The following is a 72089-nucleotide window of genomic DNA, read 5'->3' as shown; positions in this document are numbered from 1 at the left end:
CGGACGCCGTGGGAGGAAGCCCGCGGAGGAGGAAGCCGATAAATCCGCGGACCTTGGGAGGGCGGGGGGCGCAATTACGCGGCTTCGTCAGCGGCGAGGAGAGTCATTTATGAACGTTAAACAACGCGTGTAGATTTAGTTTAATTTATAGCTGCTGCTGCTGCTGCTATAATAATAACAATTACACCCGATTTTGTTTTGAAGCTTTCGTGACTGCAGGAATCCATACTCTTTGGTTATTTCGGTAAAAGTCACGTAGGTAGAAAATAACATAACAGTGTAAAATAAAATTTGTATTTTAAAAAAATATGTTACGTAGGTATAAAATTAAAAAAAATATTATACTTAATACCTACATAATTACACCCGAATTTAACTTTTGAGTCTTGTCGTTGCACGCTAGTCTCGGCGCGGGCAAAGGCGTTCGCGGTTCGACACGCGCGTTATGATTTGCCCCCATTACGCGTCGTTGTAAATAAGACATGTGTCTTATTTGTGTGTGTCTCTGCGTAATGTTTAGCGCCCTCTCTATGTTTCACTTCGGTAAATGTTGTTGTTGTTGTTGTTTACGGCCAAAAGCTACACGGTCGCCCATCACCCCCGGCTCGCCACGGAGTTCGACTGCCGCTCAATTCTCCGCCCTGATTCATCTGAGAAATAAAATCAGCGCATTGTTCAACTTTACAGCAGTGGCTGCCTTGCGCCTCGCAGCTGTTTTATGATCAATCGCTACGGCGCACCGGGGAGGGAGGGGAAGGGTGGGGAGGGAAGCGTGGGGGGAGGGGGGAGGGGAGGGGTGGGGGGTGTGGACGGCTCACTCCTCACGATCGATCATCATCGACACGCCGCTGCCACCGCGGCCGTTCTCAGTTTTGCTTTTCCGCCATCGATAAAAGCGACTGCCGCTTCAGCAGGAATACATAAATCTGTATATATTGCCAGACGTAGTAACAACAACAACAACGACGACGACGATAATAAGAGGGCTGACATTGGTGCTGGCGGGCGAGTAGCTTTAGTTTTAATGAGCACGTGGGTCACCACGACCGCAGCTGTTCCGCCGCACGTCCCTCATCCCCACGCGCCTCGAGAGGGCACCGGGAGAACTTGCGACAATTCTGCAGCTCCCTCTCTATATTCTCTCTCTCTCCTCTCCCTCTTCTCTCTCTCTCGCTGCGTCACAGATGTACACACTTCGGCCCTCGTGGTTTTGTTTGAAATACCACATTTTGTATGGAATGTGTTTCACCCCCCCCCACGCCTTGCTTTTAAATTGGTCGCGATCGATGTCGGGTGATCGTGTCGCAGAAGCCGCCTCATTACACCCGCGTCGTGACGCAGGACGCGACGCGGCGTGGCGCTTCTGCCACGGCGCGAGATTGCCCATTGACTGGTCGCAGCGGGAGGGCCTCGAGCTCACCCCGGCCTGCTCACCCTCACCAACTCACCCCCACCAGCTCACCCTCACCAGCTCACCCTCACCAGCTCACCCTCACCAGCTCACCCCCACCAGCTCACCCTCACCAGCTCACCCTCACCAGCTCACCCTCACCAGCTCACCCTTACCAGCTCACCAGCTCACCCTCACCTGCTCACACTCACCAGCTCACCAGCTCACCCTCACCAGCTCACCCTCACCAGCTCACCCTCACCAGCTCACCCTCACCAGCTCACCCTCACCAACTCACCCCCACCAGCTCACCCTCACCAGCTCACCCTCACCAGCTCACCCTCACCAGCTCACCCCCACCAGCTCACCCTCACCAGCTCACCCTCACCAGCTCACCCTCACCAGCTCACCCTTACCAGCTCACCAGCTCACCCTCACCTGCTCACACTCACCAGCTCACCAGCTCACCCTCACCAGCTCACCCTCACCAGCTCACCCTCACCAGCTCACCCTCACCAACTCACCCCCACCAGCTCACCCTCACCAGCTCACCCTCACCAGCTCACCCTCACCAGCTCACCCTTACCAGCTCACCAGCTCACCCTCACCTGCTCACACTCACCAGCTCACCAGCTCACCCTCACCAGCTCACCCTCACCAGCTCACCAGCTCACCCTCACCTGCTCACCCTCACCAGCTCACCAGCTCACCCTCACCAGCTCACCTTCACCAGCTCACCCTCGCCAGCTCACCCTCGCCAGCTCACCCTCACCAGCTCACCCTCACCAGCTCACCAGCTCACCCTCACCAGCTCACCCTCACCAGCTCACCCTCACCAGCTCACCCTCACCAGCTCACAGCTCACCCTCACCAACTCACCCCCACCAGCTCACCCTCACCAGCTCACCCTCACCAGCTCACCCCCACCAGCTCACCCTCACCAACTCACCCTCACCAGCTCACCCTCACCAGCTCACCCTCACCAACTCTCCCTCACCAGCTCACCCTCACCAGCTCACCCACCGTGATGACCGCGTGCCACGCCCGTGAAGTTCGCAGTCTTCCGCTGCTCGCTCGACCTGCGGTGCCAAAGGGCGCCGGTTCCATTCAATTGTCCCGGGTTCCATTCAATTGTCCCGGCGGAGCGGCAGCTTCAGCAAGGGAGAAAGCTCCCCACCCCGCGGTGGGAACCCCCGTCTCTTCCAACACGTCTGACCCACGTGGAAGAGTAGGCCAACAATGCCCGCGAGAGGCGGCGCTCGAGAGCTCCCCTCGAGTGGACGCCCTTCCGACAGCAGCGACGTGAGCGAGCGATTGCAGGGCCGCGCCTTGCCAAGGAGGTCACTCTTGCGAATGAGACGCATCATGGCCTGTTGAGTTCTCACCTGGTTCAATAACACGCGTTATTCGTTTAACACGTCGGCTTTCGCGACCAATATCATCCATAAAGGAGGTTTTTGGGTTAGATCGCGTAAATATATACTACTAAAACACGTATATACTACGTATGTTGAATTTCTTTCGCGCTGAATGTAGCCATCGGTGCTAACTAAACACAAACAGGAGTTCTAAAGAAATTAGTTTTCAAATTAAAACTTTGGTCTCACCATTTGCCTTTTCAGGACAGGCTGCTTACCCAGCCAAAATAGATGAAAATTGTATTTTCACGTTTTAGTTTTTGGGAGTTTTTTTTTGTAAAGGCCAAGGGATATTGATTGTTTTCAAAGTAGATAATGTATTTAGCACAAAGCCACACACGCCAAATTGGAAGCTCACAAAGGTCACGCGGCTGTGCTCCCACAGCCCCGTCTCGCGCGTGCCCGCTGGACAGAACTGATGATAGCATCAGCGCCGCCGCTGCTGCTGCTTCTGCTGCTGCTTCTGCTGCTGCTTCTGCTGCTGCTTCTGCTGCTGCTGCTTCTGCTGCTTCTGCTGCTGCTGCTTTTGCTGCTGCTGCTGCTGCTTCTGCTGCTGCTGCTTTTGCTGCTGCTGCTGCTTCTGCTGCTGCTGCTTCTGCTGCTGCTGCTGCTTGCAGTCAGAACGACAAGTCGGCTGGTGATGCTGTTGATGATGATGATTCTATTAATGCAGTTCTGCTAGCACTACATTAGAGTTCATTTGATAGAATGCCCTCTGACCTCTGTACTGTGGATTTTTTCGCGTTAATATCACGGTTGCTGAGAACAAAACCAAAACGTCAAGCGGCCAACAACAAACAGCACTATTATCTAAATTGTAATAGATAAGGGCTGATAGGTTTGTTTGAATTTATGAAGGTTATTTTTATAAACAAACAAAAAACTACGAACTTTTTATTTTATTTTACCAGGTAAGGCCCACTGAGCTAAATAGCTCTATATCAGAAGCGACCTGGCCACTAACGACAGCTCAATGAAGTGGCTACGATCTATAGTAGCCAAATACTCTGAACGCATGTTTCTAAATGTGGAGGAAAAATCGGAGGACCTTGAGAAAAATCGACGCAACCACGCGGAGAGAGAGAGAGAGGGAGACACCACAAACTCCAAATATACAGGAGGCGTCAGGGTCGGGATCGAACCCACGACCTCCTGTATACCAGGCGATGTAGTTAACATCTCATAGGTACCGTGGCGCTCTATAAGAGCCTTGGGTCAAGGAGACGATTGAGAGGGAATTCCAACTTCTAGCCGTGCAGGGGAAGCACTAGAAAGCAAGATGTTGTAATTGTGTCAACAACCCCGAAGCGTCATGCCTACACAGCGCCGTAAATCTGCGGCGTGGAAACACAAGGCACCAGGGAATACATCACAACACACATCCCACTAATGCAACGTAGCTCAACACTTGGCATACATAAATAAAAGTAGAGAATCATAGTCCAACATCAACCAATGCTAAACTCTATTCAACCGCGATAGGCAGTGTGGATAAATGTAATGTTATTTAAGACTTGTAATTGAAAACATAAAATTCGAAAGCAATTAAGTAATGCAATTACGTGGCGAGCATTATTCCGGCCCGAGATTATGCATGCGGGAATCCAGCTAATTCGCTTCTATTCCCCGCGGGTGGTTCGACTATGATTTAATTGTCGACTCAGATTGTAGACACACTCAGATGGTTTAATCTGAGTGAGTCGCCAGTGCCTTCGTTCGTGGCGAGGTTGCACATTTGAGATTTTCTCGCGAGTCTGTTCAAATACAAAAATGAGTTTGCGAAACCGAATGAGTTGACGAAGCGTCCTCTCTCTGTGTGTTTGGGTTTCATGACACTATTCATGTTTAACACCTTCAGTGTAACACCTTCAGTTTAATACCTTCAGTTTAATACCTTCAGTTTAACACCTTCAGTGTAACACCTTCAGTTTAATACCTTCAGTTTAATACCTTCAGTTTAACACCTTCAGTTTAATACCTTCAGTTTAATACCTTCAGTTTAATACCTTCAGTTTAACACCTTCAGTGTAACACCTTCAGTTTAATACCTTCAGTTTAATACCTTCAGTTTAACACCTTCAGTGTAACACATTCAGTTTAACACCTTCAGTGTAACACCTTCAGTTTAATACCTTCAGTTTAATACCTTCAGTTTAACACCTTCAGTGTAACACCTTCAGTTTAATGCCTTCAGTTTAATACCTTCAGCTTAACACCTTCAGTTTAATACCTTCAGTTTAATACCTTCAGTTTAATACCTTCAGTTTAACACCTTCAGTGTAACACCTTCAGTTTAATACCTTCAGTTTAATACCTTCAGTTTAACACCTTCAGTGTAACACATTCAGTTTAACACCTTCAGTGTAACACCTTCAGTTTAATACCTTCAGATTAATACCTTCAGTTTAACACCTTCAGTGTAACACCTTCAGTTTAATACCTTCAGTTTAACACCTTCAGTGTAACACCTTCAGTTTAACACCTTCAGTTTAATACCTCCAGTTTAACATCTTCAGTTTAATACCTTCAGTGTAACACCTTCAGTTTAACACCTTCAGTTTAACACCTTCAGTTTAATACCTCCAGTTTAACACCTTCAGTTTAACACCTTCAGTTTGTGCGATAAGGTGTTGAGGGTTCTGTTTACCGGACTCATTGATGCGGCCTTCAACCACCAGAGACGTGATGCAGATCACGCCGCGTCTCTCGCCTCCTTCTGCCCTCGTTCTGCTCCACTTTGGAATTCCCTCCCATCATCATCATGATCGCCATCGTCTCATTTCCCAAACATCTTAGAATAATAACAATAATAACCTCGCTCAACATCAAGGAAGTGTCGTTACACTCGTGCCTCTTGGGGCCTGCACTCCTGAACGGGGCGATTGTTCAAACGTGTTGAAGCACGTGGGCAGTTTGCGTGATCGAGCGTGGCTTTTGTCACGTGCCCCCTGTCCCTGCGGTGTGTTTACAAGATCACAATATATCGACGGGACCTTCTTAGTATGTGTGCATGTTGAAATTATTTCGCACCGTACGTAGCGTCCGACGGGGTAATTTTTATTGGCCGCGTAATTCGTTTAATTCGAGGACGCCACGCGTTCTTCGCTTTATTTGCGGCGGGACGCCATTGATTATTATTCATTATTGCGTAAATCTTTACGCCCCTGTTTTGTCTGCCGCCCACGTGGGAAGCGAACCGCGTTCACGACGAGCGCCTCCGACGTGCGAGGGTGCTCGTCGCCGATCGCCACCGGCGCTCAGAATGAACCCCGAGGCTCGAGATGGCGCGCATCTTCATCAAACCCAATACGTCCTCTCCTCGTGGGGCCGCGTTGCGTGAACTGGCGGGGGCGACCTGTGAGAGGCTGCTTTTAACAAAAACAGCCACACGCACAGGAGGCGGCTGATTCGGAACGGCGGTGCCACATCGAGGCGTCGTCTCGATGTGGCAAAAGGAAAACCCGGGCGCGCCCGTGATTTACGCTCGCGAGATAATAACAGACTAAGGCAGTAACACACAAAGGGAGTAACACACAAAGGGAGTAACACACAAAGGGAGTAACACACTAAGGCAGTAACACGCTAAGACAGTAACACACTAAGGCAGTAACACACTAAGGCAGTAACACACCAAGGCAGTAACGCACTAAGGCAGTAACACACTAAGGCAGTAACACACTAAGGCAGTAACACACTAAGGCAGTAACACATTAAGGGAGTAACACACTAAGGCAGTAACACACTAAGGGAGTAACACACTAAGGCAGTAACACACTAAGGCAGTAACGCACTAAGGGAGTAACACACTAAGGCAGTAACACACAAAGGCAGTAACACACTAAGGCAGTAACACACTAAGGGAGTAACACACTAAGGCAGTAACACACCAAGGGAGTAACACACTAAGGCAGTAACACACCAAGGCAGTAACGCACTAAGGCAGTAACACACCAAGGGAGTAACACACTAAGGCAGTAACACACCAAGGCAGTAACGCACTAAGGCAGTAACACACTAAGGCAGTAACACACTAAGGCAGTAACGCACTAAGGCAGTAACACACTAAGGCAGTAACACACTAAGGCAGTAACGCACTAAGGCAGTAACACACTAAGGGAGTAACACACTAAGGCAGTAACACACCAAGGCAGTAACACACTAAGGCAGTAACACACTAAGGCAGTAACACACTAAGGCAGTAACGCACTAAGGCCGTAACACACTAAGGCAGTAACACACTAAGGGAGTAACACACTAAGGCAGTAACACACTAAGGCAGTAACACACTAAGGCAGTAACACACTAAGGGTGTAACACACTAAGGCAGTAACGCACTAAGGCAGTAACACACTAAGGCAGTAACACACTAAGGCAGTAACACACTAAGGCAGTAACACACTAAGGCAGTAACACACTAAGGCAGTAACGCACTAAGGCAGTAACACACTAAGGCAGTAACACACTAAGGCAGTAACACACTAAGGCAGTAACACACTAAGGCAGTAACACACTAAGGCAGTAACGCACTAAGGCAGTAACACACTAAGGGAGTAACACACTAAGGCAGTAACACACTAAGGGAGTAACACACTAAGGGAGTAACACACTAAGGCAGTAACGCACTAAGGCAGTAACACACTAAGGCAGTAACACACTAAGGCAGTAACACACTAAGGCAGTAACACACTAAGGCAGTAACGCACTAAGGCAGTAACGCACTAAGGCAGTAACGCACTAAGGCAGTAACACACTAAGGCAGTAACACACTAAGGAAGTAACACACTAAGGCAGTAACACACTAAGGCAGTAACACATTAAGGCAGTAACGCACTAAGGCAGTAACACACTAAGGCAGTAACACACTAAGGCAGTAACACACTAAGGCAGTAACGCACTAAGCAGTAACGCACTAAGGCAGTAACACACTAAGGAAGTAACACACTAAGGCAGTAACACACTAAGGCAGTAACACACTAAGGCAGTAACGCACTAAGGCAGTAACACACTAAGGCAGTAACACACTAAGGCAGTAACACACTAAGGCAGTAACGCACTAAGGCAGTAACGCACTAAGGCAGTAACGCACTAAGGCAGTAACACACTAAGGGAGTAACACACTAAGGCAGTAACACAGTAAGGGAGTAACACACTAAGGCAGTAACACACAAAGGCAGTAACGCACTAAGGCAGTAACACACTAAGGCAGTAACACACTAAGGCAGTAACACACTAAGGGAGTAACTTCTAATCACGAGAGATGTTTCTCATCGCCCTGACCCCGAGTCTAAGTTGCATCCCGGCATGGACGAGTCAAAGGCGCGGCCCTGCAACCGCTGTGCTCACGCCACCGCCGGTGGAAGGGCCTCCTGCGAGGGTGGGTTCCAGAGAGCCCGGCTCGGTGAGTCTTTACTGCTTAGGCCTACTCCTCAACGCAGGCGAGCAAATCTGAGAAGTGGTGGCGAGCACCCACGCTTTACCCCACCACGCGCCACCTGCCGACAGACACCCCGTGGCGTGGATTATTTATTCACCCAATTAGGTTTTCTCTCCACCTGCCGCGCCGAGAGATAGAATCGAATCGACCCCGGCGACCTTTGACTCGCAAAGCAGCCCGCGGCAAGAACGATGCCCCCTTGAGCTATGGAACAACGGCGAATTGTTCCGTAGATCTGCTCCCAAATTTCTCTGGCCCATATTGTTGCTGTTGTTGTTGTTGCTGTTGTTGTCACTGCCGTTGAACAATCCTCAGCATCTGCGACGAGCGCGTCTGGTCGTCCATGAGCGGTGCCCCACACTTCCCAACCAATTTGGGATCAAAAAGTGTTCATGTCGGTGCCCCCCCCCCCCTCCCCCCCCCCCCCCCAAGTGTTTTCTGGAAGACTTTGCAGTTTCTTCCTGGATTTTTCTGTTTGCGCATAGTCACATAGTCACTTTAAGATGTTTTCTTGTTCATGTTTTTGTTTTGTGTTTGTTGCGGTTGCACCCGATTCAAGAGTCGAATGGCTCACAGGGCTCTACCAGTCTCGTCTCTGTGCATCCCCATTCTGCCGTCGGTGCTCCTCATTGAGATCGACTCTATTATTACAATCACGAACGGTTAAGTGTGGATGTATTTCACAACATAACTGCTATTCTTCAGTGTGTCGGTGTGTTTTTTAAAATCTGTAATTGTCGAATGCTTTGATGCTGTCTGCCGCTAGAGTAGTCCTTGAACAGGATCTTCTTAGCTCCACGAGCTGAACGTTCTCGGGAAGAAACACTCCTGGTTCCGATGCCAATGTGAAGTAGACAACGGCGTGGTGGGTAAGGCACTTGCCACGAGCTGGGTTCCGCTACGTGCAGTGCGAAAGAAGTTCATCATAAGTTAAAAAAACATACAAAGATCCCCCAGTAAAGCCTGCAACGTCAGAACGACACACAAGGAGGTGGGTGGCCAGCGCCACGCTCGACCGCCTTTGTCTCCCCAGTGGCGATGTTAACACACCGCACCAGGTAGTCATTTGAGGCTGAGCCAACCTAGGGAAAACCCAGGACCCGTTCAGATAATCGTCACTGATTTTGGCCGTGAGCGAGAATCGAACTCGGGTTGCCCAGGTTCGTAGCGCAGCGCGCTGACCGCTGCACCACCGCTCCTCACACTCTCACACAGACACGAGGCCGTGAGCTCGTGCCTGGCACCCTCCTGCCACGGAGTGGAGCCGGCCTGAGAGGTGACGACGCAGCGATGTGCTGCCACAATTCCCTCGCCTCGGTCCTCGGAGACAGCTGCTGCCAGGCCTTGCCACACTGGCTCACTGGCCAAGCTTTTACCATTCCAATCGTAAATTGGTTATTTAAAAAACACACACAAATATAAAGCCATTCATATGCAAATGTGGGGCGCATTTGAATGCAAATGCCATGCTCAGAGCACGCATACATCTGTTGATTGGCAGACAGCCGGAGCCGGCCTTCACAGACTCAACGCGGAGGTGATGCTTGAGGATTTGCAGGAGATACGGAGCAACACTTTATTTAAAATTGCTTGTTCAAACACACACTTGAAAATAAATACGAATGCTAAAGGAAACAAAGTGCGATTACACGTTACGGTGGTAATCTTTCGTAAGGGACACTTTGTAACCATTACGGTCCCTCGGTCGCTATTCCCAAAACCACTTAGTGTCTCCTAGTCCAATTCTCCTCCAGACTTTCGAATGCAAGCAGCGCATACACCACATTAAAGTGCGAGGGTGGGAGGGATCGTCTGCGACGCTTGTTTTCCCTGCAATATTAACGCAGGGAAAAAGAAAACAAAACGAAAAAATAATCACGTAACCGCCACCAGCTACCGGGGAGAGGTCTCGCGTGACGCGTGGCCTGTCGTCATCACTAGAGCTGATTCCAGAGCCGAATGGCTCACAAGGCGATACCAAATAAATGAAACTGAGAAAAAAATTCACGAACACGGGAAGGCGAAAACAAAATAACTCGCGGGGCAGCACGGCTCTGGTGGTACTCGAGCAAGCGACTGTAGCAGCAGCAGTAGCAGCAGCAGCAACCAGAGCCGTCTCTAGAAGAGGGGGCGACCGCCCGGGGCCCCGTGCTTTGCGGGGGGGGGGCGCGCTTCGACGTCACGGTGGTGTCAGATGTAATGTTTCCGGTTTAGTTTGGGATTTGCCCCACCCGCCCCCTATGGACGGCTCTGTCGACAACAACAGCAACAACCACCGCAATAAAAATGTACAAGTAAAATAGAAATTAAATTAAATAAACGTGGGGATAATTGGATTTTGCGAAAGAGTCAAGTGTCGTGGACAGATTTGCCGCGCCGCTAACGACCGGTGTGACCTCATGATGCGTGCCGGGTTATTAACGCGGCGGAGGCGGTCGTGGTCGTGGTGGTGGCTGTCGTGGTGGTAGTGGCGGAGACGGTGGTGGTCGTGGTGGCGGTGGTGGTCGTGGTGGGGGCGGTCGTGGTGGTGGTCGTGGTGATGGTGGCGGTGGTGGCGGTTCCGCACTCGGTAGCCCGGGCCGCGTGCGGTGCCCATCGAGGGCCGCCTCTCTCAGCCTCTCTCAGCGTCTGTCACCAGCGGCGGCGCGAGCAGCCGCGGAACATTTTTCACGCCTCTTAATTCCAATTCTAGCCAGCTGACAAATAAGTTAATTAATGAATGACCACATAACAAATAACCCAAACGTTAGGACAATAAATGAGAAAGATGGGCGGCCGGCCAGCCGGGCGGGAGGGAGGGAGGGGGTAGCAACGTCGACAGGAATTCTTTGCTGGTTTTCCGCACTTACATTTTAAAGCCATATTTCATAGGCGGTTGTGTAATGGCTAAAATGGGTTTCTGGACCCGTGCTGAGAATGTGTTAGTTTCTAACCTCTGCGGAGGCCCTCGTTTCTGGCGAAACTGGCCAGGGGGACGTGGCCACTACACCCGGCCACTTCAGTTTAATCGACTCCATCCGCAGGCGAGGCGCCTCGACAAAGGGAGGTCGGCCCACGCCTTCTAAAAACGTTGCCTCACATCCGCCACGGTAGGCCCACGTCTTCTAAGAACGTTGCCCAGCTCAAATTTTCTGGACAATTTGGGACAGGAGCCCGAATTCATCCGGACAATTTTCACTTCTCAGACTCACCTGAATTTTTGCATTACAATGCGGGCCGAGCTCAAATCTAGAATTCTGGGAAAGACCAGCACGACTGGCGTAGCAAATTATAAACTCAGGCCGTCCGTCAGCACGAATTGTCAGAGGAATCGCGCCGACTCGAGGGCTACCGGGCCGTGCGTCCCATGGACACGAGGATTCGGAGGCGCCAAAGCCGCCAGCGTGCAGGGGCACCGCAGGGTCCGGTAAAAAATCAAAGGGGCCTTGAACGTACAAAACGGTCCTGGCCATGGCCACGCCGCCGGCTCAATAACACAAGCGCAGCTTGTCTGTAAACAAAGCGGTCAGCTGCGAGCGGGAGCCTTCACCGCGCGCCACGGAAACCCGGTAAAGCGTCGCTACGTGGCCGGCGCCGAGTGGAAACACGACGAGCGGCGGAGACGCGTGCGGCCGTGAGAATATCGCGCTCCCGTGCTGCGAGAATTAATCAGGGGAACAAACTCAAGAGAGCAGCGAGGGCGGCGGAAGCGACCAACCCCTACTCGCAAAAAAAAACCACCAAACGCTCCCACAGAACAAGGCTGTCAAGAGCACAGCCGTGTCGCCGAGACCACGTCGCACAGAGCGGCGGCAGACGGCGACGGGCGGAAGGGAGCCCTCGCCCCGGGCCTAGGGACCTCCACCGCTCCGCCACGCGACGGAACAGCGTTGGGTCCTGGGCCCCAATGCAGGACCCCCCCCCCCCCCCCCGGCGCCTTCTCGCCGCGGTTCGATCCCCGGTCACGAGCAGGATGAGGCGCGCTGGGCGAGGCGTCATCAATCCACGCGCAGGGCAGCAGGCCAGCAGCGTCCGGCCCGCGCGAGATTCATTAGCGTCCCCCGCGCATTGGCAAAGTGGCTCTTGCTTGGCTAAGCATTTGCGCGCAGGATGGATGGGCGGGGAGCTTGGCACAAAATACTGAATAATGAAACGGGAACAAAGCGAAGGGGGGAAAGGGGAGACGAAGAGAAACCGCCCAGAGAAGATAAACAAACGCGGCGGCGGCGGCAGCAACGACAGCGGAATGTTAGTGCCGGTTTGGGCCATCTTCGGCGCGTAACGAAAATACTTTACGATCGATTTTTGTTGTTGTTTGTAATCGACACTCGCAAAACGAATGCGCAATCTGTGCCGCCTCCTCCGCCACCACCGCCACGTGGTTTGCGGTGTTGGCGGCCGAGGACCGGCGAGCCGCGTGCCGAGTCGCTTGGATCATCTCGGCCCCTTCCGAGGGAGCATTCCTCTCAATAGGCACCCTGACACGACATTAAATCACGGCCACTGCTGAGCCGGGCCTTTCCAACTTCGCTAATAGTCGACATTTCTCAGGTTTGGGGAGATTAAATTAGCTATGCGAATAGATTTACACAAGATGCATTCTCCAGCAGAAGCTGTACAGCGTCTTTCAGAAGATGAAAGACGTCACGGAGGCTTCCTATGTTGATGTTTGCGTTTAATATATGTTGTTGTTGTTGTTTATTTAAAAAAATGTCCCCAGTATTACCTCTATTGCGCTATTGGCGTCACGCGGTCACGGGACGATGCATCCATCCTTGTCCTCGGTGTTGGAGAGCGGCCCACGGAAGCAGACATCACAGAGCAGCCTCCAAGAGGCTTTCTGCACGTGACCTCTGGCCCACACACAGCAGAGGGCAGCTCTCCCTCGCCCGCTCTGCCACATGAGAGTGAATGCCATCCTAATTCAGTGCAGCGCCAATCTTGAGGCGACGGGGCGCGGGCGGAGCGGTTGTGCATTCATTGGTGGCTGGGGCTGTCCAGAGCAGTGAGCGTGGGCAGCGCACGTCGTGGCAAGATTGCGGTGATGGGCGATGGTCGAGACTGGTGCTGGAATGGCAGCCAATGGAGGGTCAGGCCCGAGAGGCGCTACCCGACTGGAAGTGCGGAACACGCGGATCGAGTTGTGTGCAGGATGCGAGGTGGACTGCGGTGTGTCCCGAGATGCCGTGGGACGGCAGTGATGTGGGGAGGCCTTCGTCCAGCAGCGGAGAGATCATGGCTCATGTTGAAAATGGTGATGGAAAAAAAATATATAATTCTGTAAAACGTGAACGTCTAACTCACTACGGTGCAGTGTATGTGTGCCTCTGTGTGAAGAATGTGAGTGTCCGTGTGAAGCTGTGGTTCTCTACGCGAGTCTTTGGGCCGCTGTGCCCGCTCACGGGTCGCCGTGTGCGTTGCAGTGAACCCCATCGCTCACGCGGCACATCGCGCACCTACAGGCGGCACACACGGATCCCATCCCGTGGCTCCAGACGCCACCGAAACTCTTCCCAAGCTCCACACAGACACCGACAGAGAGAGAGAGAGAGCTACAAACCCAGTGCCATGCGAGCGGAGAAGATCATTTATGAGCTCGCACGCCTGCACGGGACCGCCCTGCTTGCTCCGTCACGACCGTGGTGATTGTTTGTAAGTGTGTGGTGAACTTCCTTCGCACCGTACGTAGCCAACCACGCTGATTAGAGGCTGAGTCCAGCAGGGAGGCGAGAGAGAGGACATCGCGATAACACAGCGGAAATGACGCGAATTCAAGGACACATTGTTTACAGAATTATGGGATTCTGGGATTCCTCTTGAAACAATAATTTTGCCTCCTCGGCTCGGTCTGCAGCGTCGTATCGGACTCATCGGAGAGCACGCGTCAGTGTCACACCACGTGGTGTGTGTCACACCACGTGGTGCGTGTCAGTGCCACACCACGTGATGCGTGTCAGTGTCACATCACGTGGTGCGTGTCAGTGACACACCACGTGATGCGTATCAGTGTCACATCACGTGGTGTGTGTCAGTGTCACACCACGTGGTGTGTGTCAGTGCCACACCACGTGGTGCGCTGGTGGTGCATCTACCGGTCATCTCAGTCACTCGACCGATGACACCTGCTGGGTCTGTCCCGAGACCTGCACCTAGCCTGGCACAGTAGGGGGCACAGCTGGTGGTGCATCTACCGGTCATCTCAGTCACTCGACCCATGACACCTGCTGGGTCTGTCCCGAGACCTGCACCTAGCCTGGCACAGTAGGGGTCACAGCTGGTGGTGCATCTACCGGTCATCTCAGTCAACCCATGACACCTGCTGGGTCTGTCCGTGACCTGGCCTGGCACAGGCGCCGTGGTGACATCACCGTCACTTAGTGGCGAATGGCGGGGATTGGTGTTGGTGGTGGGGAAGGGGGGGGGGTGCAACGGGGGGGGGGGGCGCCAACGGGGGAGGGGGGCGCCACGTGGGGGGTTGTCGCGGGGCGCCACGGGGGGGGGGGCTCGGATCGCCACGCGCGTGAGCGATGGTTCCAGGGTGGAATGGGGCAAGTGAATAGGCGCTGGGTTTATCAAGCTCACACACTCTTAATAGACCACACACGCACACACCACCACCACCCCACCCATCCCACACACAGCCCCCATCACCAAACATGGGCAGAGGGGATTAACTGATTAATTTGGAGTCCAAATATTTATCTGAATTAGAAATGCTGGTCACAGCTCCGTGGCGAAAGACATTATTATTATATGGATCTTTTTTGGCTGCAGAGTTGATTCTTTTTTTTACTCAAGGATATTGTGTTCATTGAATGCAGATGAATTCTATAACAACTATCTACAGTCCTGTGTAAATCTACTGCTGGATCACGGCTTCCCCCACGCCGTGTCGGTGAAGGGGCTTGATTGGCCATACCTCACCACGCTGGTTTTGGTCGAGTGGGTGAAACCAGTCGGGAGGGGAGGTGGGGGGGGGTGCGGGGGGAGGGGGGCGAGACTGGTTTAGATATCACTCAGCACGGATGTTAGCCGTGACCGGGAGTACAACTTGGCAATGCCAAGTTCGTGGTGCTGGCCGAGTTACCCTTGAAAAAATAGCCGCGTATCTGCTGAGTGGGTTAGTTACTCGGATAATAAACTTCTGATTCTGATAGCGCAGCTCGCTCATCGCTGCGCCACCGCCACCGCCCCCCCCCCCCCCCGCTCTGCCCCACCACCGTAGAGTACAACCCCCCCCCCTCCCCCACGTATTGCTGATAAATGACTTGCGTCTTGTTTGGACACCCTGTCCCCTCCACTCACCCTCCTACGAGTCGCGAGATTGCACCGAGGCCACGGTTCGTGCGCACCGCCGCCGCAGGCCGACCGGCGTGGCCGCGGTCTGGGAGGGGAGCCACCTGGCACCGTCGTGGGGGGGGGGGCACCAGCTGCTCGGGGACTCCAGGGAGGCACCGTCGCTGGGCCCTCTCGCACCCACAGCCCCCCCCCCCCCCCTCCATATGCCCCCACGCTCGGGACTGAGGATGGCTTCGCGGATGGAGCGATGCTCCCGCTGTTGCTGCTTCTGCTGTTGCTGCTGCTGCTGCCGCTGCTGCTGCTGCTGCCGCTGCTGCTGCTGCCACTGCTGCTGCTGCTGCCGTTGCTGCTGCTGCTGCCGCTGCTGCTGCTGCTGCCGCTGCTGCTGCTGCCACTGCTGCTGCTGCTGCTGCCGTTGCTGCTGCTGCTGCTGCCGCTGCTGCTGCTGCCACTGTTGCTGCCACGCTCAGCGCCAACTGTGTCGGGCTTGGCTTGAACCGCATCACAACTTCGCTTGTGCGGATGGACAACGGTGAATCATGGGGCAAAGCGTGGACCGCGTGGCATGCAACACTGCACACGCCAAACATTTAAGAGTCTCGGTATGAGCCTGTGGGTCTCTACCTGAGCCTGTGGCTCTGATCAATGGGACGCCACTTTCATGAGCTATCATTCGTGGCTTTTGAAAGATAAGTGAATACCTCAGTGGGCTTTGCCTGGTAGGATGATGATGGTTTAGTTTAATTTGTTTGTGTTTGGGTGATGTGTTACCTTGCTTGTGTTTTGCACTGCAATCGTGTTTTTGTGTTGTTTGTTGGTGTCGTGTTCTTACCCGCTCCTACTGGACATCTGTGAAAAAAGAGCTTCATAGCTCAACGGATTCCTCCAGTATAAATACATATTCTGATTCTGTGGGCATTTACGTGAGTCTATGGGCCTCTATGTGAATCTACGGGGCTTCTGTCTGAGCCTGCGGGTCTCTGTGTGAGTCTGTGGGCAACTATGTGAGCCTATGGGTCTGTAGGTAAGTTAAACAAAACTTTTTACTCTGCGATGGTGACGCTCCCTCTGCAGCCACCAGGAGCCAATGCTCATCATGCCAGACTTGACACTCGGTAAAACCCAACCCAGATTCTGGCCTTACAGATGCTTTTCTCAAGCAAGTGCTCAATTCTGCGTTGCCATCAACGACTTTATCAGTAATAAAGCCACTTATATCTGCCTGTCTGGGATTTACATATGAACAGAGCTTAGCAATAATTTATAAGCGGTGTTTAATTGGCATTCTATTAATAGCTCGACGTTATTAATGCATGATACGCCGAGACATTCACTCGACGTAAATAAAACATGAAGACTGTGCAAGAACTCCAATAAGTGTGATGTGAATGTTTGATGCGTCGCTCCGCATTGGGTCGCTCTTTAGAAATTCGCTTCGCACGACGCGTTCCGTCGCAACGAGGTGAATTAACACAATGCGAGGGCTGTGGATGCGTTCACGAGTCCAGGAGACTAATCGACTCGCGACGAGGCGGCACGACTCGCTTTGAGCGCGGCGCTGCTGCTGTCCGCTGCACTTATTAGGATTTTTTTTCTTAATCAAAATTGGTAAAATTATAGATTTCGCTTCTCCTTGGGTGAATGCCATCCATACTGCGTGGGAGATGGATTTGTGCGAGGTAGATGTCTTTATTAATCACCCCCCGCCAAGTGGAAGAGCCGAGCGGCTCGCTCGGGGGGTGCGTCCCTCGTGGCGTGCGGAGCGAAAGCCGCGCTCACGAACTCCTCCTCGCCTGCGGCGCGTCGACGAAGGGCCTCGTGCCACGTCCACCACGTAGAGGGATTGTATGTATGCATGTTGTATGCATGTTGTATGCATGCTGTATGCATGCTGTATGCATGTTGTATGCATGTTGTATGCATGTTGTATGTATGTTGTATGCATGTTGTATGCATGTTGTATGCATGTTGTATGCATGTTGTATGCATGTTGTATGTTGTATGTATGGGAGCGGTGGTGTAGCGGTGAGTGCTGCGCTACGAACCCGGCCACCAGAGTTCGATTCCCGCTTACGGCTGACACCAGTTAATGCGACTATTTGAACGGATTCATCTGGCCTCCTCTAGGTCGACTCAGCCTCCAATGAGTGGTGCGGTGTGTAAACATCGCCACTGGGGAGACAAAGGCGGTCGGGCGTGGTGCTGGCCACTCACCCCCCTCTTGTACCGTTCCGGCCTTCATAGGTGCTCGCTAACAGCACTTGCCCCAACAGTCTGTCCAGGCTATACGGGGGATCTTTGTTTGTATGTATGTTGAACTTCTTTCGCACCGTACGTAGCCAACCAAGGTGCGTGGGAAGGACAAAAAACTTAACACCAAGAACAAAAAAAGCAGCTCTGAAGAAATTCGTTTCCAATACCGGGTCGATTTGCGGAGTGGAGTGGACGGAGCAAGCCCCCCCCCCTCCTGTTCCATCTCCATACTTCACCGCGCTGGTCAACGTCGCCGTTTGCTGGCGAGAGGGCTTCCCTGGGGCCCGTTGTGGCTTCTCACCGCCCGCCCGCTCGGCGTCACGCTGCGGTCGGGACAGCCCTCCCTGTTCACTCCTCGCAAACGCGATCGGCGGAATTCAGAGAGGGCCCCGCTATCCAACCGCGGCGACACCACCCGAAACGGTTCTTTGTTAGGTGACAGATCGTCAGCTAAAATGAGCACGTGTGTGTGTTTCCCCCGACACGTGTTTTTAATATCACTTAGACACGGAACCCAACGGGCCAAATCAACACGGCGTATTAATTGAACGCTGCGGTTAATGTGTATAAATGGCTTGCGTCTCCTCTTTAAAAAACTATTCAACAAAGTACCGCTGCCAGGCATCAATGTTGTGTTGCAGTATTGAATGAAACGCATTGACCCAACCACAGGGGCTTTTGCGGGACCGATGCCGAGGGTTGTCGTCGGAGAACGCGGGACGTTAGAAGGAGGAGGGTGACGAGGAGGAGGAGGAGGATTGGGAAGGGTCGCGCAGGGCACCACGTCCACGCACGAATCGATGAAGTCACCGTACAACAAAGTCCGGCGATTATTCCTTCCGAACGTCATCTATACGCTGTCTTGCAATCTTCTTCTTCTACTTGGCGTGGGTGACGATGTGTGTCTGTATATTGAACTTCCTTCGCACCGTACGCAGCCAACCGCGCTGATGGGAGGCGCGGGATGACGCAGAACAACAGCCGCGACTCGACGTCGAGGTGGATGAGTCGGCTGATTGCGTCAGGAGTGGCGGAGTGGGGGAGTCGTCGCTGCTGTGATGATGATGCTGATGATGATGCTGATGATGATGATAATGCTGATGATGATAATGCTGATGATGCTGATGATGATAATGCTGCTGATGATAATGCTGCTGACGATGCTGATGATGCTGATGATGCTGCTGATGATGATGCCTCCTCCTTCGTGTTTGTGAATCGGATTTTGAGTCGTGACACGTTCCGTGGTTCTGTTCTGGAACATCCGTGAAAAAAGAGCTTCATAGCTCATCGGATTCATCCAGGATACGTAAAGGTTCCACGTGGTTTAACTTGTAAAGCATCGGTGAGGTGTCTGTGGTGTCTGTGGCGCAGAGGTCAGAGGATTGCGTCGCCCCCATGTGAGGTATTTGGCTCTATGCGGCCACCCTCAATAAAACTCTTTCTCAATTGTGACAAGCTAACGTTGACAGGCTGGTCACCAACGACTGCACACACACACACAGGTTCAATTACTCTCTTTTTTATTACACGCTTTCAATTAACTCACTCTGTCTGTTGTTGGTGTCGTTATATCCTCAAATCTTGCAACTCAATTTTAACCCACTTCCCAATGTGGTATCGACTGCAAACTTGGTATACTTATGTCATACTGATGACAATACTATATTCTATCATAAAAAATTAAACAATTCTTTTTATATGTTATGTTTCGGCTTGGGTCTAATTATCCACGCTCAACTGACGTTGGCTGTAAATCACCACGGTCCCTTACGTTATGGCAAGCTTCGGGCCACTTCCTGGAGTCGTGGAGTTCTTCATTACGAGTAGGGTACATTTCATTAAAGCGTGTTTAAAATCAAATAAAAATGTAATATTTTTCCCACTCAATTTACCGTAGAAATCCAGGTCTGATATAAGATTTCACGTAGACTGCGATACGGCGAAGTTTTCCTCTCCGGCGAGGCACATGGGAGAGCGAAGTGTGGATACGAGCTCACAAGAAAGGACCTCAGAAGTAGTTCTGTGACGTCTCATTCTGCGGGCCGTTCTCAGCCACGTGGCGATGCACTGGAGTGGGAGTGTTCCGAATGGGTGGAATTTCCTCGCGTGATATCACACCAAGAGGTCACGTGGAGTACAGCTGAGCAATAGAGTAGACAATGCTTTTCATGCAACACTGGTGATCGTCAATCAGACAGACGCGACTCTCGTCGGAGTGGGGGAGGAGGAGGGGGGGAGGGGGAGGAGGAGGATGGAGAGAAGGAGGATGGGGAGGGGGGAAGCAGGAGGGGGAGGAGGAGGGGGAGGATGGAGAGAAGGAGGATGGGGAGGGGGGAGGAGGAGGGGGGAGGAGGAGGGGGAGGAGATGGAGGGGGGAGGAGGAGGGGGGAGGGGGAGGAGGAGGAGGGGGGAGGAGGAGGGGGGGAGGGGGAGGAAGAGGGGGAGGAGGAGGAGGAGGATGGAAAGGGGGGAAGGAGGAGGAGGATGGGGAGGGGGAGGAGGATGGGGAGGGGGGAGGAGCGCCCTCGCGCTCTGACTGCGTCCATGCCGCGCTGGATGAATCGCGCAGGGAGAGGAGCACTCTGCGGGGTCGTGACCGCCACGACCTCGAGCACCGTGCCGACATCCCCCGAGGTAGCCGCCCCCCGGGGCTGCGCATCAGCGGCCCTCGACGAAAACGCGTCGCGCGGAATGCCGCAGGTGTCGACGGAAGGGGCGATGCGAGTTGTGAATATTTAATCCGTGATGGGGTTTTTTTTTTTGGGGGGGGGTGGTGGGGGGGAGCTGGTCTTATTACTTTAATTCCGCGCCGCGTTCAGCGAAACGCAGAGAGCGCGCCGGCAATGAATTCGAAGCGGGGCTCGTCGCGGTTATCGTCGTAATAATGATGATGATGATTCTAATTATTTGCTGAGAACGCCGAGGCCACGCGCGTCTGGCCGCTGACCCCAGCTCGCCAGCGCAGCAGCAGCGGCAGCCTCGAGGCCCCCCCCCCACGCCGCGCCGCCTCGGGCACGCGGAGAAGCGGCAGTCGCATTAGAGGAAAGACTTTCTGAAAAATAAACAATTAAATCGAACGCCGGCAATTACCTCCTTTCCCTGCCCATTTAATCCCCCCTCGCCTCGCCCCGCACCAGGCGAGGCTCTCGGGCAGAGAGCCCCACCACCACCACCACGGCGTCACCCAGCGCGCCTCCAGCGAGCGGGGCCAGAGCCGCGCGCCGCAGGGGCGAGAGACGGCGGCGGCCTCGTGCAGCTGGTGGTGGATGTCGCCTCGAGCTGCTGCTCCGCCTCGCCCCGCCTGCTGCCAGAGGAAGAGCTCCCCCCTCGCTCTCCCCCATCGCTCACCCCCCCTCACCGCCCCTCTCGCTCTCCCCATCGCTCACCCCCCCTCACCCCCTCCTCGCTCTCCCGTCACCCCCCCCCCTCGCTCTCCCCATCGCTTGCCCCCCCCCCTCACCCCCCCTCACCCCCCTCTCGCCCCCCCCTCACCCCCCCTCGCTCTCCCCATCGCTCACCCCCCCCTCACCCCCTCCTCGCTCTCCCGTCACCCCCCCCCCCTCGCTCTCCCCATCGCTTGCCCCCCCCCTCACCCCCCCCCTCACCCCCCTCTCGCCCCCCCCTCACCCCCCCTCGCTCTCCCCATCGCTCACCCCCCCCTCACCCCCTCCTCGCTCTCCCCGTCACCCCCCCCCCCTCGCTCTCCCCCATCGCTTGCCCCCCCCCTCACCCCCCCTCACCCCCCCTCGCTTGCCCCCCCTCGCTCTCCCCATCGCTCGCCCCCCCTCACCCCCTCCTCGCTCTCCCGTCACCCCCCCCCCCCCTCGCTCTCCCCATCGCTTGCCCCCCCCCCCCTCACCCCCCCCTCACCCCCCTCTCGGTTCCCCCTCACCCCCCCTCGCTCTCCCGTCAGGAGGGGACATTCCCCGCCCCCCCCGCGCGTCCCGAGCGGGAGCGCCGCGGCCCGCGCGAGCTCTGCCCCTGTGAGCAGCAGCCCCCAACATCACGTGACGGGATCGCTGCATCGGCGAGAGGGGCGACTCTGCAACGATTGACAGTCGATGAATGTTTCAAGCGAGAAAAAATAACAACAACAGCGGCAGTAGCGGCAGCCGTATCACAATGCCAATTGGATGGTGAGCAAAAGACACGCCAAGAGATGATTCGTGTTTCGTTTATTTTGGGAGAGATTGTCGCTGTTGGTGCAATGTCACACAATCTCTCACCCTCCACGAGCCCACAGAGACAGTCAATTCAAGTTGGCAAGTCGTGGGGCCAATTGATTTTGTTTTTTATCAGCAAAACCGGAGGAATTTTGAAAAGAAAACAACATTTTTAAGAAGACATTGGTGGCGCCTCGCGGCACGGCGTGTTAATATGTTTCGCTGGAGATTATAACCAGCATCACGAGGTGTATAACTAAGCTCAGCTTGACTTAAACACATCATATCGACACGACCATCAAACTCAAAGTGCACCCATTGTGAGCCGCGATGTTGTTGGTACAAGCTCGACGTCTAAACGGACACCCCGCGAAATGCGCGTTTCCGCTGTGCGTCGTGAATTCCCATTACTACGATCCTCACCACCCACATTGTCCATCTCTCAACGTCACTCCGGAGCCCAGCACATCGGGTGAGCTCACATCGGGTGAGCCGCAGAGCGATTCCCACGGCCAAATTCGGCGGCAGTGAGATGATTAGAGAAGATGCATTGACTTCCTGCACCGTGCGAGTGACCTCCTGGATCACGTCCTGATGGTGTTTGACGCAGTTGCACACGAATCACCGCGTTTCGAACTGCTCAATTTGGCTGTGATAATTCCCCTTTGCGTAGTCAAACACTTGTACACGTGACCGTTACATTATTTGGCCGTGTCGGGTGGTGGAGGGTCTTAACGACACACATTTATCATGGCGTGCGTGGCCGAACACGCATCTTCAATGCGAATCACTCCGTGGCGGCGTCTTCAACGTGACTGTGTTGTTTCTCACGACCCCGAATATAAAACGCAATGTCTCTCTCCATGAAAAGCCCGGGGCAATAACTAATGCGAGAGACGGCAACCCGAGGGGTGTACAGCCAATGTCGCGTCGTTGCGTGCGATGTCACGGGTTAAAGACGCCATTGGCAGCGTTCCGCTCAAACAAAAACACCGAGAAACGTCGCGCTGAGTGGCGCCTCGGCCGTGGTGGGTGTCGTCTCGCTTCGTTTGTTTGCTGCCCCGCAGGCGTCTCTCGCCGTGAGCCCGCTGAGCCCCCGGGGCACGCGACCCCGATGAGAAGAAGCCACGCCGACGGGGGAAGAACGCCGCGCTGCATCGATTCCCAATCCGAGTGGGGGGCGTGGGGGGGGGGGGGGTGACGTCACCGAAGAAGAAGTTGACCGCTGCCAAAGACCGAAATTCGCGACAATTAACCACGCGTGATCCCGCAGACACGTCGTCCCCTTGCGCGCCGTGATTCATCGCGCGAGTCAGCTCCACGGGCAGACATCGATTGCTCCTCAGTAAGCTCGCGAGCACAACGCAGCCCCCCCCCATCCTCCCGCCGGATCGACCGCGGCGGCATGACAAAGGAGCTGTCATCGGCGCGTCAATCACAAAGGGTTTTATGCAATTTTTTTAACCATTAATCCACCCAGCGTCGTTTCGCGGCCACCACCGAGCAGGTGATACGGCGTTGGGGGGGGGGGTCGTCACGACGCTTTGACTCGTTATCTGCGGCCCGCTGATTTAAACTCCGCGGAACAAACGAGACGGCGCTCGCTCGAGCGGCGGCAGTGGCGTCGCTTTCGACGGAGCGACAATCTCCTCCGGCCCCGAGTTCGCGTTCACGTCGCCCACGTCCCCGAACGAGTTAAGTTGGTTTTCGCCGCCTTTCCTTTCCACCCGCTCCGAATCTTTTACGTTTGACGGCATCGATGCCATTATTGATGACCTCGCTTGTAGAGAATAAGCAGCCCGTAACGGGTTTCCTGTTGATGACCCGCGATCGCCTGCCAGGGGCTTCCCACGAGCGAGGCCGCGCGGCTAACGATGACAGCTCCCAAGGAGGCCTTGCCCCCCCCGCCCCCCCCCCCCCCTCTCTCTCTCTCCGAGGGTCTCCGGCAATCGTCGCTGCGGCTGAATGGATCGAGCCGTGACACCGCCCCAACCTCCCGGCGACGTGGCGAGCGTGGGTTCTTGTTTGGGTGTGTTCACCTGCGCACCGCTGCCAACGCGATGTCACAGCATAAATAAATAAACTAACGCGTGTGTCCTGGTAAACTAAAACTAAACGATGTTTAATTTGTACCAGGTATGGCCCGACCGAGCTGTATAGCGCGTGTTCAGAAGCAACCTGGCCACAATTGATAGCTCAGCGAAGTGGCTTGTCATTTCGAAATGTATCGCAGTCAGATACTCTAAACGCGTGATGTTGATTCTCAATGTGGAGAGAGAAACTGGAGGACTCGGTGAACATCAATGCGAACACGGGGAGAGAGAGAGACACACAGACAAACTCCAAATATACAGCAGCAGGCGTCAGGGTCGGGATCGAACCGACGACCTCCTGCACACCAGGCGAGGTAGTTAACATCTCCTAGCCACCGTAGGCGCCCCTGGTGCCCTGGTGATCATCAGAGCAGGAGCCTCTCTCAGCCGTCGCACGGCTTTCATCTCCACCCCCAGCGCCTCCTTCATCACTCGCGCTCACCGACAACAACCACGACAACCGCGACAACAACAACAAAAGCACTCACACTTTTGCCGACTTTGTTGTTGCCGCTGTTGTTTCTTTTTTCATTTTCACCGCGTCCAAAATGTATTCGATCAAAAATAAAATAATAATCCACGAGTCACATGCAGAGCCGCAGATCAACGAGAATCTCGCGTGTGATGTCGAGACGACGGACTGCGGGAGCGCACGCCGCAATGCTCCACAGCAGCAACAACAACAACAACAACCTCCACGGGGCCAAATCATCCGCTGGTGCTGAACCAAACTCCAGCCTAGCGCCGGTCTCTACGGTCAATGGAGTTATCAATGACTCTGTCGATTATCGGTTCGATGAATCGGCTCATTCGGATAAGACAAAAATAGTTGGGGTCGGGGCGGGGGAGGGTGGAAGTTTCACCCGTTCTCCCAGGCGTGTCGCTGGACGGGAGGTGGGGCAACGGGTCACGGTGACGTCATCGGGATCATCATCCGCGTTGGGCATGGCGTGGCAGGGGGTTTCCCGCCTTCGAGAGGCAGGATGTGTGAAGCGGCAGTCATATTTAACGGGGCCCAAAAATAGCGGACGGCAACATGGAGAATCCGATTTGCAATTTTTTTTTTAGATTAATCGGCGTAATCGTCCCAGCTCCACTCCGGCCCCACGCTCGCACAAAAACTCACGCGTTCATGCGCGCGCGTGTCCGTGTGCGCGTGCACGTGCGTGTGCACGCGTCGTTGACGTGCACGCGTGGATGTTCCGCGCGCACGAACGAACGAACGACGGAGCTCCAAACGACGAGCGCGCGCCTACTTCAGAGGCAGAAGAAACAGAAAATGGAATCGCCTAAGGGGGGGGAGGTCATTTCATCCGAGCTGCATCGGAATACAAAACAGGGGCACAATGCGCGAGAATCCACGGCTCGAATGACCTAAACCTTTGGAGCGATGTTCCCATGCAATGCGCCTGCACTTTTATCTTTTTTTTTTTATCTGAGCCCCCTTGAAAATACATTCATAGCGGCGCTGTGCTCTTTGGCTTTGGCTTCACACCTGCGATGTGCCCGTTGCGCGCATGCATACGCAAAGAGGGCGAACAGACAGCCACACACGCGGGCGACTGCAGGCACCGCGGTGGCTAGGAGATGTTAACTACCTCGCCAGGTATACAGGAGGTCGTGGGTTCGATCCCCACCCTTAACCCCTGCTGTATATTTGGAGATGTTAACTACCTCGCCAGGTATACAGGAGGTCGTGGGTTCGATCCCCACCCTTAACCCCTGCTGTATATTTGGAGATGTTAACTACCTCGCCAGGTATACAGGAGGTCGTGGGTTCGATCCCCACCCTTAACCCCTGCTGTATATTTGGAGATGTTAACTACCTCGCCAGGTATACAGGAGGTCGTGGGTTCGATCCCCACCCTTAACCCCTGCTGTATATTTGGAGATGTTAACTACCTCGCCAGGTATACAGGAGGTCGTGGGTTCGATCCCGACCCTTAACCCCTGCTGCTGTATATTTGGAGTTTGCGATGTCTCTCTCTCTCTCTGTGGTTGTATGGAATTTTCTCCACGTCCTCCGGTTTTCCCCTCCACCTTTAAAAACACGCGTTTAGAGTGTTTGGCTGCTAGAAATGTCCACGTGATAAGCCACTTCGTTGAGGAATCACGTGTGGCCAGGTCGCTTCTGAAAAGAGTTACATAGCTCAGTGGACCTTACCTGGTATGATAATAATACTAATAAACATTTTTAAGTTGTAATAGTTTAATGCATTCAGTGCCGAGCGCTGAGCGCACTTGGCACCGCGCGCTTGTGCGCCACGGCGACCACTGAGGTGGTGACACACGTTTAAACAAAAGTGCCTCGAGATAAAATAAAATAAACATCGAAGGTAACGCACGAACAGATGCTCCCCCTGCTGATTATACCCGCTATTTAATCTGACAAATGTTTGTATTCTGCTTATCTGCTGCCACCGTGAGAAGCCACCACAGACGATCGCGATAGATGAACGTGGAGAAACACGGAGGCAGTCGCAGTGTGATCTGTGCGCTCCAAGCGAGGTGTTGGCGCTCGTTGTCATCGTCGGTACCGAGGGGGAGACCGCCCCCTGGTTTCGCGTCACCCTGCGGGATCCGCGTGTCCGTGCGCGCGTGCGCGCGTGCGTGTATGTCGAAGGGAGGAGCGGTGGTGTAGTGGTTAGCGCTACGCTGCGCTACGAACCTGGCGACCGCGAGTTCGATTCCCGCTCGCGGCCAACACCGGTGACGATTATCTGAACCGGTCCTGGGCCTCCCCTAGGTCGACTCAGCCTCAAATGAGTACCTGGTGCGGTGCGTAAAAACATCGCCACTGAGGAGGCAAAGGCGGCCAGGCGTGGTGCTGGCCACCCACCCCCTCGTGCGCCGTTCCGGCCTTCATAGGTGCTCGCTAACAGCACTTGCCCCAACAGTCAGTTAAGACTGCACGGGGGATCTTTGTCTTTGTATGTCGAAGTGCACCTCAAAGTGCACCTGGCCTGCCACTGACGCCGTGGTGACGTCGCCGTCCCTTCGTGGCGAATGGCGGCTGTGTTGGCGTTGTGTTGAACTTATTTCGCGTCGTACGGAGGCAGCCGCGATCATCTGAGTTGCGTGTCCGTGCAGCGGGGGCAGCTGTCCCAGAGCCACGTGGGACGCGGTGCCCGTCACGAGTGCGTTGCGTTCCTGGCCAGCGTGGGCTTCAAGCTGGGGGGGGGGGGGGGCTCACACGAGCGATGGCTTCCTCAGGGCACCGAGTACTGCTGACACCCCCCTCCCCCACCCTCGTTACCGCCCTTCCCTCGCACGGTGCGGCCGCCCACGGGAGCGTCGCAGGGACCACGAGCGGTGGCACGCGGCGATGCTGGGACTCCGTCCAGGCAGCAGGATGCACGGGAACGCGACCCCTGAGTAGAGCACAGCACGTGGGGGGGGGGGGGCTAGGAAACTCAACACGTTCGTCAATAACAGTGCGGCCTTCAAAGTCTAAATACATAATGGGCGACGTTTCGAGTAATGACCTACAGCGCAAAGTCATTGAGCGCTGTTGGTCGATCGGCGAGATGTCAACTACCTCGCCTGGTCTACAGGAGGGCGTGGGTTCAATGCCGACCCTGACGTCTGCTACATTTTTGGAGTTACACAACAACAACACGTACACAAACACAGGTGTTACACAGCAACATCAACATGGTAGACCTACACACAGGTGTTGCATAACAACAACAACACGTACACCTACACAGGTGTTACACAACAACAACAGGTACACCTACACACAGGTGTTGCACAACAACAACAACAACACGTACACACAGGTGTTACACAACAACAACAGGTACACCTACACACAGGTGTTGCACGCATTCGTTAGAACTGGCCAATCGCTGAGCCCATATGATGCAGGGAACCTCCTGCAAAGGCGTCTTGGGTCATCATTACTGTACTGGCACTAATTGCATCCACCACGCGTGAATATTCAACATGCACCCCCCCAGCCTACCCCCAAAAAGCCGTGCAATTAATAATGTAAAAAGGTAAGCAAATAGATGTGAATCATTTGCTGTGGCCACTTGGCAGGGCCTGCTCGTTGGCACCTCTCCCTGGGCAATGCGCGGCTTGAAGGCGGCGTGCTGGGAGGCTTCAATCACAACTCCCAGAATAGCCACAAGCAGCAGCAGCAGCTATAGCAGCAGCAGCTACAGCAGCTACAGCAGCAGCTACGGCTCACACGCACGTGACACCACCAGCACCACCATCACCACCACCAGCATCGCCATCATCAGCACCACCACCACCACCAGCAGCACCACCACCAGCACTACCAGCACCACCAGCACCACCAGCAGCATCGCCACCATCAGCACCAGCAGCAGCACCACCACCAACAGCACCAGCACCAGCAGCACCACCAGCACCACCACCTGCACCACCAGCAGCACCAGCAGCAGCACCACCAGCACCACCACCAGCAGCACCACCAGCACCACCAGCAGCAGCACCACCACCACCAGCAGCACCACCAGCACCACCAGCAGCACCACCACCAGCACCACCACCACCTGCACCACCAGCAGCACCAGCAGCAGCACCACCAGCACCACCACCACCTGCACCACCAGCAGCACCAGCAGCAGCACCACCACCACCACCACCAGCAGCACCACCAGCACCACCAGCAGCACCACCACCAGCACCACCACCACCAGCACCACCACCACCAGCAGCACCACCACCAGCACCACCACCACCAGCACTACCAGCACCACCAGCAGCACCACCACCAGCACCACCACCACCAGCACTACCAGCACCACCAGCAGCACCACCACCAGCACCACCACCACCAGCACTACCAGCACCACCAGCACCACCACCACCAGCACCACCACCACCAGCACCACCAGCAGCATCGCCACCATCAGCACCACCACCACCAGCACCACCACCAACAGCACCAGCACCACCACCGCCACATGATCCAGGTTGAAACCGAGCCCATCCAATCCATCCACGGCAAATGTGACCCGCCGCTTGACGTGTGCGGCGTTTATTTATTGCAGCGTCATGACGCGCGTCGTGCGACACGTTCCCGATGTGAATGATGACGAACGAGACGGAAGCATATTTGGCCTCGTGTCATCATCGCATTTGACCCCCCCCCCTCTCGTCACCCCCCCTCCCCTCCTCCACATTTCCCCACCGCCGCGTTTATAAGCGACAACGTTGATGTCCGATCACCGAGCCAGAGTTAATTGTGCGAGAGATGTCAGCCTTTCTTCTCAAAATATTTGTCAACTCTATGTAAATACGCCGACAGCTATGCTCATTAAAGTGTTTGCTGCCGCTCCGTTGGCAGCGGTACACAAACAACAAATAACAACAACAGCCCTCAACGCAGCCGTCAATAACACCGTGGCATTAAATTGAACAAAATTACAATTAGCGATGTTTCAAAATATCGCGTATTATTTATTCATTCTCTTTTATGTGCCGTGAAAAAGTGCCACTGCCACAAGTTTATTGCCCAAGTAAAGCCCATTGAGTCATACAAATTTTGAGACCGCAGTGTTATTGACGAATGTGTTGAGTATATATATTATTTATTAATAGTCAGACAATGACAGATTTACACGCACGGTATATGGCTTTTGTTTTAAAAGGAACTTCGTCACAAAGCATTGCAAGCGCAATTCGTGCCTAAATCGCAGTGGGAGCGTTAAATTATTGCTAAAGTCGGTGATATTTTCATGAATTGTATCCTCATCATGGGACCTCCTTTGCCAGTACAAAAATATGATCATCGGTTTTTCCCCTTTTTTTCTGGCAACAAAACAGGTGTTAAGATGTTAAAACACCAAACTGAAACCTTTTACAAGGAATCATATTTGCATTAACCACAATACTTGTGGTCAGAATGCAAACAAAAAACATACGAGGCTTAAAAGAAAGCTGTCTCTGGTGTGGACCAATCCATTTCAAAGACCGAATTTTCACAATAAACGACATAAACAACATGTACCACCAAACCCTGCAGCCATAGCTGGCTGCATGAGTCACTCCACAACATCAGGAGCATCCGTCACACCTGGCGCCTCACACCTGGGCACGTCACACCTGGCCACGTCACACCTGGCCTCATCACACCTGGCCTCGTCACACCTGGCCTCGTCACACCTGGCCTCGTCACACCTGGCCTCGTCACACCTGCCTGCAGGCAATAACAAAAAATTACGACTTGTGTTTTTTCATCACAAAGCTCCCTTTGAAATCCTCCATCCAATCGTGGATATGTTTGCTGAGGCTGGCGGTGTTTGTGTGACCCGTCAATGGGGGGAGACACACAGCAGGCTGGCGGCACACTCCGTGTTGTGTGCGCGTGTACACGGTGTGTCTACACGCGTGTGTGTACACGGGTGTGTGTCTACACGCGTATGTGTCTACATGCGTGTGTGTCTACACACACGCGTGTGTCTACACGCGTGTGGTGTGAGTCACCCGTTTGAAAAATGCGCTCATAAAAAAAGGGCCGATTCATAAAAAATCCTGAAAGCAACAATGGTGAAATGGCTAAACAAATACCGCAATTATTTAAAAGCGCGTCAAACGAATGCTCACTTAAGCAGAACCTATCGCGTGCAGTGGGGGGTGGGGTCAGGCTGCTGGCCGCCGCAGAGCAACCTCGCCCTGCAGCGTGCCACGATGCTGCCATCGCTGCACGCGAGCCCCAAGTGGAATGAACCCAGAGACCCGAGTTCAATTCCCGACCACGCAAGACGAACGCGAAGCGAGCCCCAGGTGGAATGAACCCAGAGACCCGAGTTCAATTCCCGACCACGCAAGACGAACGCGAAGCAAGCCCCAAGTGGAATGAACCCAGAGACCCGAGTTCAATTCCCGACCACACAAGACGAACGCGAAGCGAGCCCCAGGTGGAATGAACCCAGAGACCCGAGTTCAATTCCCGACCACGCAAGACGAACGCGAAGCAAGCCCCAAGTGGAATGAACCCAGAGACCCGAGTTCAATTCCCGACCACGCAAGACGAACGCGAAGCGAGCCCCAGGTGGAATGAACCCAGAGACCCGAGTTCAATTCCCGGTCGCGTCCGACATCGGCGCAGAATGATATGTGAATCGGTTCTTTGAGCCCACCCCCATCACCTTACCCGCAATGATCAAGCACGGTGAATTATAGTAAAACCGCCGTCACGATCGGCACGGCGTGTGAGAGGTAGGTCTTCATTCAGCGCTATATTGACAAAGGGGAAATCAATGATTACGCTCGTTATTAATAAGCTGCACCACTCCGGCAATAATTCACGCGTGCGAGAGTCCCCGAGTGGCTGAACGCGTGTGCGCTCCTTGAATACTGGACATCAAACCCATTCATTTGGCACCACGCGGCGATTTAGTCCCAGAAATACCATTGATCACAGGAAGAAGAAAAAAAATCTACATCAGAAGGGTGATCTATGTATGCAAAACATGAAGTGAAAAAACCTCCCACCTTAAAACCATTGATTGCAAACATAAAATTGTGGCCTGCGACCGTCTCTCGTGTCAATCAATACCGCAGTGGCATTACATTCCAACTGTGCAGTCATTAGGGGCGCGCTCGCTTTTTGCTGCGGATTATTTCCAACATCGCGGTGTGCGGCTGGCTGGCTGGGGGGGGGTGGTGTTCTTTTCCGTAATGGTCCTAATGCAGGCTTCTTAACGATACATCAATCTGGGCCGCGGGACGCGTATACGCTGAGACTCCATTACGCAGAGCGGTGGTCAGGCTCTTTAGTTACCCCAACAAGCACGGAGGAGGAGGAGGATGAGTGCTCGTGCACATCCATGGCTTTCTGTAATGCTTGCCTACTTGTGTTCGTGCTTGAACGTATTTTCGTTTTTAGTTCGGTTCATTTATTAGGTAGAGCCCTGTGAGCCATGCGGCTCTTGACTCGGGTGCAACCGCAACAAAGAAAAACACGAACAAAGAACATCTTAAAGTGACTGCGCGCAACAGAAACATCCAGGAAAAAACAGGAAAGCCTTCCAGAGTAATGAACGCGTGCCGCGTGTGCTGTGACATATGGGCCAGAAATGCAGACGCGCTGTTTAAGAAGAACGTGCCAAGAAGGGAGAGTGCACACACACACAGACACACTGGCGAATGGAGAGGCGCAACACTTGGAATGACATCGGAGGGACAGACAGAGAGAGGCACGCGCGGCTGGTGGGCTCCAGACGTCGTTCACAGACGCAAGTCACTCAAAAGCGGTGAAGTAATTGAGAACAGTGAAGTCGGCTTGGGTAGCATGTGCCGGCGGAAGGGACGATGGCCAATGGTGAGGAATAAACGACAGTGGTGGCCAAGGAATGAGATATTGTCCTAGCGCACGCCTTTCTCTCTCGAGAGAGAGAGAGAGAGGATGTGAATGTCGAGCTTGCATCTCTCCGTGCTTCTCTAACCACTCTCTTGGGAATGGCCACGTGCCTGGACCACGTCATAGCACTGATTAAACACTTTCGCTTTTTAAGGCGCATCGGCACTGCATTCGCTACCCCATTAATGTATTCGCCTCTGTTTGGCCGTTTGGTGTTTGATAGCAATGTCAACTTGCTGCTGCTGCACAGCACTCGTCCGCTCTCTTTACGACAGTGTGCGGACTCCAGAGGCGCCACGAGGAGGAACCCCAGACACGAGCGGCAAGGCAGCAGCAGCAGCCACGCGGTGAGGCGTTGCCAACAATTGCCCAAGCTCTGCGGTCTTCTAAATGTTAAGATGTTATCGGCCAATTAATGAGTGTTTACATGTGGGAGGAAAGCAGAGCACCGAGAGAAACCCGACGCGTGCGACGGAACAGACGGCACAGAGGGAACAGAGAGCAGAGAAGGAACAATCGGTACAGACGGAACAGACGGAACAGACGATAGAGACCGTACAGACGTAACAGACGGAACAGACGGCACAGGTGCCGTCTACATTTTTTGCCATACCGCATTCTCCCGGCGAGCCAGGGTACAGGCTCCTCCTCATCGACACCCACGCGAATGGAGTTTCGTACCATCCGTGTATGATCCACCAACCCTAGCCTCGAGTACTGGATTACAGGCCACGTGGTAGGCACCACCGCACGTGGAAGGCGCGGAGAAGGAGCCCACTTGGATGTCTCCCATGGTCATTCACGACTGACTCGATGGTCGGCAGGTCTGGTTTGTATATTAACATAATTGGGCACTTTAATTTGGCTCGCGTTCATTCAGGGATGAATACAATGAAATAATTGAGCATACAGATGAATACACATTGAATTAATGAACAAACTGTGGTTTTATTGCATGTTATCATTTTATTTGAAGGTCGATACGTCATCATAGCGTCCGCGTTTAATATAATGACACATCACCACAATTATGTTAACGCAGCGAGGTTGGTGTGTCTGCAAACTTGGCTACGACCCCGCGTCAAGAGACACGCTCCGTCAATAAGACAAATAAAAAAAATCACCGCTATTGTTTATAACTTTACACGACTCGATATGCCTGTTTGTGGCCGCCTGCGTTATCCCACTCGCTATTAATTTACTTCGTTTATATTTTATTCATGCGTTGCTACCTCGCCCAGCACTCTCACTGATGCACGTCAGTGCTGTCCTGTGCACACCGTGCAAGTCAATGTTAAATAAACCCTTATTTATGATAATAATTATTATTACTCTACGGGACGCCTCCTTCAAGTGTAAATCACATATGCTCTAGGATTATTAAACGAGTGAATAATCGACTGAACAGCTCGTCCAGTTGATGAATGTATAATTGCATATATATGGTAGGCCTCATTCATGAATGAATAATGAAACGAATGGCTTGCCTCGTTTATGGATACTGTGAGGAATGAATGGCCAGTCTTGTTCGAGAATGAATAATGCATTAATGACTTGAAGTTACACGGCAAAATTAAGTGACAAAAATAAATTATCGGACACTAGCGCCTCCTTCACGCATCTGTGTTGCACACATCCTGCGATCACGTGACCATTGGTTCAACACCAGCAACTCTGAACCTGCTTTGGTATTCAGTGTCTCATCAGCAGTCAGGCTCGCTCGAAGGGACATACATTCGAAGGGAAGCGTATTGTCTAATTATTGATTATTTCTCACACTATCCACAACGACGCGAACGAATACCGGGACTTTATTTAAAAAATAAAGGTTTGCTGGCTGGCTGGCTTCCTAGCTGGCGGCCTGGCTGGCTGTCAGGGTCGCGGTGGGCGTCGTGATGGTGGCGTGTGGGTGCTGGGGGCCTTCGTGTACCGCAGGAGACTTGGGTTGGCGTTCAGCTTTCATTCGTGATAGCCAAGTCGCTTCTGAAAAGTTAATAGCTCAGTGGGCTTCACCTGGTTTGGGTTTTATTTGTATATATAATTTAAAGTGGTTTGTTTACCTTCACTATACTTTGCATTCCTGTCGTGTTTTGTGTTGTGTGTTGTTGTAACGTTCTGGCTTTCCCCAACTGGACATCCGTGAAAAAGAGCTTTATAGCTCATCGGATTCCTCCAGTTTAAATAATTAAGGCTTCATTCTGATTTCTGATCTTCTCCAGTCGCTCGCCGGCTGTGGCGACTTCTTCTCGTCGGATTGAGGGTTGGGCAATGCTGCTCAGCACGAGAGGCCACGGTGGAGGCGTCGGGCGGAGAGTTCCCGAGATGATGCTGATGGTGCTGATGGTGCTGATGGTGCTGATGGTGCTGATGGTGCTGATGGTGCTGATGGTGCTGATGGTGCTGATGGTGCTGATGGTGCTGATGGTGCTGATGGTGCTGATGGTGCTGATGGTGCGCGTCGTCGAGTGGAGCGAGCGGGAATCGAACTCGGGTGGCCGGGTTCGTGGCGCAGCGCGCTAACCACTACACCACCGCTCCCCAAACCCCCCACACCCCGCCCCTCCCCCACACACCCCGCCCCTCTCCCCACACACCCCGCCCCTCCCCAATCACCGCCATTCGCCACTAAGTGGCGGTAACGTCACCACGGCGCCTGTGCCAGGCCAGGTGCACTTTGAGGCCACCACGTGATGTGTCGAAGTTTCGCCGACAGGAGGTCACGGGACAGACCCAGCAGGTGCCATGGGTCGAGTGACTGAGACGACCGGTAGATGCACCACCTGTTGTACCCCCCACTGTGCTAACTTGCTGCACTTTATCTGCCTGGCGCTCCACTCGTTGTTGTGAGCGTCGCTCCTCTACCCCCCCACCACACCCCGCCCCTCCCCCCATACACTCCGCCCCTCCCCCCATACACCCCGCCCCTCCCCCACCACACCCCGCCCCCTGTGACGTCACGGCGCTGGTCTCGCGAGAACTCGCGGCGCCATTCAAACTCTTCGCCGCCATCGTCGCTCGCGCCGGGCCGAGCGAAGTCGACGGGGTCCCCCCTCACCGCGGCAATCGGCACCCACCGCAATCGACACAACAACGACAACAACAACCAAACAAGACATCGCTTTGAAGAGAGAAAGTCTCAGCCATGTCTACCGACGCGGTGACGGAGCTGGCCGCCTCGCTCGCCAAGGCCAAAGTGGAGGCGGCGCTCGTGAGCTTCAAGGGAGAGTGCCTCAAGCTCAACACGGCCGAGGACGGTGAGGCAGGCTGGCTTGTGAGGGAGGCAGGCTGGCGGGCAGGCAGGCTGTGAGGGAGGCAGGCAGTGAGGCGGGGAGGGAGGGGAAGGCCGCCGTTATGAGTCGCGCGGCGGCGGCTTGCTCGTGAGCGACGGCCGTCGAGCCTCTCTCGCCTCGCGTGCAGTGCGGCGCTCCGTTTCAGAACGAAACAAACTAAACAAAGTCCCGCAAGCAGCGGGCAGCCGCGTCCCCTTCCCCCTCAGCCATTCAAGTTGCCGGGAGGAGGGGGGCGGACGAGGGGGTAAAGGGGGAGGGGCGGGTGGTCGGGGTCACGTGACGAGGGAACCGGGATCTTCCGGAAGACGTCTTCCGTGTTTGGAAGATGGCGGTGGTGCTTGGGAGGGCGGCCGCAGAGAGAGGGGAAAAAACGCAGAGGGGGGGGGGGCATCTTCCGGAAGGCTCCACCGGTGGCGCTTGTTGCTAAGATACCGCAACGCCGCGGTTGCCGGGCAACGGGGCCGAACGGCCAGCAACATGCAGCGCTGTTCCCAGATGTAATCAATAAAGCTTCAAATCTAGAATCAATAGAGTTTATACTTTATTGCCATGAGCGAGGCTATTTGAAGTGCATTGCGGGGGGTGGGAGGGGAATTAAACGTTTAGTTTATTTAGTAAATTATTCATAAACATTAATAATGTTATTTTTATTCTTATATTTATTTTATTACAAAGTTGTGTGTATGTACAGTGTATCGATGTTGAACTTTACTTAGCTAACCGTGCTAATTGGACCTCCTGCAGTGTGGTGGTGGTGGAACGCAGTGTGGTTGAGATTAAACAGTGCGGTTGGACCTCGATATGGGAAGAGGAATCGATTAGTAGAGTTCATGGGAGATCGTAAACCATGGCAGTAGCGATAGCAGAGTGACGAGGAGGCGACTGACTGCTGATGACCGAGTGACCGGAGTGAATTGCCGATGGGTTCTCATCCAACCTGATTGCTTTACTTAGAATGATATCGGCTGAGAGTTCCACCAGATACATGAGAGGAGTATTCCAACTTCATAAACAATAACGAGCCTTTATTCCGGATGGCTGGCGATACGGGTTGGAGGAGGCGTTGCTGCTTTATAGGGGGGCATGTTTTAGAAGTTTTTTCGGTAAAGTCACGTAGGTAAAAATAAATAATATAAATAATAAATCACGACGTTTCGGAGGCAACACAAGTCTCCGTCATCAGGTGGGACCGTCACAGCTACATTTACTGACGGTCCCACCTGATGACGGAGACTTGTGTTGCCTCCGAAACGTGATTTATCATTTTTATTTATATTATTTTTATTATTTATTTTTACCTACGTGACTTTACCGAAAAAAACAAAGAGTATGAATCCTTGCAGTCACGAAAGCTTCAAATCTATAATGTTTTAGAAGGTTTCTGCTGCTGCTGCTGATGTCACCAATAAACCGGCGATCGCCTCTCCCGCGCCTGAGCACGTGGTGGTGGAGGAAGCGTGGCGATTCTTAGGTTTCAAAGCGTGTTGTTGGCTCGGATGCTGAACGAAGCCCAAACTAAATCGTGTTTAAAATACACGGCGACGTATGGTCACACGTCCACGAGTGCTTTTCACAGAAAGCTGATCATTATTAAAATCAAGTTGTGTTTTTATGCCCATGTGAGAGATTGGTGGGGGGGGGGGGCTATGCTTGACTGCTGCGCACAACCGTGTACCACCAAGTAAAATGCCATATTCCCGTGGCAGGGAAGTTGATGCATAAGGCAGTCGTTCTCTAATATCATTAGCCGTGGCCTATCCACTGCTGATTGAGGGACTCTCCAAGCTGCCACCGTCCCTCACGATCGATCCTGCATGTAACACCCCGCGTACAACCTGCCCACGAGACGATGTTGCGCCATCTCCTCGGTAAATGTCCCTTCGGAATTCGTTACATTCCGTGGCTGCCGCTCCATTATTCTTGGCCATGGTGTACCATCATCCCTTCTAGCGACCTGCCCAAGCTGCGCTCTTCATAAGAGTTCGTCATCCACCTGCACATCTTCTCCAATCCATCTGCTATTCTCGCAGTCGAATTCCACGTACGCAGTGCTCGTTTGCGTGTTTTTGAGTGCGGTTGTTAGCATGCCGGATGGTCTCTCATTGTGTATGAACGTACTGCCTGCGAAAGGACTACCTCGTTTGGAAAGTGGCCAAGGCGTAGCTTGCCCTGACCTTGGACCACGGTGGGAGGATACAGACACAGAGGACAAAGACCTCTGGCTTGGCAGTTGATCCAACATTATAGCAATATAGAGCGATGCAAGCTCCTATTATTAATTCAGATTGCTTCAGGTGCATGGACTGATCAATGCCTTGGTCACATAATGTGTTGTGTAGAAACGATTCAAAGTCACCCCGCGTATGTTATTTATAAAGGGAACTGTTCTCTGCGGCCATCGATTATCATTCAAAAACTTGTCACTTTCTCTGCGCTAAAAATGCATTTGTCAATGGGAAGTGATGAACAGTAATTCGCCTGCTTCTATCGTGTTACCGTGCTGTGGTTTAACCCTCGCTCTCGGAGAGTGGAATCATAAAATTACAATTTTGCACATTTGGTATTCGTGCCAAACTTATAGCGGATGTATGTATGTTGAACTTCTTTCGCACCGTACATAGCCAACCTTGATAATTAATCGGAGGATGGCTGTCAAGAAGGTGCTGTGTTTCACAGACAGAGTCTGCAGTAGAGGGGCAATTTGGCTATGCGAATGACAATTGTGTGATACGGTAATACCTGGTATTGTTTCGAATTTGCACAATGATGCCGGCATTAGTGATGTCACAGACGATGTTATCGTGCAATGTGAAGCCGATGACGTGAAGTGTTTTTACGGTGACGATACCTGCAGCAAACATCAGGGAAGAGGCCTGTCGGATTCAAACCACGAACCTCTGCAACGAGCGGCTGATGCGCTACTGGTGGGCCCTGTCACCGCAGAGATGTGTTGGTGCGAGAGGAATTCACTGTTTTTCTTATTGTTCTGTGCAGACTCCAGCATCCGTTGAAACCGTAAATATGTAGTACTCTTGAAAATCCATTCACAATGCTCATCATTTTGTACACGGTACAATTCCCATCCTTTTAAGAATTGAACCTCAAATGCAGGACCTCTGACATTATATCACCAGGCTTGGTGACCTGAACGCCTGATTAAAAATATATATTTTAAACTAATGGGTGAATTTCTTGTGCAATTTGTTCCAGTGCAATACGGGCACAATTACTGCATGTAGCAAGCAACTAATTTCAGGAACAACTTGAAACAGAAAGCTGCCTTGTGGGAGGACCCAGAGAGTCTCTGCCAGTACCTCGCCACTTTGTCCCACATGTTTTAGTTTCAGTTGATAAACGGCTCGGCGCTAATTTTCATTAATCGGGCCAGTATAAGATTTCACCCTCTTCTAAATATCTTAACTATAATTGCATCACCCCACAAAGCCACGCTTGGGGAAGGCCAAGTGCTGCGCTCCAGCCCATGAGTTGCCCCACATGGTCAGTGTGAAAGGCAAGCTCTCTGAGTGTATTGCACGAACAGGGTTACCACGTGGAAGGACGTGGGTGGGGGGGAGGTAGCGACAGAGCCTCCTTATTCGGGGCATAGGCGGTCGTTATGGCCAGGTGGCCACTATGTAAAGCTTCTCTTTAACAAGGTTTCCTCCATCTCGGGATGCAAGAGAGGGCGCGGGCGTGTGCGGGGATGGCGATAACAGTTGGCGGCCGTTAAAATGAAATACCGCATCCAGTGGAAGCCAACTTCTAATGAGGCTCTCACCGCTGGCGGGCTCTCGGTAGCGTCAATCAACTTCTAATTGTAACGGCTTGCCGAGCAGCCCCGGAAAATCAAACCCATTAGTTAGGTTTTTTCACCCTATTAATATTCCGCGTGTAAGGCACGCGCCGCTTCAAACGAGCATAAATAAAGGCGCATGCTCTAGGCACATCGGATCGCGGCTCGTAAATTTGCCGAGTGCTGACCCGTTGGCCATTATCTTTGCACTCTCCGCACGCCTTCCACAAACATCTCTTGTACGTTATTTACGACATTACCCCCGAGCAGTACAGGGGCCGCAAAGCTCTCATATTTCAGATCTCACGAGCACCGGTGTCGCACGCTTTGGCTGGGGAATGCATGCAAACAACAATTCACAAGCCCTGAGCTCGCAGCAGCAGCAGCAGCAGGTGAACACCTCCGCCCCTTTCATTACCCTCGTCGAAGTGGATCATACAATAGCTGGGCGACGAATTTCATCTTTCTGTCCGCATCCGAGCCTTTTTCCATGATTGATCTGCAGCATTGATCCTAGAATCAGACTGTTCTAAGAGCTCAGTAATTATTACCTAATCACACCTGCCTATTGCTTTGATAAGTGTTTTGAGGCTCTTTGCTTGATGATGGGCTTGCTTATTTTATTATTTGTTTTGCATACCTGGGTGTTCATAAGCAGCATCTCCGGCTCGTTTTCTCGCTTTATAATTTAATTTCATACTGCTTTGGGAGCTTTGAAGCAGAGAAGTTGTATAGGCTTGCAAAGAAAATAAAACATCTATTTTTTTTTTAAATGACTGCACTCATCTTCCAAATGTACAATATTTGTAGAGCTCAGGTTACTTTGCCACGTTCCGCTTCACGTTTTCTCCCTGCTTTGGGAATTAAATGAACCAACCACGCAATTCATTTCTGTATGACAACATTTACGGTGCCTTGCTTGTGGTTCAATTGTGTGCCATGGTCTTTGGCCACTTACATGGTAGCTTGGATGTAACAATGCATTGATTCCTCCAGTCATGTCATTGAGAAGTGAATTTGGGAAGGGATGGATTTTAAACACAACATGCGATATTTTTGCATCGGCTTCTCCAGTATCTGCCTACCCATAGTAACAAACACAATATAACTGGCATTGACCAAACACCCCAATGCTGAAAATGTACCTGCAAATTACTCATTTTGGATCACGCGCAGCAACATCGACCCTCATGCGAACATTTGGCATGACCCTCCTAGAAATGTCTTGAGACTTTCTTGGCTAAGCCCGTGTAATAATAATACATAATAATCATGGTAGAAAGAACATTTTACAACATTAGCATTTACTCCTGGGACGTGACGTAGCAATAGGAGGCATGTTTTAAAAGTGCAAGGGCTTGCATGTGGAATAGTCCGGAGAAGCCGTGGGTCAGCGTGGCTTGGTGCTAACGGGGGAAATATAGAACAATGGATTTTTCTGCATTGCGCTCTGCTACCACAACACCTATAACACCTGTTATTTTGCATTGTGGTCACCCATTCAAGCACTTACCAGGCTCAAACCCCTCTTAACCTCCGAGGCCTGGCGAGATCAGGTCCATTACGAGTTATTTGTTCCTCGGCTTTTTTGTTGTTGTCAAGGTGCAGCCATGCAATGGTTTGTTCAAACCACTGCTAGTGGAAGGGCTTCCCCTGTAGGGAGCTCTAGATAGCCCCTCTCGAGGGTATTTTGGCCTGCTTTTACACACAGATCAGACATATCTTGTGTCGTTAAAGGCATTTAATTTCTCCGTGAATGCGTCTGTGGGGTGCTCTAATCAGGGCTGCTGACGAGCGGCGCTTACGTGGGCAGCGACTCCAGCGTCTCACGTTGTGCTTCTCTCCCCGCAGCGGGCGTGGTGGTGACGGCCATTGAGAAGTGCGAGCACATGGAGGCGCTCAGCCTGGAGGGCAACACCATTGGGGTGGAGGCCGCCAAAGCCATCGCCACGGCGCTCGCCGAGAAGCCCCACTTCCAGGTGCGTGGTGCTCGCCCACGCGGCGTGACACGCGTGTTGACAGGTGACACGCTTGTCAGGTTCTACACGGCACGTGCCACCTGCCGTGCCACTTGTTGCTTCACGTGCCATGTGTACTCGGGTTGTCGCAGCATGGCGATACTGTGATATAAGATCCGTGATAATCGTATTAACGTTTTTCTAAAATAGCGTCGTTCGGTGATTATCGTAGAACAAAATATATACGAATAAACAATAGCTCACGTTCATGATCATAATTAAAGTTCTAAAAACAGCTATTGCCCATTAAAGTAGTGCTTTGTAAAACGATTTCTGGAGTAATTGATTGCATAATTGTGATATGATGATTTACGTACTCTTGTTTCATTAATTCTCGTGTTACTGAAAACACAAGGCAGGCTTATTATAATAGTAATATATCAATGCACGAAACAAAAGCCTAAAAATATGACATACAATTACAGAGTTCAGCTAAAACTGATCTCCGATTAGCAGGGGTGGACTACGTGCGGTGCGCAAGAAGTTCTACATACATACAAACAACAACACACACATATCGTCATATCGTGTAATGTAATACCGTATCGTGAACAATGGTCACGGCAGCCCACGATATGCTTTTAGCGGCTGTCACGGTGCGGTCCTCCGATGGCGGTTATTCTCGGCTTTTCGTCTCCAGTCACGTGCCGGGCCGTTCAATACCAGAGCGTTCATAATTTAAGCCACGTATCGATCGCGAGCATTACAAATAATGGGTAATAACACTTGAAGAAATGGAATTATGAAGTGGCTACGAGAAATTAGGTGATGTTAGATTGAATGAACTGGTTTAAAGGCTGCGGAGACTGGCTGGCAAGTTTGGTGAGTTAATTAGTTTATTTTGGCAGGTTGATGTGTTTTTTATGCAAAAAATATATTTTCGACCTTGTGTATTGGTCGTAAAATAACAGCGCAACAGAAGTCCTATTCTACACAGTCCCTGCGGGCTACAGATGAAGCCTCCAGCTTCTTTAGGCACCGTGATATTGCACGGCAGCATAAATGCCGAGTGAAAAAAATGAATGTTCAATGTTCTAGGCGGTAATGTTTCACTGGAAGGAATAGTGCGGCGTTAGGTTGGTTGTGTAAGGTACACCTTGATGTGTTGGCTGGTACTTTTAAACCAAACGGATTTGGTTTATAGGCGTCGGTGGGCTGTGAATTTGAGAAGAGTAGAATGTAAACCTTGAAATTATATCCTCAATAAGGAAACTCTTATCACCGAAGCTGATGGCAATCTACTCGGTTAGAAGGGGATCATTAATTTGTGATGACTGGTGACTGGTACAAATTATGGTCTTATTACTGAATAGGGCATGTCAAGGATTTAAAATAGCCTCTTGCAGACACACGGCACACACTGTTATTGATTGGCTGTTGTCTATCCAGTGCCAAAGGAATAATATTTCTGCCACCACTTGACTTCGTTCATCACTAACGTTGCAAATCCCCTGTCTTTGTTACCGGTTTTTGGCTTTGCCGATAGCCATGCCCCCCCCCACATCCCTTAGTCTTTCCTCACTTCTTAATTACCCGATGCATCACGTTCTAGCCGAAATATTCCAGAGCAGGTGAGTGGCGCATGGCGCCTAGCACTGGACGGGGCTGGCTGGGAGATTGTCTCCCCGGCGCGCGCCGGTCAGTCCGCAAAAATCCCGACGAAGCGCGGCTCGCCGCCGCTGCCTGCGCCATGCCGTTACCGCCGGAGCGAACCCGTGCGGACGTGAGCAACATCTGGCAAGGTGCAGTGTAGGGTGCCGTGGAGGGTGCCGTGGAGGGTGTGGGCGGAGAAAAATACCCGTGCACCAGACCCAGCCACAAGCCAGAAGCGCTGAAACCACGCTGCCTCGTTTAACCCGTTGAAGGCCGAATAGCCAGGAGCGGCCTCCCGTGCACCGGGCCCGCAGAGCGCCCGAAAACCGCCTTGGGTGTTTTTTGGCGACCTCAAATTATTTGAACTCGTCGAAAAGTGAAGCTGGAGAGAGATGGGGGTTATTTTTGTATTGATTTTATCTTAAGCATTAAAGGTAAATATGTACAACTGAGTGTTCATCTTAATATAGGTGCCCTTGTCAAAACATCTGTGTGGAAAACAGAATTTAGCCTGCTGCCAAAGTCTCCTCAGTCTCGATCAGAGGTGTTCATTCAACGCTCTTTCCCATTCTCAACTCGTGTATCCCCACGGTTGACTCTTATGTGCAAGCCTCGAACTGCAATTAAAAAAACATATTGATATGCCAAAATCGTAGCTTATTTAAAACCAAAGGTAGCGCAGCGTGGCGTAGCGCCTGGGCGGGCCAATAGTCTCGAGGTTATCCAGAGAGCCCCAGAGGTGTGTGGTTAATTGGCCGATATGTCAGCCGCGCTCACTGCCCGCACGGACTCCTTATCGATGGAAAGCTGTTGGCCACACGCACAACTTATTGCAAGCCGTCGAGTCGTGGGAGGCTGTTTCTTTTTTATTATTTTGTTTTGGTATCATTGCCGCCTGATAAATATCCAATGAAGTTAAACAATAATGCATTGAATGGTTTGCTCTCCATTAGTATTGGGTTAGTTCTTCTTTGTAGACATCTTTTCTTTATCTAAAGTTTTTACTTGGGTTTAAAAAAATATTTTTTCTGTGATTTTTCTTTATACTTTGCAATGCCAGACACATTAATTATCTGGAATTCTGTTGTTTATTACATTTTTTACTTGCATAAATTGGATTACTATTGCAACATTTTAATTGTCAATATTATTAGCATTTTTTACAAATGGTTTAATGTCTTCCTTTCAATTTGTATAATTAATTTGTGCAAGGTAGCGGAGAAAATGTTTATCTGGAACGTGCAGTGAGCATTGCGCAACACCTTGTGTCGGAGACCAGCCCCCAGAAGGTGATGTCCTAAAACTACTGCTGAAATAAATAATTTTGCGAACTTTATCCACACTCGGGGTCACACATTCCATATGCCCCGCAGAGAGTGTTTAATCATTTTGGTAATCAAGGCGAAATGTTTAATTCTCAGAGCTGAAATATATCTGGATGAAGGTAGTCAAAAACAATATATGACATCGTGGGGGTTTATTTGCAGTCATTTGTAACCGGTGTGTGACCATTAACTGCTGCACTTGAGAACCCGATTTAATAGCAGGTGGTGTTTAAGCTTCAAACCTAGGAGATCATCTGTCCTGGCTCACGCTTCTGACTTGACATCGGTCCCAAGCCACCTGCCCCACCGCTCTCTTCCCTTGCCCTGTGTTTGACGCGTGCGTCGTGTACAGCGCGTGCGCGTGAAGGCCCCCGGACATTACGATGCACGTCTCCTGCATTTGTATTCAAGAGGCATGTTTCCAGTTGCACGGCAGAGAAAACAAAGGCTTAGAAATGCAAAACCACCCCACAGGCCAGCGGCCTCAAGGATGCAAAACACATCTTGAATGCCAGAAAAATAGAGCAGAGTGCAGCGTACTTTTATCCACGAACACTGGCGATGTTTGGCCTCGTGACCTGAGACCATGAGGCTTGACCGTGTGCACTGGCCCACGCTCAGGGCCACGTTTGTAAAAAAAAAAATCTAATTCGGCGTGAGCATTGCCGATTCTGGCATTGTCGTCACACATTCGGAAGCGGCTCTAAGACTCGTGCACGTTGCCGGCGATCCCCAGCCACGAGGAAGGAGGCTAATTTGTTTTGCCATTGCAGCCGCACACGCAGGCAGCTAGCCAGCCAGCCCGCTCGCCAACTCGCAAAGTGCCGCGTGCGGCTCTGGGCCGCCGTGGCCTCGCTGTGGCAGCTTTTGGGGGGGGGGGGGGGGGGGGTGCCGTCGCACGGCGGTGACTTCTTAACCTCGTTTGTGGCCATGAACAGCAGCGGCCGCCACCAAAACACGCTCACCTGCGCTCGGCCCATTCAACTTATGTTTCTCCCTGGTATTAACCAATCCGCATGCCACAGCTGGCAGAAGGGTCACCACTATCGGGGGCTCCAGAGAGTCCCTCTTCATGGTTATTTTTTCCAACTGTTCCACGCTCGCAGAAGTGGGAGTGCCCATACTTGATCCCACCCCCCCTCCACCACACGACACTTGCCAATGGACTTTATGTGGTGTACCCTTTTTGGGTGAACAGAGGTGGGGAGTATAAAAAACTGTGCACGGTTGCAACTACTGCACCGGGAGATCAAACCGGCGACCTCAGTACTGCACTACCAGCGCGTGTTGGTTATTACACACGGCAGATTGTGAGTCATGATGTAAAAAATATTATATGACGACAGTCAGTATCACAGTAAAAGAAATCCCGTGCCCGTAAGGTTCAACAACTTGCCACCATCTGACGCTTTGCTGATAAGACTAAAAGAAATGAAACTAGTTCAGAGTTTGCCTCCTTAATCTGTGCCGCCATCCCGTAGGTTGATGGACCTAAGTGATTTTATGTTTTGGAGGCAGCAGACACTACTCTATTTATTGCACATTAAACATATATGGTTTGCTTTTAATCTTAAAAACGAATCATTTTCATTTCGGTATGCACAGTGCTGAATTTTTTGTTCCACCAAAACATTGGGTGTTAACTCACGGTGCATCAAACTTTAATCTGTAAGCGTCAGCCTGTCCCCCGACTGACACAGGCAGTTGGGTTTCAAGCCCGCGGCCTCTCATCGCTCACTTCTCAACCGAGCGGCTCGGCATCTCGCGGGACCCCGCGCTTTTATAGGCATCTCAGCCGTCCTCTTTAAAGCCTTCCCGTCCATAATCGATCCACCAACCCCAGCCTTTGTAAGTGGGCAAATTGCACCGCAAAGAAGGCAGTAAGCAAAAGGGAGTCGCGTGCGTGTGCACACGCGCCCGTCTCTTGCCCCCCCCGCCAATCCCCGTGTATTAATGGTCGTGCAGGGCACCGCGTCTCGCGCGTTTTAGGTGGCCGGCAAATCCCACCGTTGTTGAATAGCGGCGGCGCCGCCACCGTCGAAATTTGTAGCGGTGCGCGGGACGACCAATCGGCCCGAACCGAACTCTTGGGCACGGCAAATAGTCATGGCATCCCGAGGTGTGGAAGCCCTGACCCCTGACCTCCACTGCCGCCTCGCGCTTAAACGCCACCGAGGCTCAGCGTAAGAACATAATCATTTTATGTAATGGAGAAAGGCCTTCCTGCCCATCTGGCTATGCGCGTTTTATGCGTTCAGCTATTCGCTAATACGAATTTAATTCGCGTAATGCTTACTGTAGTGTCGTAGATCTCTTTCCGAATATTTTCTGCCCCCCCCCCCCCCTCGTGCCCCCACGACCTATGTATGATGTTTGTGTTTTTCTTTCCTCTCTGCTTGTTAAACAACACGATAGTCCTTTGCACTTTGCAGTGGGCCCTAAGCCAAAGCTCGTTTCTTTGGACACTTTCATTGAGGCTTCGAGGTAGCTGAAGAGTTAAAAAGCGGAGTGACACCACTGCCTGGGAAGAGAAATCGGCGCAGCCTTGAGGCTGCATCAACGACAAATGCGCCTCATATGGCACGCATCTGAAAACGCAACCCTGCCGTCAGATGACATAGCTGTTGGTGTACCAGTCGTGGCTTGATAGCCCGAGGATATCACTACCGAAGATCGGTTCTTCTGGAGGGAGATTTTCGATCCCGTAGCCGCGTTGAACGTGCCAGCCCGGGGTACATGCTGTGTGTGTGTGTGCATTGGAGTGTGGTTCTCCGTGAAGCTGATGTTGCTATAGATCTATCCAACCAAATGACGACATTTCGATTTAAAGCTTTCGTGACTGCAGGGATTCATCTTCTTGGTTCTTTCGGTAAAGTCACGTAGAAGGGAAATAATAAAATAATAAAAATAAAGCATAATAAAATAATTCTCACGACGTTTCGGCCACAACGCAAACAGCCGTCCTCAGGTGCGTTGTGGCCGAAACATCATGAGAATTATTTTATTATGTTTTATTTTTATTATTTTATTATTTCCCTTCTACGTGACTTTACCGAAATAACCAAGAAGACAAACGACGACAGTTGTGTTTCTTTATTAAGAAAGAAAATTACATGAAAGGCTCTCATGGCAAGAACAAAGGCCTTCCCAAGGTTAGATGCCACTCCGGGGCTGCCACAGAGCTGTGCATGTGTGCACATGAAAGGGTCTCTATAGAGACGCCTCTCTCCAAGATAATTTATATAATGCACGCTCGCACAACCTCGACTCACATGATAAGGCATCTTCCTGCTCGGAGGAACGAAGGCGTATCTGACAGCACAAGGGTAGGTTTTTTTCTCTCCGCCCTAAGAGAGTAACGAGCCGGTGACGCAAATGGGAATAGGGTGAGCCTTTTCCGTGGCATTTCATCAACACAACGAGACATTCTCATCACGTGCTCACCGCTGGAAACCTCGGCAATGAAATGCAGAACAAAGTCGAACCAAAGCGCTTAAATAAATGTACAATGGGTAGAGAAGTTTGAACACAATTCCTCACCGCAGCCAAAGAATAATTATATTCCCAGACCGGTTTGCCATTCGAGCCACACGAAAGACAAGACCACCAACACATTTGTGAGTGTGGCACCGCTGCCAAGCATTGCACGTGTATAACGTTTTGCGGTCGGGTGTGCGCCCGTGTGCAAATCCACGTAACTTGCGTTACGTTACGAATGCGGCCGTTGACGAGGCTGGAATCCCTAGGACCGCAGGAAGGCAAGCAGACACTCGTGACGGACTGACGCTGTCAACACATCCACACGTGTGTAATGTGTTGCATGCAGTTTGCGACGGAGTTTATGTGTGTGAAGCTAGGGGGGAAGGACCATCTGCAAACTGGCTGCTCTAAAATGCTTGCATTGGTCCACTTTGGCTCCTCATTCCTGGCTGTTTTGTAAAGATGCGTCACTAACGTTTCCCTTGTCGTTGCAGAGGGCTCTTTGGAGCGACATGTTCACGGGACGACTTCGCACAGAAATCCCGCCAGCGTTGGTAAGTTATGATTTCGGTAAACAAAAATAATCGGATTTTTTTTGTTGCTCGTTTTTACAAATGACAAAAGGTAATGCATTTGCATGTGTGGCACGGAATCCATCAACGGCCGCGGATCGTTTGCGGTCGGTGCATTCCCAACTTTTACTTCCAGGAGTGTGGATTGATGAGGAGGACGGCTGTATCTATCAGATGTCCTTGCAGCGGAGTCTCGAGTCATTTCTTGCAGGGAAAGGAGTATAAGCACGCCGACAGTGCGAGTCATTGTTTGTGAGACGGCTTCAAAACCAACGCAACTCCCACCTCTCTTCTCTCCCACCACCGCCACCTCCCGACGCAGTCCGTGTCATCCCACAATTGTGTTATGTAAATAATATATGCAGGTTGCATGCCAACTAATTTCCAAACAATTTAGATTTTTTTTTTGTCTTTTTAACAAGGCATGCATTTCCTTCCAAATTGAAAATTGAGCCGTAAAAGCATTAGTGAGCACAGAGCAGCAGTAATATTGTACTCATCAGCCGAAAATAATATACTACCACACGCTGCACGCTGCGCTGTGTTAACGAGATCTAACGACATGAACAATATGCACGGGTGTATTTAACATATTAATTTTAAAGAAATACTATTTGTATGAGAGAAGCCAAGGGGGGTCAGTGTTTGTGTGTGTGTGAGAAACAGCCGAAGGATGCATGCTCACAAGTTGCCACTCACACCTTGTGCACATCTCTCAAGGGGGTGATTACACTGCAAAGCTGTCGGCTATTTTGGGGACATGAGATACAGCGGAAGGGTTGGTTGGCTCGTGCCGCGGTGAAATCTTTGCAGGATACTCTTTATTTTTGTTCCTTCATGCACGAGTTGGGAGCGATGGCACAGTGGATCGTGCGCTGTTCTGTGATTTCCCATCGGTGGCGAGTGATACCTCAACCGGTCCTGGCCACCCCTCCTCCACTCCCATTTCACCCAACCCACATTGTTGACCAGTATGGTGAAGTATGGTCAAACAAACCCCATGACCAACCCGGTGTGGGGGAGGCCTTCATCAAGTAGTGGATGGACAAGAGGGTTTCAAATTGGTATTAATTGTTAAGTCCTGCACGTCTCGTTTTCTGGCTCGTGTGCAGTCTGCTGGGAAAGATTTAATACATTTTTATCTGGTCAATTTAGCGAAGAGAAAACAGGAGCTCACTTGCAAGACCCCTGCCCCCCTCCATCTTGCATAGCGGCCGTGTGTGTGTGCAAATAAATACCCAATTACATCCCAACAAACATGGAAAGAGAATCCGTGTCAACCTACGCTCGCCGTCAAATCCGCCGGTTTTTTTCTATTCCTGCCTCCCGTTTGGGACGGTAACGTGACGAGAGCGCAAAGGGAAACGTGAAGACCGCGTGTCCTTTTTTTATGTAACACCGCGCGTGGCGCAAAGCATAAAAAAAACGCTTTGTTTGTGCATCGCCGGTTGCTGAATGCTAATCTCGTAATCCCACTGTGACGAGGCCGCCACCGTGGCAGCGAGAGGAAGGTACACATGGGTTGGTGTGGAACGGGTGTTCTGCCCCGCATTCGACGACATCCACGCTCGTTCGTTGATTTTACATTCTTAGCAAAAAAAACTTTTCCTTCTGCTCTTGTCATTTCTTTCATCGAATCCATAAACTGCAGGTTGATCTTTTCGCACGCACGCACGCATAGATCGGCAGGGTGGCGTCGTGGTAACACTTGTGCCTCAAAGCAAGAAGGACCTGGGTTTGTTCCTTACTCTAAACAATAGCAACATCAGCCCCTCCTGTGAAAATGTACGCTCCTGAAAATTAGTCTTGAGACTCAGTGAGACTTTCTTGGGTAAACAAGCATAATAACAACAAATAAGATCTATGGAAGTGTAGCTTGTTTGACATCTTTACAATGTCCACATAATGATGACCGTTATTTATTCAGTAAGGCCTCAAATTTTTCTCTGGGGGCTTCCGCATGGGAGTGTTTGGTCAATTCCCCTTATGAGTGTTTTGCTTGTGGGAGAAAACCGGAAGGACCCAGAGGGGAAAACACTCAAACGTCCACACGTGTGTGGATTTAAGATTAAGGTTGCTGCACTGCCATCTCATGGCCTCCTCGCAGCTCAGCTAGCGGGTTTGGGAGTTCCACCAAGTCCGTGTGATGCACCAGCCCTTTGCCTCCAAAGCGCCGAATCACAGAGGACGCGTCCTCTGGTCTAACACGGTTTGAGACTAGGCTCGAAAGAAAGCTGTCTCTGGTATGGACCAAACAAGTTTCAAAGACAATGCATATATTATCAGAGTACGTTTTTTGTTTGCATTCTGACCACAAGTATTGTGGTTAATGCACACGTGATTCCTTGTAAAAGGTTTCAGTTTTGTGTTTTAACATCTTAACACCTGTTTTGTTGCCAGAAAAAAGGGGGAAACCCTATTCTCATATTTTGGTACTGGCAAAGGAGAGGCCCCATGATGCTTGGAGAGTATTTGGCTGCTATAAATTTCCACATGGTAAGCCACTTAGTTGCGCTATCATTTGTGGCCAGGTCACTGCTGAAAAAGAGCTATATAGCTCAGTGGGCCTTACCTGGTGAAATAAAAATAGCTGTTTTTTAAATATCTTTGGCTGTTTTGTATACACTGTTCCTTGCCATAGACACATGGAGTTTCCATTAGCACATCACGAGTGCGAGTAGAGTTGAGCGCAACCCAACGCTCGTTTGATCATCGGCAAGGCTGCGAAGGGGACCGACTCGGGGCGCACCTGGCCGGGGTGGCACACCGTAAGGCACCACCCAGGCCAGATGCCATCGTGTGAGCGTGGGGGTCTTTTAAAACTAGTTACTTGTCCAGCAAAATGGCCTCGGTGGCAATGTTTTGTGCATTCACGCACATGCACGGTTTTGTTCCTTCATTGTAAGAAGTAAAACCTTTAATCGTTATTTGTAGTACGGTTTAAAATTAAATACGATGAATGGAAGTTGTCATCGGCCGTTCAGGAGCTCGTGCAGACTTAACGAGACGTTGCAGCCCGTGCCACGCTATGGTTCAACCCCCCCCCACCCACCCCGAAACTTAAAATTCTCAATTAGCGCATTAGGGCATGATTTGCATCTGTTTCCGAAACCGCGAGTGAAACGACTCTCGCACCATCGATCACGGCGTCGCTGCCGCCGCGGACGTCTCCCAATGCTGATGGGCCACGACATCGCACGGGTAGATCCGCGAGCTCGGGTTCCCCGCCCATTTGTCTTGTTCAGAAGCAGAGCGCGGGCGAGCGTGTACCAAAACACGCGGGCACCGCGCGAGTGCAGACGAATGCGTGCCGTGAAATAATAATTACCGCCGCTCTACACGCGCGGAGCGGCGAGCAAATTCAATTAGCTCCGTTTCCACATGTCGCCCGCCACAGCCGTGTAATTTTAGCGCAGTGATGCGTTTGGGCGACACACGAGCGCACGCACCGCCTCTCCAAGTGGTTCCCAACATCTGGTGGTGATTCGTGTTCAATCGCAGGGCACAGCCGCCTAGTCCGTCCGGGGTGTGCAGCGCAAGTGCGACCGTATGACCGGCTGCCAACAGGTAGCAAGGCGAACGCGTGCTGACGAGTTTAACAAATATATCAAAGTCACTACTGTACACTTGCCAGAGCTCCCCAACTTCTTCATGTTAGGTTTCTCCTTTCAAGAACTTGTGCACGTAACTTTTATATTCTTTGGTTCTTTTGGTGAAGTCACGTAGATAGAAAAATAATTATAAAAAATGAAGTGAATAAAAATCTTTAAAAGAACTAAAATAATACAATAAAATAAACACTAATGTAGACTGTAGCCTGGTTCTTAATCGGAGTGAGTGTACTGGCAGTCTATAATGTAGACTTATTCTTGGTTCTTTCAGTAATAAAAAAAAACACAGGCTACAGTCTACATTATTGTCTACATTCTAGACTGCCAGTACACTCACTCCATTTAAGAACCAGGCTACAGTCTACATTATTAGTGATTTTTTGTTTTTTTATTTTTAATTGTATCTTTATTCTTTGTATTCACTTTATTTATTATTATTCTTTTTCTATCTACGTGACTTTACCGCAAGAAACAAATAACATAAATTGCTGCAGTCACGAAAGTTTAAAGTCACGTCACTTTTCATTTAGCTGGCTGTCTTACTCTTAGAAGATAATGTGATTATATCGTGGTGTTGACTTGGTGCATCATTTCCATCGCCGTCGTCATCATCCTCATCACCATCATGGACATCATCATCCCACCGGCTGTTGGACATCACTCAACTGAGTTTTGCCAGAGCAACACAGAATTTCAGTTATGCGTTCAATAGATCTTAGTGAAAATGGAGAAATTCGTGTTATTATTTTTTTACTCTAAATGGGGGTGTAATGATTCATGGATTCAGCAATTAATATTGATTCCTAAGCTTTTGATAGCTGTATTGAATTGCGTTTGAATCAATGTTTGATTCATGTATGTTCCAATGCGGGAGGTGTGGTGGGTCTAAACCCTCCACCTTCAATTTAATGAGCACAGAAAGACGCGAGCCTGGCACAAGCGCCGTGGTGATGTCACCGCCACTTCGTGGCTAACGGCGGTTGCTGTCGTCGGGGTGGTGGCAGTACAGTAATTATTAACACGCGCGTCTCCACGAGCAAGGTTTTTTGGCAATATGGTACAACATCAGATTTCACGATATGGCAATTATCACTGTCGGCTTCCCATAACTTACCGCATGGTTTTAGTCGGATTAAGGATTACTTAAGGTACTCAAACTGCAGTTCGCTCCACTTTGAGCATGTCATAAGTCTTTGTAATTAATATTTATTTTTAATGTGCATGACGCCGGTTACACTAACAGGTTCATCATTTGCACCACAGTCGTGCATTTCCACACTGTCAAAGTTTTCTTTTTTGTTGGGTGTAGCAAAAAAGCCGACGTATTACCGTCAATAACATTTAACCTCTCCTGGCAGCGATCATTACCTGTGGCTGATCAATCGGTACTGCTAATCTTTAAGGCCACACGAGAAGCTAAGAAAGGGAAAAATAACCTTTCTGCCAGTCAGGGTGGAATGGATGGTGCACTCAAACGGCGTGTAATCTCAAGACACATTGCGCTGGTGGATGAGGAAGTTTTCAAGGTGATATTTGTATTTTCTCTCTGCTCGAGACAAATGAACGTTTCCTGAAAATCGAAAGTGTAGTCCGAACTGGAGTGTGCAGTCGAGTCTAGGCACGCTGGGTAGGTAGCTGGATGGATGTGTAGGTGAGTGGGTTTCGGTGGGTGGGCGAGTGGGTTTGGGTAGGTGTGGGTTGGTGGGTGAGTTTGGGTGGGTTTGGGTGTGTGGGTGCCTTCGGTGGTGTTGTGAGCAGCGGTCGCGCCATGACGGCAGTCGTTGTCTGTCTCGGGGATGGGCGGCGTGCCTAGCGGTGCCCGGCAAACGCAGCGATAGCGTTTCGACACATCGATTTACTGTGCGCAAACACGGAGACAGATTGTCTATTTTTTGCGTGGAAATGTGTTGATGCTCGACACTTGAGGAAGAACAAAGAACAACTCAATAGTCGGCGGATGTGCAGCCAAAGCAAATCTCGCAGTGGTGACCAATCGACATCGTGATCCCACAATGCACCCTGCTGCTGATGTAGCTGAAGCCGCCCGGTTGAGTCTGGCTGGAGCGATGGATATGTCGGGTGGAGCACCGGTTGCTCTCTGCATTCACTATGGGGCCACGATGTCAATTGGTCCCTTGGCTGTGAGATTGTCTTGGGATTGGTCTCAAATTCCCTGGAATTGGTAACAATGAATCTTGCTTTGAGAGCAGCCAATTTTTAATTAATTACAAAATGGAGCAACGCTTTTATTTATTTGTGGCACGTAACTGGTGCATTGGTTTAAACTGGTATGGAAGAGTACATTTTTGAATGCAGAAATTGCAGCTCTATTGAGTTTTAGAATGTTTTTTTACCCGATAACATATATATACGTTTTAAAATATTAATGTTCCCATTTTATGGATGTTAATTTTCCAACCGCGAGCGTCCTTGTCATCACTGCTGCCCGTTGTGCGAAGCACCCGAGTCTCGGGCCACGGCACACGGCGGCGTTCTCGCTGCCAATTCCAAAGAGCAGCACCGGCACTGCTGCGGCTGCTTCCATTGGTTGGGGCGCGGCCTCTGTAAGCGGGTACCACCAGATCCAGCACCACCACGCTCCCCCCCCCCCCCCCGAGGTCAGAGCAGCAGAAAGTGCCGCTTGTTCACGAAGGCGGGCGGTTGAGTCGGTTTCCAGCAACCGCACCCGGCCTTCAGCGCCCCTTTTCTTGTTCTTCTTCCTTCTTTCTGTCTTCTTTGGCGGCAGCGCTGGGCGCCTTGTCCTCGACTGAGGTCGAAATGACCCCGGGGAAGGAGGTCCCCTCTCTCGCCGGTCATTTTTTTTGTGCCGGCGTCGCCCGCTCGCTCGCAGCCAATGCGGTAGCTCGCAATTGCGACGTTGGTGCTCGGTGGCATCTGGGAAGCAATCGGTGCAATCGGCTCCCAACCCGCCCACCCACTACTTCAGACGAGCGGCGTCGCCACGTGATCCCAAGTGGTGTGGGCCTGCAGGAGGAGGGCCTCGCCGCCTTCTCGTGCCTCCTCGGCGTGTCGCGACTCATCGATTCGTGGATCGCAATCGATCGCGATAGATGCGTTTGCATCGCGCGCACGACACTGGATTATTTACAATTTGCACAACTTGTACACAAATACAGTGCAAATGTTACCGTTTGACCATGTGGGATGGGACAAATCCCCCAAAAAAACTATTGATTCTTGAATTGTGACCCTCAATCATGACACCTAATTGAATAGCAGGGAGGGTGGATTGTTACTTGCCCGCTTACTCACCAGGAAACGAGAGCAATGCATATCGCACTTAATGACGCGGCAATGAACAGTGTCAATCACTTAAAGTAGCTACCTTAGTAGCAGCTACTGGGCCGTCCCTCTTGTCACACATGGCACCAAATATGACCTTAATAACATTTTCAATCCCGGCGACTTGATGGCTACCGCCCACGATAGGGGACCTTGTGCCTTTGTCAAGCCGAGCGTTTTATGCTTTTCCACAAATTGCCAACGGAGAGAATTTTTCCGTGTGTAGCGCGCACGAGGAAGACGGCCGCTTCGTGCGTGGTTCTCAGTTCGCGATGGTTGTGACGATCGGCAGATACTTGTACAACAACAACAACAAACAATCAAGCAAAAATATTGTTTTTGTAAACACGAGAACAAACTGATTAGCGATGGGGTGTGGTGGGAATGATCTCCCACGTGGTTCCACGGCTCTGCAGTCAAGGCAAAGGCGCAGGTCTGCAACTGCTTGCTCAGGCCACCACTAGAGGGAGCGTAAGAGAAACCCCTTGAGTAAGTTTTTGGCCTACTCTTCCATGTTGGCCGGGTGTTTTAGAAGAGATGGAAGTACCCAAACTTTACCCCAGCATGCGTGACCTGCTCTGCTACGTGGCATTGCCCATTTATACTGCTGGGTGGACGGAGCCTGGGGGAGCCTGGGGGAGCTTCCGTGCCCCAGGCCTTCTCGGCCTTCCGGGCCTCCCTTCCACAGCATTCCGTTTCGAACAAACGGCCCTGCCGCTTCTCCTCCGCTCGCATACCCCGCTCGCAGGTTAAATATTAAACGCGCCGCATTAAAGTTGCACGAGCCCACGTGTACCGGTTGACTCCTGGCATATGCAGCGCGATTGAGAGGAATCCGTCCGTGTCCCACGCGCGCGTTTTGTAGGTACACGAGAATCCGATACGGAGGCAATTCACGATCCGGGAGCGCGCGCCCATTTGTCTTGTGGGAATTAAAAAGCTACAAATCGATTCGTTCGCCTGTAGGCGAGGTCACGTGGCGTCACAGGAGACCTGGGTGTTTAACGGCTTTTTTAGGATGGAGCGTGTTCGTTTTGCTTGTTGATTGAAGGTAACATCGGAGCCGTGTCTCGTTATGCCGGCACATTGCCGGCAACAGCGTGAGGCCGTGTGCCATTAAAAGCGTTATGCTGTGATGGTTTCATTAGAAACACGACAAGATATTTAGGTAGCGCAAGATCCTTTGCGTAACGGAAACGGGTATAGCTGTGGGTGCAGGATATTCTGGCATTTGATGTCCTTTCAGGTCATTAAAGCAGTGTTATTAGAGTGTCAGGAACATCATTGTGATGGTGGTGATGATGATCTGCATCAGTGATGAACCACTGAAACCTGTGTGTGTGTGTGCCTGAGTGTGTGTAATATAATGATAGTGGGGAGCGAGTGGTGTGCGCTATGGTTAGCCCACTGAACTACAAACCCGGCGACCCGGGTTCAATTCCCGCTCATGGCCAACCAGTCCCGGGCCTCCCCTAGGTCGACTTAGCCTCAAATGAGTACCTGGTGCGGTGTGTAAACACCGCCACTGAGCAAACAAAGGCGGCTGGATGTGGTGTTTGCCATCCACCCCCTCGTGCTGTGCCGGCTTTCATAGGTGGCCGCTTTACAGCACTTGTCCCAAAAGTCTGTAGTCGTGTGTGTAATAGCCTGCCTTTCTAGCCTTGTTTAGCACGGTCTTGGTGAGGACAAAGGGCCGTCATTCCTGCCCACGGCCACAGAGCAGGCGCACGCAGCAGGCGCGCTACTTCACCAGCTGTACGAGCCAAACATGCCACCTGCTGTCGGAAGCGCAGGCTGCAATTCTATCCCTGCCTCTAGCGCAGCTGCGATCACAGCTCTCGTCTTTGGTAATGAACGAACGCTTCTCACGGAACCGTCTCACGTCCCCGCCCATGCATCCCGCCCCGCCTTGCCATCCTTCTGCCTTCTCCCAACCTCCCCCCCCTTGCCCCGGCGCCTCGCTAGACGGCGCTGGGCAACGCGATGGTGACGTCGGGCGCACGGCTCGTGGAGTTGGACCTGAGCGACAACGCGTTTGGGCCAGACGGGGTTCGCGCCTGCGACACTCTCCTGCGCAGCCGCGCCTGCTACTCCCTTCGCATGCTGCGACTCAACAACTGCGGCATGGGCATCGGCGGCGGCAAGGTCAGCCGCGGTGGAGGCCACGCACGCAGATTTGCGGAAATAAAAATAAAACTGCAGCTTTCCCACGGAGTTGACCAAACCAAAAGTTTCCAGTAGTCGACAGCGAATCGATGAACTTCACACGGAGGTTTTTCACAGCCGCTATTACTATTTATAATTGATTTATTTGGGTTAAGCTGCACAACCATCCACAACCCGACATGGCCTAGCTAAGTAAATTGTCACGTGTTGAATGCGCCAATTATTATTTTAACCGTTGCTTAGGTTTTCAGAATCTTTTCATCTTTATCAGAATCTTGATTTAGACTGGAGGAGGAATCCGATGAGCCATGAAGCTCTTTTTCAGCACCGCCTCATTGCGCCCGTGAGCAGGAAGTTGCCGTCGCCGCGTGGCGCTGTGCTCGACGAGTCCCCCGGACTGCCGTGCGTTTGCTGCAGATTTTGGCAGAGGCGCTGAGCGAGTGTCACCGCGCCTCGGCGTCCGAGGGGAAGCCGCTGGCACTGCGCGTGTTCGTGGCCGGGCGCAACCGCCTGGAGAACGACGGCGCGTCCGCCCTGGCCAAGGCCTTCATGGTGAGGGGTTGATGCATCGTCTCGGAGAAATGCATCTCGACTTAGGCGTGTAACGATGTGTTGATTATCATGCAGGTTCAGGTTTCAGTTTATTTCGTTTATCCAGACAAAGGATCGAGTCTCATTTGCAAGAATGACCTGGGAGTCGCCGAAATAACAGAAGCAATGATACGAATGAGACGGTGTAAACGAGACGAAAGAGAATAGACTCAGAATTGTAACAATTCGTTGAACTGCCAGGGGCATCCGTCACTACGCGTGTGATCTAAATATTGACAGTGCAATAATAACCAAACAGTCACTGCATCTAATCTTAATGCTGACCGTGCGGTATCGTTGGGTAACGTGACCGGTGTGGGTGGGTCGCGGTGGGAGTGGTGGCGCTGTTGTTCAGCTGCAGTGGTCGTGTTTATTTTTCAGGCGATGGGTTCCCTGGAGGAGGTGCACGTCCCCCAAAACGGCATCAACCACGCGGGCATCACCGCCCTGGCCAAAGCCTTCGCCAAAAACCCCGAGCTCCGTGTTCTCAACCTCAACGACAACACCTTCACAGAGAGGGGGGCCCTCTCCATGGCAGAGGTAGTCGGCTCCCTCCCTCCTTGTTCTTCATTCATTCAATCGTTCATTTAGTCGCCAATTTGTTTGAAAAATTGTATGAGCGGGAGAGGGCGGCGCTGGGAAATAACACAGCGGGGTAACGTGGTCGAAATTGCATTTGGCCTTGGCAGACGTCTTACGACTTTGAAGAGCAAACTCACTTATAAACATTTCAAGCCAACTTCAAAGCAATCTCGGCGTTGACGCAGGGCATTCGGTGGAGACGTCTTATCACGGGAGGTCAACAGCACAGAATGCGATGTTAAGTGAGCATCACAGCCCACGGGCGCTCCCCTGTTTATTTTATTTTCAATGGTCTATTCACCAATGCGCACCCGAGCGTTGTGGTGAAGTGTGGTCACTCACAATCCCCAAGAGGAGGCCTTCATTCAGCATCGGATTAACAGGGGGCTCAATACGATTTCAACTTCTCATAGGTCAGCCATGTGTTTAATCTCTTTATTTTGTGTTGTCGGATAGACTATAAACAAGAAAGTTTCAGCAGCTTGCAAGGACGCATGTTGCGAGTCATTGACAAATATAGATTTTCAATGGATTGGTACTCAATTTTACTTCATAAAAATGTACTCTGCAGGCTCTTAAAGTTCTGAAGAAGGTGGAGGTGATCAACTTTGGGGACTGCCTGGTGCGCTCGGTCGGGGCCAAAGCCATAGCGGTGGCTCTCAAGGATGGCCTGCCTCACATCAAGGTGAGCACTCGCGTTGCCGTTGGACAAGTACTGTCACGCCAGCCAACGTGAGCATCGGTCTTTTTTTCCGGCTGGCTTGTAAACACTCGCACCGGCTAAGGTTCAAAAGGGGCTCGTGCATTAGCGCCCTTTGTCCGTCCGCGTGTCAGCCTGGCCCGTGGAAAACCCGCGATGGCTCTCGTAACGACGATCCAGCATGCGTGTGGGACGTTGGTGTGCATTCGTGCGGCTGTTGGGGATTTACGCGATCGTCAACCTGCCTCTCCCTGCTGCTGCTGCTGCTGTTGGAGTGCGAAGCTGTGTGGCGGTGACTCGGGCGCGCGAGGGTTTCCGTTGCTGTCGCCAAAGTGGGAGCGAGCGAGCGTGCGAGACCAACCTTGACTCTCGTGCAGGAGCTGAACCTGGCGTTTGGAGAGATCAACATGGACGCAGCCATGCAAGTGGCCGAGGCGCTCGAGACGAAGTCGTTCTTCAAGACGCTGGATCTGAACGGTGGGCCCTCGTGCACACAGCATATCGGAGCTCTTGCTTGCACAAAACTGCTGTCTCTCCCTCCCTCTCTCTCTCTCTCGTCGGTTTGGCGATGCCACGGTCCAGCGGGACTGCGTTAGCAGCTTGTCGCAGTGGTTCGCAATTCGATTCCCAGTATTCCGGCGTCGTCGTCCAAATTATCCAAAAATAAAAAATGTACCCGCAAATTACAGTATTCAATTGGGATGTACACAGCAGTCATCGCCTCCTAATGCAAAAGCTCGGCAGGTTTCTCCAAAAAAAGTTATGAGTCTCAGTAAGGTTTGCTTTCCTAAGTAAATAATGAATATAACCAGCGGCCCTGCTGTTGCGTTGGTATAATGGCAACATTGTCGGCGGTCCTTACGCGGGTCCCTGAGCGTGCGTGTATCCCTGTGTGTGTGTGCGTGTGTATCTCTGTGTGTGTGTGCTCGTGTGTTTCCCTGTGTGTGTGTGCGTGTGTATACCTGTGTGTGTGTGCACGCGTGTGCAGGAAACTGCATTGGCGAAGAGGGCTGTGAGCTACTGCGAGGGACGTTGGAGACGATCAACAAGGAGCACGTGCTGGGCACGCTCTCGTACGCATCCCGGCGCACGTCCACTCCGCGTCGTACCGCCGTGCCTGGCCTCGCCACCTTCTTTGTGCCAATTGATTTGCCAATGAGTTGTCGGTTTTGGGGGATGCGGAGGGGTGCACTGGAGGATATACGGTTTCACGGGGCGAGCCATGCATGGCCTGCTGGGAGCAGCGTGTACACCGGGCCGTTCGATACGGAAGCCGAGCGCCGGCCCTGGCGCTCTTCGGCTGAGGTTCTTGATGAGAAATGACCGCCATCACGTTCGCGTGAAAATGTTAATTACCATAAAACGTGCGTTGATTGGACCATCGACTGTAACCGGGCTTAATATGATGGATCATTCATTTTTTGCCACTCCGGTTGTAATAAGCCAATCCACTCATCACGTTAACGTTGTTATTAAAACTTGTGTACTATTATGCAATGAAGGCGATTGCATGTGGTTGATTAAACCTCATCCATACGTTCCCCAAAGCGGCCATGGCGCATCCCACTGTGAGCGGCGATTGAAGCCGTCGGCCCCCAATTTAAAGTTCACCGAGTAAAGAGAGATCGCGGCCAATTACAAGTTGTTGACAGGGAGTTGAATTTACCCCGTTGTGCCACTGCTGCTGCAGGGATGACGAAGGCTCGGAGGGGGACGAAGATGGCGAGGACGACAACGAAGACGAGGAGGAGGACGATGGCAGCGAGGAGGAGGAGGAGGAAGGGGAGGGTGAGGAGGATGAGGAGGATGAGGAGGAGGTGGCGGGGGAGGAGAACGGAGAGGCCGTGGAGGAGTCTCAAGATGGGGAGCTGCAGGTTCGCGGCGTGGCCCTGACGCCCAAGGTAAGGCCATGCCTCCCGCTCGCATTGCTGCGTTGATTATCACCCCCCAACACCCCCCTCGCCTGCCCACCCACTAGTCGTGTGGCCTCGTCTCCCAAGCCCTTACTACGAGGTGACTTAATTTTCCCTGCCAGAGTGGCCATGGTTAGAGCCAAGAAATCTTAAAGGAGAGAAATGTCGTGGGTCGTGGATGGCAATAAGGAGCGCTGGCCTATCACGCCGAGGGCTGGCTTGTCAAGTAGAGGGCTTGTCTGTCATGTAGAGGGCTGGCTGCTGCTGCTGTTCTAGCAGCGTCACGATTACATTTCCAATGTTGGTTTGGGTGGCACAGAAGTTGGCGATTGGTAGCCGTTGGTGTTGTGGCTTGTGTTGGGCCCCAGCTGCATTTCTTATCGTGTCGTTACGCTTTTACAATTGGCAGTTGGATTCGGGAGAGGCGAACAACAACAAAAGTTTCATACTTACTCCAAAAGATGTCCACGCTCTCCCGCTTCCGTCATTTAAACTTTTTTGCTGTGCTCGGCGGTAACGAAGCCCCTCACTCATGCGGGTCCCACTGTGCCGCCCCCCCGCTCTTCCCACAGATGTTGGACGCGTCGGACGCGTTGGCCGTAGAGATAGACAAGCTCAAGTTGTAGGGACGCAGCAGCAGCAGCAGCAGCCCTTTGCACCGTCGCCCTGCACAAGACAGCCTCGGGGGGCCCACCACAACGGGGGGGGGGGGGTTGGGGGGGCGTGCTTTCTCACTTACCCACACGTGTGCCCCCTTCTCCATATACTTTGTGTCCGCACCTCACGACTCGTTCCACACCTCACAAAAACTCGTTCCACGCACGCACTCTGCGCCGGCCCACACAAAGTCGAACGCTCGGTCCAGCGCGTTAAGCCGTCGCGGTGCCCCGAGGGGACGTGACGGTGACCTCTCGCTTTGTTGTCCGGCTCCTCTTTTGCTCCGAGACGTTCGTGCCGCCGGGACGTGCAGAGACCCCGCGCCGTGTCGCGGTTTTACGCCGCTGCGCCCCCTCGCGCACGAACGCGAAGCTCCTCGCGGACGCACCTGCGTGACGAGCGCCGGTTAATCGATGGCGAACGCGCACGTCAAAAAGTAATGAGGCCAACGATGGTTATACGGAAGCCACCCGTTGGGGCCGGCTATCTCGAAGCGCGCCGGTTGGCGTGGGTGTCCCGCGCGTCTCGTTCTCTCCGCTCGTAAACTGTGCCCCGTCCATCGCGCTCGACGGCTGCTGGGTGGCCACCGTTGAGGCGGCCGTCTCCTCTTCTGCGCGACGCTCATGAGACCTTGCGCTGTGCGAGGAGATGTGGGAAGTGAAACAAACGCAAGCGGAGGCCCGTGTCTGCTTGTGAAATGGCATTTGGATATGTCCCGATAAACTCGCGTTGCATATCGGTCGCATATTTAAAATATGTTGAAGACATCAAGCTAAGATTTGGTAGCTGTTTTTTATTTATAATTCATGCATACAAAAGTACACGTCTCTTTACTTAATGTTAGACAATATACGAACGCTTAGTAACCGTGCGTGATAATATCCTTAATGCATAATACACAGACGTGTTAATCTTATTCAGGTGATTTTAGGGCAATGACCGTCAGCGGTTTTGGGGGGGGTGTGGGAGGCCTTAGTACAGTCAATTGACAGCGCTGACAATGAATGAATGAAAGTCTGCGCGGGCTACACAAGGAGTGTACGGAGCAACGTCGGAGAAAAACGCATTTGGCGGCTTCGGCCTTACGGGTAAACCGATTTGATGGCGCTCGGCTGACGATGGGGCGGAGTCACCTGGCACGTGCATCCTCGGCGGGCTCATCGCGCGGCGAGCGATGTGTGGTGGTTCGTTGGCGAGGACCGCTCGTCCACGTGGCGGCGGTCATCGGTGACGTGCGCGTGCTGTGGGGTCACGTGATCGGTTGTTTCGTCTTAGGGGATGCGTCAAGTTCGGGTGAATCGGATGAATCTTTTTTTAGTTAAAAAAAAAATATTGAACTTTTGGATTGATAAGATTTAGAATATTTTTGATTGAGGGCATGTATGTTAATCTACTCTTTGAAGCTGACTTGTACAGCTTTAAATATCATTGATTTGTTTTACTTGAACTCATTATACTCAGATGCACAGGTAAGAAACAAACCGAGTAGTAAGCCTGACGGAGAGCGTTGTGATGAAGTAGCATTCCAGAGTTGTTGTTAATTATCGGCCTTCCCAGAAGTACACGAATCCTTAAGTCCTATATACAACTCTCCTTACTGTGATTATAGACCATAAGAGATGTTGTTAATGTGCTTAACATATCCTTTCTCCCCTTTAAAAAGTGTGCCAAGCCAACCTAAGGGAAATCCTTGACTCCCACTGGGACGCATAGAATCCCAGTTCCGCATCGTGTCACGGCAAAATGTGCGTTTATACCGTGCGTGGGAACGTCGGTTTGACTTTGAGAGACCCCACAAGCGTGTCTGAACGATTCCCTAGCCGTTCATATGCACAGTGGCATCTGCTCCGCCAAACGCCGGGGGGGACCTTGCGCTTAAATTCCAAAGAAGAATCATAATCTTTGTTACGATAATTTTGTTGTCTTTTACGGTCAATGCCGCACAATTCCAGGAACGGTGGTACTAAGTGGGGGCCTTGTTCAGAATGAGCCGGTACAGCCTTGCTTTTATTGGGTGGATGGCCAATGATGGGATGCAAGGAAATTGTGCTGTCAGGATAGGCTGCAGTCGTTCGTGCCAAAATATTAAATGACACGGGCATTGGTTAATGAACGTTTTGTTCATTCAATACCTTCAAAAATATATATACCTCGTAAGCATTTTAAATATGGCATTCAAAATATGTTTTACATTAACATTCCTCGACAAATGGATTGCTTTTCACGTGTATTTTTTGGAAATGCACCATTTGGAATACATGTTAAAATTGTTCTTGTGAGGCATTCTTATGCAGGTGTTTATTTATTTAATATTGTTAAGAACGGCGGGTAATGCGAGTGGGCAGAACGAGAGGCCAAATCGAAATATTTTTTAGCACAAATTTGCCTCCAAATATGATTTCAACAACAAAAGAGAAATCACCGTCCCGGGGCAGCTATCGTCTCGAAGTCCGTTCTCTATCGAAGTCGGTGGGGTCACTGCGCGTTGCAGCCGGCGGCGGACGTTTACAATCGCGTTGTTGTGTTCGCAATCTCAGCGAGAAGCGCCAACAGCAAAACAACCAGTGGCGCGCACCCTCCGCTTTGTGTATTCCGTGGCTTGGCAAACCCAGCGAGGTAACAAATTCTCTCGTGTATGATTGGTCTGCAGGCCCTTTTAAAGCACCCTAATTTTGCGACTCATGTTTACAAATTGTCATTGGTACACGTGATTTTTATAACCCATTTGGAATGTTTCGGAAGGATATTGTCGTTTTGGAAGCGGTGTTTAATTTTGCGGTCGATATATTTTTCTAGTGGTAATCGATACGAGGGGAGAAGGTGCACTGGAAATGACTGTTACACTGAGCAAGCGTTGGACCACGGTGGGATGTTTGAGCAGAGCACAGCTGGATTGGCCAAGACCTGTCACTCGCGAATCTATTCCTCGGTGTGTGTGTGCGCGCACGCTGTTGCGTCTTTTGAGGATTGCAGGCTGGCAGCCGTGCAATGGCAGGCCAGATCTGTCAGAGAGCCCGTGACCAGCAGCAGCCCCACGCATTTTTTTTTAGTCTTAAAAACCCTCGCTAAAATAAGTAAAGCACGCCTCACTTAAAATTATTAAATGTAAAAGTGTGCAGATCACATTATCCTCTGTCACAATCGGCCTCTGCTCTGCACATTCCTTAAAATAATTAATTATGAATGTTCGTTTGCATTTTAGGAGACCCAGTGTGGTTTAATTGATTTGCCCTTTAGGTCTTTTTCAATTGCAGACAATCTTTCTAATGACAACAATAAACCGCTTTACGGGGTTTAGCGACAGTGTGCAGTGTGCGCCACGAACCCCGTGCCTCTGCCGCTCGTGATTGGAGCACCGGTGCCGTGTAACTTTAAAACCGGCGTCAGCTCCGCGGGTGTCCGTTGCCCGCTCCGCATTGCCGACGACGTCTCCGCGGGCAACGGGGCTCAGCGTTTGCTGTCCGATCGAAAACTGCGATGTTGAGATGCGCGTCGCAGCTGTGCTGGCTTCGCGTCATGCCAGTGGCCACACGTTCCGCTCGCTTCCACGTCGGGTGCGTCCGGGGCAAGCCTTGCGGCGGCTCCATTGTCAGGTCTTGAGTGATGCAGCGTTGTGCTTTGGCTGCACCGCGAGCCGACACTTGCCGGTTGCCCGCCACCAGCAGTGGTTAGGCGAAAAAGCTTTGCCGTGTGCCAATCGCGTGCTGTTAAGACGGTGGACGGAGACGAACGTTGCACAATGCCTTGCTTCACAAAGAAGTGGTACGTGCGTTGCAGCCTTCAAACAGTACTGGATATGAGCTTGCAGGGCCTTCTCCCTTTGGTTTGACTTATTACATTCCGTTGGTTCATCTGTTTTAATCAAAAATGTGGGGCATTGCACTGACTTTTTTCTTCCCCTCTTCAGTTTTTCTTTAGCGAAAATAAAATTATAAAAATGTAAACTTCACGCGCACTTCCGTTTTTATTCCACTTCTCGCGGCCTTGCTGCCCACACCGGCAGCTGGGCCTCCGCGCGCAGGTCTCGCGGAGCGAACGCGGTGCCCGTGAATAAACATCGTTCATTTGAGGCATTCGCTTGCATCGTCGGTTCATGATTCTTCTTTGCAGGCCTGGTTAAAATGCGTTTGTGATCTTTCTTTTAATAGCTCGGCGGTGCTGGTGGTGTTGTCACATGGGTTTAATTTTGTTGCACTGAGTGGCAGATGCTCTGTTTTGCTCTCCGTGAGATGTTCTTTGTTTTAACACCTCCAGTTGTCTTAACACTTTGCCTCCCATGCTAAGCGTGCATATTTTAAATAAATACATGAATAAATAAGAACTTCAAAACTACACATGATAAAAAAAAAATTAATGGTGCATTTCAATATTGGCTTCAAAAGGCACTGACGTGTTAACAAAACCTGACCTTGTGGGACCTGCACTCTGTCAGCAATCCCACTGATGTATAATTTATTTACTCATTTGATTTTTTTTCTTTTCAAAAGTAATTGGGCACGTATCTCATCGGCCACTACATTAAAACCCCATTTCTCCCGAGTGCTGATGAGACAGGAGAGAGAGAGGGGGGGAGGGGGGGCACCTCTTGCTAAGTGCCACGGCGGCTCGAGAGATGCAATCCAATTTTCTAGCAACGATCTCAGCGCGCACGTGTCACGAGGTGCAGCTCCGTGTCACGAGGTGCAGCTCCGTGTGGCTGGAGCACCCCCCGTGTGGCTGGGCCCTGGGCGGACCGAGCCCACGCCTTCTCTCGAGCGCCCCAGCCACGTGACCCCCCTCCAATGTGCGTGGCCCAGCGTGCGTCTCTCGTTCAGGTGGCGGCCCGACCCGACGCCTCGGCCTTCCTGACGTTCCCCTCGCCGGAGAAGCTCGTGAGCCTGGGGCCCCAGCGCTCGGCGCTGCTGCTGCAGTCGGTGGAGGTGAGCTCGACGGCCGCCTCGATCCCCCCGGAGTGGGCCACGTGCCTCCTTGCGGGGACGGTTGGACCTGCGGCGAAGCCGGGAGAGCATCTTGCTGGGCAGCAGGAGACTTTCAGAAGTCACGATTGACCTCTTGGCTTTAAGCGGGACCTCTCGTGAGAGTGGATAGGCACTTCGTATTAAGCACAGGCATACGTTTTTTAACCAATGCCCAGTTTGGAAAAAATATGAATACTGTATATCAAGTCCCTCAGACTTTGTCTCTTTGGTGAAGATAACTACATGTAAAACAGCTGCTACGGCCTTCCCCTCCCTTTTGAATTGCAGCATCACCTTAGCCTTCAAAAATAATATCTCCATGGTAATAATAGAAAAAATAATATCTCCATGGCAATAATAGAAAAAATATAATCTCTTGCTGGCAGTCACGTTGCTCGCTCGCTCAGCACGTTCCCCCACGCTGACCGATGCCCCGTGTGGTGTGGTCACGGCGGGTGAAGGGTCGCGCTGCTCTTTCGCAGGAGGACGTCCACAACCCGGACAAGGTGGTGGAGACGTTCCTCAAGCTGTCCAGCGTCTACAAACCCGAGACGGTGGTGCAGTGCGCCGTCTTCGAGAGCGCCGGTGGGTTGTCGCGCCGCGCTACGACCAAGTCCGCCTCTTCTCTCAATTTAACTCCCGGTTCAGAATTTTTTCGGAATCCGAATCTTTGATTTAGACTGGTGGAATCCGACGAGCTACACGAAGCCCCTTTTTCACGGATGTCCATCAATCTTTAGTTTTACCTGCCAATATCGCCCGCAAAGTGGGCATCGGTGCACAATACAGCGAAACGGTGCCGGGGCCACAGGAACGGGAAGAAACGCGTCACGACCTCAGCGGCTAAGACCGGCTGAGCAAAGTGAGTTGCAACCGTCCCAGAAAGTGAAGTCCAGGAGGGGTTCTCCAGTCTCCTCGCACAGATACACGGACGCAGAGTGTCCTTGGTGTTGGTCAAACATCCCAATGCAGGAACCTCTTGAAAAAGAGTCTTTGGCGTAGTTTTCCCCAGTGCTAAATAAGTCATTATTATTATTCATCAACTTGCGGCATCGCCCTCAGATGTAAGAGAACTGCCCCACTGATTCCAGCATCGCGCTCCCGTAATCAACCTCACTGCAGCGCGTGCTGTCGCATTTGCACGCGTATATTATTGTCTTGCTATGCATTATGGACACAAAGCGGCGGGTAATTGAGCATCCTGTTGCAGATGCCCTGCTGCAAAAGGCCTTTCAAATGGCGAACTTCCAGCAAGCCTTCATGTCGTCTCTGCTGATCCACCTGGGCCTGATTAAGGTAAACGGCAGAATTCGGGGCTTTTTTTGTACATTTCACATCGCTGTCAACCCGTACGGTTTACCCGTATTCTTGTACAGGGAAGTTTAGTTTTTAGGCCCATATGGCGTATAGCGGTTTCAATATGGGCAAAAAATGTTTTGTCTGTGCTTATCCCTTGTGATGGGACTGTAGGATGAACGTTGAGTTTTATAAGGGAACCGGGTTGACCAATAAGGTCTGAATTGGCCTGTAATAAGATAGGCACTGATAAGGGCTTGACAGATCATTTTAGAACAATCTAATTGTGATTGTCATGCCCCTCTGAGAAAGACCTTTCTTTTGGAACACTCAAGAGAGTGGTGCATCACCCAGATAAGTCGAGCAGCATCCTCTAGAAGTGGTTCCCAACCTGTGGGACATGGACCCCTGGTGATCCGCAAGAACACAAACGGAATGCTGCGGAAACGCTGCAGATAAGAATTTTTTTTACGACACCGTTGTTGGTGGTGGTGGTGCACACCTGTAATCCAGCACTGTGAAAGAGTAGGCCAAGATACTCTCTCCACGGGCTCTCTTGAGCTGCCTCTCTTGGAGTCCCTGACACTGGCAGTGGCATGAGCGGTTGCAGGGCTGCAGCTTTACCTCTATAAACAATCAACACTCGGCTCCATTGTGGCGCCATCCAGGAGCTGTGATTGGTTTTCAGTTGGATTGCGAGCCTCGAAGCGAAAGGCGACGAAAGGCGCGGGGCATTTTAACAGCACCAGCGACGCTCACTGGCCAATAGTTGCTGCAGCATGTTTCCATTTGCATGTCCTGAGATTCACAAATGTGCTGGCTACTCCCCCTCGTGGCCAACCAGTAGAGCAATTTCCGAATCAGACCACGCGCAGTTTGCACACTTAATTTGTTTATACAATTTACATATTCACTAAGACGATTATTGCAATATCGGTTACCTATAACTGTCTAACTGTTTTGCATTTTTAACATTGTTTTAATGCTGCTCTGTACTTCCAGTATAAATAAAGATTATGAAAGTTATTCAACTGCAGTGCCCTTAACATAAGCCTGCAATGTTTCCCAATTATTGCAATTTCACAGTCGGTAACGCTTATAATGCGCATGCTGTCAGTTGCACGTTAAATAATTTAATTCGCGACAATAGCCGAAGGCTTTAAGTTGTGATGCAGGAAACATGTTGCTAGTTGTCTAACTTTTATTTATTGTGTTATTTCACAACCATCTTATTCATAAAATAAGACAGCTCAGGCATTGAGGTGTCTTAACCCCGACTCGTCAGAATGGAGTACAGCAAACATGTGGATTCCCACCCGCCTGTTTGGGAATATAGCGTTTCCCCCTTGCACACCTGGGTTTTCTCAAGAGTGCTCCAATTTATTAGCACGTGCAAATGATTATTAGTTGATAACACCTTCATATAAATTATTCATTGGTTGTAACACCTTCATATGCAGAAGAGCGTAGAGCTTGGGCATTTGTTGACTGGCTCACCGCGTGGCTATCCTTCCTGAAATCACTGTTTAGCAAAACAGGGACCGTAGCATAACAGGAGATGGTCGCATCGCAACCATACAGAGGCCATGGACGACTTGAGTTTGGATTCTGTACACCATCAAATATGCGTGACAAAAACACACTTTTCATTGATCAGATGGCTCACTAAAGATAATTTCTTGACAACTGCTTTTTGTGTTTAGTTTGTTGTCCTTCCCCTGGACTTCCGATTAGCACGGTTGGCTACGTACAGTGCCAAATAATTTCTACATGCATACCGTTGTTAGCTGCCGCAGTTGCTAAAAACCAAGTTATGTCGGTGATGATTGCCCTCAAACGGCTTTGTGTTGTGCGTGCGTCCCGTCATGGCGAATCAGAGCGAGGAGAAAGTGAAGCCCGTTTCGAATCTCCAAGGCCCGCTGGCGACGCTGGAGCACGTGGTCAAGCAGCAGTACTTCCCACGCTCGCTGCTGCCCATCCTCATCGTGTTCATGTCAAAGTGAGCCCTCGCGCACTTCCACGTTGTCCGTTACATTCTTGCTACGCGGTTAGGGTCATCCAGGCCGAGATACCCTGCCCATTTCTAACGAGACTCTCTTCTCAACAGCCGATTTCATATTGGGCAAGCGATGGCTCCGTGTCTTACAGAAGTCGAGTTCAACTGTTTGATACGTGTCTTGACATTGGTGGGAGACTTGAAGTTTTAAAATCAAATTTTATTTTCTCTAATTTCCTATTTAGTGGGGGATGACACTAGACATTGTAAAATAAAACATAAAACCTTGTACAAGCCACTAAAGATTTTTCTACATTTTAAGTCACTTACATTGCACCATTGTTGAGAAAGATTGCACCAATACAGAGAAACAATGGCACAAACCGTGGCAATGAGCCGTGCCAGTCATACTAAACACGTTTGTTACCCCCCCCCCATCACAGGACGAACAAAATCCTGGAGCAGTGCGAGCCAGCGCGCAACTCTCTGCTGCAAACGCTGTCCAGCATCTGACCGCGATGTTGCTGCGCTGTGGTCGCGTACGTGGCACAAAGGCGGTGGGATCGCGGGTCGCCGGCAACGTCTTTGTCGCGGTGCCGCAAAATCACTGATTTAGTGGTCGACGCGTCACTCAAGGTCCGACTTTGCACGCCAACAGCTCGTAAGAGTTGCGCTGCCCAGTAAATTCCAGCCGTCTGAGCACAAAGTACCCACAACACCACCCACCTTGTTTCCAACGAAAGCAATCGTTTTCTGCAATCACGATTACGCTAGGGGTGTAATGATGCGTTTTGAAAATGACGACGCACGCCCTAATCACAAAAAAATAGTTAACTTGGCGCTCAATGTAACGAAATGTCTCAGGAGCACAATTTTTACCTGAGGGGGGGGGCCCTTAATGGCAGCTGATACACAGGTCACAAATCTGAATTGTGACGATTTATCGAATCGCATTGGGGATTGGGTGGTCATGCAGAAGGGTGAATTGCTACACTCCTAAATAACCCCAGTTCACTTCCAAACCCCCCCTACATTTAACTTAGGCAACCTGAAGTGTTAAATCGTTAAAAGCAACTTTGAATTATGTTCATTACGGACGATTGACTGGCACGCGTCTCGCACGGATTGAATCAAACATTTTGAAGTCGTCGTAACAAGCACGCATTGCAAGTTACATTGTGCAGGGCACATGCATTCCCAGTGGAACACATTGCTACCAGTGGCTACAAGCCCTGTAATACGAGCAGACTAATGCAAGATTTATTTTTTAGACTTTGCATATGGGACTGAGTCCCATCGAATCGCCATCGGAAATTACCGTCTCTTGTGCCTGATGGCGATTGTACTTCAGTTTGCCTATAGTCATTGATTTTTGGAGTGGCCTCAGGTAAATGACTCAATTATACAATCAATTTTCAGCGCTCCAGTGGGTGTTTAGGGTTAACTCATTTAGTTTCAAATCTGGCTTCTGTCAGGCATTGGTGTACATAGATGTATATGCATACCGAAAACATTAGAGCAAGAGCAGCAGAAATATTTTGAATACAAAATTATCCCAAGAAGTGAGATGCCAATGGTATACATTGAAATGTAACGTTGTGAGCTGTAACTTGCCTTGACACCGGTGAATAAAATGGCAGCAGAACTTTCCCTTGTGAGTTTGTTTTTCTGGGTGTTTTACTTCCTTTGGGTAAAGCATGTGACAACCCTTTAAAAGCTTCCTATTTGTGTTAACTTATTAAACATGAGTGAATTATGTAATATAAATGCACAATATAAATGGTCTTTGCTTGAATACCAACGAAATTGACAATTGTGAGAAAAAATCACTGCCAAATAAAATGTAATATTTAATTGGAAAGTTTGCAATAA

General features: G+C 51.4%; 1 protein-coding gene across 4 annotated transcripts; it reads left to right on the top strand.

The window, feature by feature from the left end:
* The first annotated feature begins 35383 nt into the window (after positions 1–35383).
* RANGAP1 (Ran GTPase activating protein 1) lies at positions 35384–71862 on the top strand. 4 transcript variants are annotated; one of them, XM_078605254.1, is made up of 15 exons: positions 35384–35627; positions 41308–41435; positions 48367–48426; positions 57324–57503; positions 57942–58076; positions 58497–58655; positions 59269–59382; positions 59775–59874; positions 60386–60470; positions 61088–61298; positions 66782–66886; positions 67408–67510; positions 68136–68221; positions 70099–70220; positions 70661–71862. In XM_078605254.1, exons 1-15 carry the CDS (start codon positions 35516–35518, stop codon positions 70728–70730), a joined length of 1770 nt encoding a protein of 589 aa, XP_078461380.1. In that variant the 5' UTR covers positions 35384–35515; the 3' UTR covers positions 70731–71862. The 4 variants fall into 4 exon arrangements, with proteins under 4 accessions (XP_078461380.1, XP_078461378.1, XP_078461379.1 ...); XM_078605252.1 differs by having other exon boundaries at positions 67387–67510; XM_078605253.1 differs by having other exon boundaries at positions 66764–66886.
* The last annotated feature ends 227 nt before the right edge of the window (positions 71863–72089 follow it).

Source organism: Lampetra planeri, chromosome 23 (assembly GCF_965212315.1).
Source record: "Lampetra planeri chromosome 23, kcLamPlan1.2.h2, whole genome shotgun sequence".
NCBI lineage: Eukaryota > Metazoa > Chordata > Hyperoartia > Petromyzontiformes > Petromyzontidae > Lampetra > Lampetra planeri.
Note: the sequence above shows the minus strand (reverse complement) of the source record. Positions and strands in the feature narration are given on the sequence as shown.

Bases quoted from the DNA above. Each gene is read 5' to 3' on its own strand.
- RANGAP1 (XM_078605251.1), top strand. From the start codon at position 35,516: ATGTCTACCGACGCGGTGACGGAGCTGGCCGCCTCGCTCGCCAAGGCC. The intron at 35,628-41,307 runs GTGAGGCAGGCT...CTCTCCCCGCAG, and splicing joins GCTCAACACGGCCGAGGACG to CGGGCGTGGTGGTGACGGCC. The intron at 41,436-48,366 runs GTGCGTGGTGCT...TTGTCGTTGCAG, and splicing joins CCGAGAAGCCCCACTTCCAG to AGGGCTCTTTGGAGCGACAT.